This window comes from Elgaria multicarinata, chromosome 2 (genome assembly GCF_023053635.1).
Source record: "Elgaria multicarinata webbii isolate HBS135686 ecotype San Diego chromosome 2, rElgMul1.1.pri, whole genome shotgun sequence".
NCBI lineage: Eukaryota > Metazoa > Chordata > Lepidosauria > Squamata > Anguidae > Elgaria > Elgaria multicarinata.
Genome location: NC_086172.1, coordinates 48,526,517 through 48,598,605, shown reverse-complemented (window position 1 = coordinate 48,598,605; position 72,089 = coordinate 48,526,517). Strand labels below are relative to the sequence as shown.

The 72,089-nt window shown below is 42.3% G+C and overlaps 1 protein-coding gene across 1 annotated transcript; it reads left to right on the top strand.

Moving 5' to 3' along the window:
* The first annotated feature begins 27,852 nt into the window (after positions 1-27,852).
* TANK (TRAF family member associated NFKB activator) lies at positions 27,853-71,753 on the top strand. The gene is made up of 9 exons (XM_063116483.1): positions 27,853-27,932; positions 36,314-36,460; positions 42,875-42,983; positions 46,205-46,335; positions 55,767-55,946; positions 57,072-57,145; positions 59,017-59,135; positions 63,573-64,132; positions 69,889-71,753. The coding sequence occupies exons 2-9, from the start codon at positions 36,362-36,364 to the stop codon at positions 70,018-70,020; spliced, it is 1,404 nt and encodes a 467-aa protein (XP_062972553.1). The 5' UTR covers positions 27,853-27,932; positions 36,314-36,361; the 3' UTR covers positions 70,021-71,753.
* Positions 71,754-72,089: the final 336 nt, after the last annotated feature.

The following is a 72,089-nucleotide window of genomic DNA, read 5'->3' as shown; positions in this document are numbered from 1 at the left end:
GAACAATCCTCAGAAATCATATACGGATCTCAGGGCTGACCCAAGACATTTAGCTGCCTGAGGCAAAGGACAAGATGGGGCCTCCTTCCATTCCATGTGCAAAAGCCAGCTGGACTGGCAGTTGAATAATTCTTCAATAGTGGCAATGAGACAGCATGCTCCACTGCATCTGAAGGCAGAAGACTAGCTTAGGGGACACAGGGCAGGCTGGGTAGCTCACAGTAATCTCTAACACCTAGCTGTTGCTTCTGCGGCCTGAGGCAGCCATCTCACTCTGCCTAATGGTAGGGCTGGCCCTGATGGATCTTAAGTAAAGATACCGGATAAGTTTATTTATATTAATACACAACATATTTGTTTCATCAGCAGGACTGCTGAGACCTTTTTGCCAAATTGTGAAGCTGACTAGCATTATTAGTTAAATGAGCTTTATTTATTTATTTATTTTTGTTATGGCACTGGCAGTATGTGTGTTATGTTATAGAGTAAAAGAGAAACTGGTCCCTGCAACAATGACCTTACAATCTAAAATTCAACAGAGGGGAGATAACAGAGGAAGAGGAGGCAATGGTAAGAATTTCCACGTTGCATTTCAGTTCAAACATTTCCACAGCAGGCAGCTTCCGACAACACAATCAGCACTTAAAACAAAGCATGAACTACTCTACAATAAAATCACAACCAGAAAATGTCATCAGCAAAACAACAATAAAAGCAGGTATCATAAAAGGAGAATATTGCTTGTTAAAATTACGAGCACATAAAAGGTTTTGACCTGGTACTTTAAACCTAGTGATCAATCTAGGCAAGTATCTCTGGGGAAAGTGTTCCATAACAAGGATGCCACTACCAAAAAGGCTCTATCTCTGGTCAACACCCATCTAACTTCTGAAAGCAGAGGTGCCCGGAAGAGGGCTTCTGATGGTGATTGTAAAAGGCAGACAGGTTTGAATGGAAATAGGTGGTCCTTTATAGGTCAAAAACAGCACTTTAACTTGTGCCTTGCACCCCAGTGGAAGCCAGTGAAGATGTTTTAAGTCATCAGATATATTCTAAGCAGCCAGTCGAAATCAATAGTTGGCCTCCCATTTTCTAAACCAGTTGAAGTTTCAGAATGCCCCCATTTACCTTCCGCCTCCTATTCTTCTGAAGCAGTTGACTCATTGTTAGCAAAGACTTTCTATTGTCTAATGTTAGCGCTGATTCCCCCCCGCCCCTTACTGTTACACGTGTTAACAACAGCCAGGGGCTGGAAAAAAATAGTTCTTGCAATAATTATACCAGGATCACCCACTACCAAGCTGGCGTATGGGGGAGAGAAGCTAGAACGATGGATGTAGCCGTATCCCCAAAGCTTTATATTTATCTGGAAGGCATGTTTGTTCTAATTAAACTTTTCTTAAAATAGACAGGTCTGTATTACAGGACCAATTTGATTGCTGTACGGTTTGATGAATCTTGGCAGCTTGGTGCTTTTAAAAGCTGATCCTCAGTTTGGGTCCAGAGACAGGAGAGTGAACAACTATGGGGAAGGAAGAACAGAATGACAGGAAGGCAGTGCTGTACAGGAGGCCAACAGCACCAGTTCAAGCTGCTACAGGCTGCTATGGGCTTCGCTGAAGCTACAGTACAGCAATGTCTGTACATGACAATGGCTTCCTCTCCCACCACTGGTTGCTGGTCATTAGCATCAGTGGTGTAGTGGAACCAGGGTTAAAGTGCTGAGACTTTTTGATCATGATGTAATCTGTCCCCCCTCTCAGACTTCCCGGTTCCCTCTGAGTTTAACTGCAATCCTCACAGTAGCTGGGGGGGAAATAGATTTCCCCGGCAACAAAATGTTGTTGTGAGCTATTCCATACACTCCTACGCAATAAAACACACACCCATATATAAATACAGGTCAGCACGGCTGCCTGCATTTTTAGACTATGGGTACTGTCATGAGGAGCACCTACACGTCAAAAATTAGCATGGGAATGCATCTGAGAATATGCTCCCGATACATTACCATATGAGTTAGTCTTTTTCTACCCATTATTCATATGCTCCACCATTTTCTCACCACCCTCTTTCGTGCCTATTTCTCATCCATAAAGAAGTTTGAGGATGAAAAGCTCTACAGAAAGGAAGCTCTGGGCTTATTTAGATTAGGGGAAATCATATTGCCTTACCAGGGCTTTGCTTCTTGCTTCTCCTGCGCAATTGTAATGGGCTGCATTACAATTGGTCTATAATGGAAAACTTCCCTTCCTCTCGGTGCTCATAGCCCTGAATGGGACAGCACCCTCTAGTAGGTGGTTTGTAGTGCACCTTCCCCTGCACACAGTAGGAAATCTTGAGATATTTCAGCATAATCAGGATATCTAGGGGTTTTCTTAAAAACAGAATTATTGGGGAAAGGTATGGGAGACGTGCAGGAGGTTAGCGATGTTGTTAAAAGGACCCATGAACTTACATGAGTGGCCAGTCACGAGCATGTCTTATTTCATTCATGTGAAGAAGCTCTCTGCTTATATTACTATTCTGTTGATTCCCATGGAGATTTTTTTTCTGCTCCCCCTCTGCCTTGCAGTGCATGTGCATTTGTAATTTTTTTGGGGGGGAAATACACTTCCTCCCAAAGTGCCATGGTCCTGATCTGAATCGGAGCCACACGCACTTACATGAGTGAAAATAACCATGCATGTTTAGGGGGATATTTAGTTTGGCCCTGTGTGTGATGCCATTCTGGGTCCAGCACCTTGAATAGCTCCTTTAGAATTTGGCTAGTTCTGACTATAGCCCAGAATGGAATCACAGCTCCACCAAAATCAGAGCCACTAGCCTCCTCTGGTTCTCTGTGAGAGAACTTGATGTTCTCTTTTATGAGGGCTGTTGTTACACACTCCCTGCCTTTTCTAGGAAGTCAGAAAAGTGCTGTAAATTGCATAGAATTTATTAAGAAATGAAGAAGAAGTTGTACCCCATTCCTCTTTTGTCGCAACTTTCCTTCCTCTTCACACATATATCCCTTGGTAATTTATCATCATTACATGTCCACATATGTACATGCGCTGGTCTACAAATCAACACCTCACAGGTTTGGGATAAGGTAACCTTACGTCAGTGCAGACATGCTCTTAGAGGAAGGAAGCTCATGTGTGTCAGTGGATGTGGGTGTGACAAGGCACAGCATGGGATGGAGACTATAGGTCTCTGAAAGAAGGAGACTGGTATGCCTTGTGGGGGGAGGAGAATGAAGTTGTTTGAATCATGGTGAGCCTAAATAGAGAAGAGGGAGTTCTCAGACACATATCCCTTGATTTAGAATGGAACAAATGGAAGTGACTAAATCCTCCTGTGCTAACTGTGCTCTGAAGACAATATGATTTCATGGGGTCTCCCAAATCTCTGGCACCTCAAAGCATAGGCATATGCAAGGGGTATGGCAGGTGTGCCCAGGCAATGTCTCAAGTAATAAGTGCTGAATTGAGGGGGCCACTGAATAGGGATCCAGAGGGGGATGCAGACGCCATGGGAACTGCCCTTTGGCTGCCTTCTAGCTGCTCTGCCACCATGCCGAAGAAACACTGCCTCTGAGAGAGGACCATTGCCCCTGGCAGCAGAAATGAAAAGCTGGGAGCCTCTCTGCCAGGAACGGTGCTTCAAAGAGGCCAGAAGGAGGAACGCAAAGACTAATATAGCCTCATAAGTCCACAAAGCATCTCCTCATTCCCCCTGCCCCACCTGCAATGGCCCTACTGGTCAGGCAAGCCGAACGTGGAGTAGGGCATCAATGTCTACAGTGTTTAATAAATAAATGAATAAAAATAATGTCTGTTATGACTGGGTAATAAATGATCACCTTAAAAAAAAATCCCTGGGTGCACACCCTAATGAAATGGGCTGCGCACGCCTATGCCCCAAAGTACTATTTTGCAATGGAAATTGCACATACACCCTTACCTTTATGCTAGGGCCCAATGGATTCAGGCCCCTGCATCTATTCTAGAGTAAAAAATGAGGTGCATCTTTAGTTTTGGCCCTTAAAGGACACACCAATCACAGAAGACAAGAACATTATTGTCTCTCTTAAACAGAAACAGATCAGCAATAGGAAACTCCTGATTAAGCTCAGTGCCACCTAATGTCTAAACTATATAATGACACAATCCACCCATTTACACCCTCCCATCCCAGTGGCCGGCCATACATGGCCTTCAATTTAACCATTCCTTTATGCCTGCAGTCAGATACTATGCATGCAATTTACAGGAGATCTTTTCTTATTTGTGATGGAAGATGTTTATCCACTGTCTTGCTCGTGTCCTGTACAAAACCAGTAGAATGAATGAGTTGTCGATTGTTCTTTATAACAGTCTCTTAATGACAGGTGCTGTTTTATTCAAATACCCTGCTTCCGATTTTATTTCTCCAGACATGCACAGCTTAATAAATTATAAATATTTGAGCAGGAAAAACGCTGTCCGAAAAGATGATGAAACATGCACCAGTATGTTTTCATAGCAATATTCTTCATCTGCTAAATTCCTAGCCATACGGTATGTGTGGCTCAAATTGAGCTTGGCTTGGTATTGTGCCCAGTATCCCATGTTATCTTAACTAAAACAGTCATTCTTCCTCCCTTTGGCCTCTATTGAAAATGCACACGCACACATTTAGGAAGGTCAAGTGGTCAACATGCTGAAAATGGATGATGTGTTTTGCTGGAAATCCTGAAATGTTAGATTGATACTCTAAGATCAGTATGGATAAATGTCGACAAAATATTTTGTTGGTGTGCTGCACACACGTGTTCCTGTTTTACCAGTAGTAGAAAAAACACTCCTTTCTCAACTGCAGTGCACATGCACATGCACTCATGTACACACATTTCGGAGCACACATGCTCATTCGGAGCACACATGCTCATTTCTGCCTGCACATTGTTTATACACACTGGCCGCATTCAGAAGACACATTAAACCATGGCTTTAACTGTGAAGGACAAGGGGGCTGACCTGGGTTTTGCTTTAATTCCATGTTGCTTTTTTTTGTCTGCCAGAATGTGTACATTATTGTGATCTGAGCTTCGCTGTCCCAGGCTCGGGTGGGAGGGAAGGAGTTGGGCGCACCTGCCAAGGTCATCTTTGCCTGGCATTTCCAACTCCCCCTGTAGCACCTGGGGATTATCAGAAGTGCTTAGAAGTCAACTCATTTCAGCTGTGAGAAAGAATGAGAGTCTCGCTCCTGTTGGGAGGGGTCGCCAGGAGCCCGGGAAGGGTATTGGTTGGTTGGTGTGGATCATGGGGCCAGGTGGCCGAAAAGGGATAAAAGTGTTTAGTGCTGGAGGGCCTCCATCTTCTTTGCTGGAAGACACGCGTGTCAAGGGAAGTTCAGGTCCAAGCAGTCATGGAGGACTGCTTGGAGTTAGTTAGGCTTTTCTTATGTTTTAAGTGTTGGGGTATTGTGGACAAGGTCAGCCGCCGCTGCAGCTGGGTGGTGGAATGACTGATGGTTTTATTGGGGTAATTGCTAGCGTCCTTTCCTCAGCTTCATTTCTCACTCCTTTTTCTCCACTCTCTTTCCCAACCTTCCCTCTTCCCTTTTGCTTAGCTTTTACTGGCCAAGGCCCTACATGTTAAGTCTTAGTGGTGTTAATAAACTTGCTTTGGTCCCTAATGTGTGTTTGTGCTTTATTCTTGGAACATCTGGCTCATCCCGGTTGTGGACAGGGCTAGGGAGGCAGGTTGCCTGGGAGTCTAGGACGTTTGGTTCAGGACCCTACCTTGCAGGGATGTCAGGTGGACCCTGACTTCTGTTACATTAACCACGGTGGTTAAGCCAGAAAGCCAGGCAGTATTCAGAAGATACCTTAAACCATGACTTATTCACCGTGGTTAAAGCCATGGTTTAAGGTATCTTCTGAACAGGCCCAATGAATGGCTGCTGGACCAGTAACCTAGGATGTGCAGGCCATAAGGGCCATGATGGCTCTGTGACAAAGCACCTGCTCTGCATACAGAAGGTCTCAGGTTCAATCCCTGACATCTCCAGATAGGGCCGGAAATTTTTTTTGCCTGAAACCCTGGAGAGCTGCTGCCAGTCAGTGTCGACAATACTGGATTAAGATGGACCAAGGGTCTGACTCAGTGGGCCTGTTCAGATGACACTTCAGGCTCTGTGGTTAGTGAAACTGTGCTGCTCTGGAATTAGCACTAACCACAAGCTGAGCTGTTGCATGCAACACTTTAAGCTACGATTAGAGCCACTAACCTTGCTGCAGATGGTCCAACTGGGGTTAGTGAATGAGCAGGGCTTAGCAAAACACATCACACAAGACACCTCAAACCCTGTTGGCTTAACCAAAATCCTTAACCAGCAGGGTTTAAGGTTTCTTCTGAACAGGCCCAAAATGAGGCAGATTCCTCTGTTCCTGAGTATAGTGGACTACTAGGCTGTATAGTGTACTAAAAGCAGCAGCACATCCCCAACCTTTCTCACTCAGTTCAGGCTTCAGAGGGCTAGTACCCTGTCAAAGCTTGGGAGAAAATAGCATCACTCCATCCGGGCGCAACTGCTATAGCACTGCACAGTTTCTCCAATTGAAGATGGAAGTCATAGTATTGCTAAGCAGATAGTCTGTACGTGCAGCAGAACAAAGGGAGTTAGGAGCAGATGCAATAAGAGGGGGAAGCAGATGCGATGGGAGGTTGCTTTCTATATTCGGACTGAGCGTGTTTTTCTTTCGTTTTTTACTGTTCACCACTCTGGGATCTTTTTTAGATATAGAACCATTTGTAAATTTGATAAATAAAGAAAAAGCTGCTCATCCTGGGGCAGTCGCTAACCACTTTGCCTAAGCAGGTAAATGCCAAATCTTCTCCGTGGTCTTGGGAAGGGAATTCTTGTTGCCTTTCTAGAAAAACAGCTAGAAACCAAGGTAGGGATGAAAATATGGGCGTCTACCATTATATTACTGCCATCCTTAAAATAAGACAAGCACTAGTCTCAGAGCATCATCAGATGAACATTTTATAGCATGCTCGTTACTGGGCACTCACAGATTTTCACAGGTCCTTTTCACGATGCTGTCCGCCTTCTGTGCACCTCCTGCACCTTCTGGTTGTTTTCCCATTTTAAAAAAAAAGACCCTGGGAAATCCGATTTTTTTCTCCTACACTGAAATGTGCCGCCATTTCCTGCTGTATGCAGGGAAAGTAGCACAATCAAAATGACTCACTGAATGGGCCACCTGGTCATTGTTTACTTCCTCTTTCTTCAGCATGTGGGACAGAAGCACGAGGCAAAGCGACGGGAGGGAAATGCAATCCCCCGCTGCCCCATCTGAAGAAACTCTCAATAGGGTTTTAAATGCCATGACCAGGCAATGCCTTTATCCAGACCAATCAAAAGTGCATATAATTGTGAGCAAACTTTCAATTTCTCGAGATCTGTTCATCAAACTTGATGTTACAGAAAGTGCAGGGGTTGGGGAGAAAGAGGAAGAAGGAATAAAAACCTGATACCATGAAGTCTGCATGGACAGAGAATCTTAAGCTGAAGTGGAGGAGATCTAAACTTAATTGGGATAGGCTTTACTAAGTATTATGCATATTTCATGTTAGGTCAGGATTTTATTCCTTCTTTCTCCCCTTGTGCAACATCTTTCCTGATGATGATATCTGGAGATTTCAAAAGCTTTCTCACAATTTTATGGGTGTGGGTGGAGTTTGCCCAAATAAAGGTATCGCTTGTCTGTGGACTTTGGAAGGTTTCTTATGGATCAACATGGCTTCTTTTATTTTAGGATTTAAAACATGTAGTCTACCTTATCCCTCTCAGAGTGTCATCAGACAGGGGAAAATCATGTTTCCTGACCGTTGCTTTCCCCCCGCTTCTGTCTCACGATACTCCTTCTTTCTTCATACAGGGGAAGAAAGAGGAAGTAAACAATGATCACATGGTCCATTCAGTGGGAGTTTTTATTGCGCTGCTTTTCCTGCACAGAGCAGGAAATGGCGGCATATTTCGTTTCCAAAAAAAACCCCAAATTGATTTACCAGGGTATTATTTGTGGTAGAAGGAATACCAGAAGGGGCAGGAGATGCATGGAAGGCAGACGTCATCATCAAAAGGCCCACAAAAAACCATCAGTGGGCTGTAACGCACACTCTATAAAACACTCATCTCATGACCATCTCAATTAAGGTCTATGTAAACATTTATTATCTGGCCACTGGAAGTGGCATCCCACTCCCCCACCCCCTAATTGTTTTAGGGCATAACCCTATGTATGTTTAGACAGGAAGAAAATGTCCTAAAACTCCCAACATGTCCCAGCCAGCATAGCTAGGACATGCTGGGAGCTGTAGGACTATTTCCTGTCTAAATATACATAGGATTACACGTTTAGTATGTCCAATATTATAGGCTTTGCTGCAAGGGTCAAAAAAAGCTTGCTGTTGCTTACTTAGAAGAGGCAATGGTGATGAACAGGAGGAGTCCCAATTCATTCCTTACTGTATGCCTGGTTCCCCTTCTCTGTGTGAATTGTTTACAGACCAACGGAATGTCCCCCATATGCCCCCATATGTTTGCCTTGGTGTTATCATTTTATAATAAAATTAATAAACACTTTTTTTTAAGGAATTGTGTTTTGTTTTTCCAATATGTTGGGCTGTTTGACTGGCTGAAGTTTTATTTCTTCAGTTTATGAATAAATAAACTTCTCTGATCCAGTAATTTGAAAATGGTTGGCATTCTTTTTGGTGTAATTGGTAGATGGAAGCAAAATAATTATGTTTTTGCAATATAACTGATACATTCAACATAAGGCTTCTGATTTAATAGCCAACATGTTCTCTTTAAGTGGCTGCTTAAGGGAAAAGCAGGCTAAAACTTAATAATAATAATAACAATAATAATAATAATATACAACTGTAATAGCATTTTTATTTCTTTGGTTATACCTGAGCTACCACAAAGACCATTTGTTTTATAGTTAACATTGAATATGCAGTGTGTCTAACAGGATGTAGGTAGGTAATAGAGAGGGTGGGGAGTGAGAAACAAATTATTTCTGTTTGTCGCTTTTGTTGTTGTGCATAAATAAATTAAGGTTAATTGAGATGGAGCGCAGGTATGTATTTTATTACACTTCTAGATACACACTCGAAGGACTGCTTGATAGTCAAGGCTAATGTTAAACTCTTCTTAATTAGCATTGCTGCCCCTGATTTTTGCTGCTTCGTCTTTTCTTTCTTTTTCTTTCTTTTTCTGCTAGAGAAGAATGTGATGCGTTTCAGTTTTAAAATGTTCCGATATATGATGGAGGTGAAGAAGTGATCTGGTAACTGAATGACTTTCCTGGCAGGAGAGAATCTGACAGGATGGCATTTTACTAATTAAGAAGCGTGCTGGACTAACCAGATGGGAGGAATGCAGATTGGAACTTTTAAAAAAAAGACCGAAATGAAACAAACAAAAACTAAAATGAAATCAAACTAAAATATCCGAACAGTTATAATGTAGGCGCTTAGGATATATTGGAAAGGGGTCGTCGAACGGCTAGAGCAAGACTCAAAAGCTCTGGAAAGAGACAGAGAAATGCTACACAAAATCAGAAGGCAAATAGGAGTAGGAGAAGAAACTTGCCTATTGGGAAGAGTGATCCATCCTCGATGACGATTGATGGTCACGGATCCCCTTGCTGGATAAGGTTCCATGTATAGATGTCGCATAGGGCAAAACCTTCCATCCAGCTCACTGGGCTGCTTTAAATTGTAACCCATGATGGATTGGCTCATAAAAGCTGGTTGCTGAACATGCCTGTCAAGGAAGAGACTGAATCCAGACATCACCTTTAGCCATCCCTGATCCTGATTGGTGATATCAATGCTGACGGATACCTCAAAAGCTTACATGCTTACACCACACACACACACACACACACACAACCTCCAAACACTACCTCTTGATATCCAGATGCTTTTGACTACAGTTCCCAGAATTTCTGAACATTAGCCATGCTACCTGGGGCTGATGGGAGTTGAAGTCCAAAACACCTGAAGTAGGGTGACCATATGAAAAGGAGGACAGGGCTCTTGTGTCTTTAACAGTTGCTTAGGAAAGGGAATTTCAGCAGGTGTCATTTGTATATATGGAGAACCTGGTGAAATTCCCTCTTCATCACCACAGTTAAAGTGCAGGAGCTATACTAGAGTGACCAGATTTAAAAGAGGGCAGGGCACCTGCAGCTTTAACTGTTGTGATGAAGAGGGAATTTCACCAGGTTCTCCATATATACAAATGACACCTGCTGAAATTCCCTTTTCAGTACAACTGTTAAAGATACAGGAGCCCTGTCCTCCTTTTCAGATGGTCACCCTACCTGAAGAGCATTACATTGGGAAACGATACACTACAGAAAATATCACCTTTTAACAGAAGTGAACAGAACTCCGCCCCCCTCCACTAGAAGACAGTTCCCCCTGCAGCATATCTCTCCAGCACCTTTGTGTAATATCCATATTGTTGTGATAGGATTGAGACTAGCACCTGAGGCACAATAGCCTGATCCTGTGCTGGTTTACTCAGGAGAAAGTCCTAGTAAATTCAGTCGGACTAAGTCTGCAACCCACATTTAAGTATGTCACTACATTAAGGGAAAGCATATTGTTTTACCTGAGCTGCTGTGCTTCCTGGTTATTTTGCACAATTGATATGGGCTGCATTACACGGGAGGAGAAGGGTGATAGGGCAGAAGTTCCTGCTGCTTCCTGGGGCTCCTTTAACAGCAGACACATTGGAATTGAGGGAGTGCCTCCCTCCCTCCCTGGCATGTGTGCAAAGGAGTAGGGTGGGTGCGTGAATCTTGTTTATGTCTTCTATAAGTCTGTAACCCTCAGCACATTTACATGGGAGTAAGCCCCACTGAGCACAATGGGACTTACTTCTGAGTAGACACATGGGAACTATTAGCACAAACCAACAGAAAGAAGAAAAAGAATGAAAAAGAATCACACTGGATTTAAACCTAGCACATGTTCTTCTACCTCCCCATGGCATACTTACTGGGGTGTAAGCCCCATTGAACTTAAAGGGCTGCTCTTGGTGGGGTGGGGGATCAAATCTGTCTCCCTTTGTTGCAGGAAAGCATTTTGCCCTCTTTTCCCTCCAGTAGCAGGGGAAGTCCTTCCTCGTTGTTCATAGCGCAATGCCAGCTTTACACTACTGATTTCGTGCCATAAAGGGTTTATTCCAGCTTATCTCTGATCTTTTTTTAAAAAAGAATAGGGGAGAAACCACAGGAGACATCCTGTTTGTTGACAACATCATGAAATTGACCCACAAACTTCTGAGTGGCCAATCAGAAGCATGCTATAAATAGCTCTTCAAGAGAAGCCCTGAATCTCAATGGTCTCCAAGGACTTTCTTCTGAGCAGACATACAAAGGGTTGTGCTGCTAATCCCCAAGAAGTGTATTTAGGATAGAAAGCTTGTTTACTGTTTTGTTGGAGTGGGGTGAGGGAACTAGTGCAGATGGCTATGTGCTACTTCTAGTATCAAGGCATATATACACCAGTTGCTGGGGAACATGGGTGGGAGGGTGCTCCTGCACTCGTCTTCTGCTTGTGGGTCCCTGGGCGACAGCTGCTTGGTCACTGTATGAACAGAGTGCTGGACTAGCTGGAGCCTTGGTCTGATCCAGCACTGCTCCTCTTGTGTTCTTAATAGAGATGCAGCCTTAAGTCACTCCCATTGCCCCTTCATTAATGAGTCACAGAATTGTAAGACTGGGAGGGACTCATGGGCCATTTCACGTCCAATTACCTACACTACCACATGCCCCTTCTTGCCTCCACAGCAGGGGTGTTGAAACTCCTTTAGCTCGAGAGCTGAATTCATTTTGGAGAAGCTCTCGGGGGGGCAGGGGGGGTGAGGTGTGCATTGCAGCGGTAGGTGGGGCTGGAGGCCATCAGGGTAGGGAAGGCAAAGCCAAAAGGGGCAGGCTTAAAGCTCTTTTGCTTAAAGCTCTTCTTGCCAGTAACTCAACCTTAGGAGAGGCATTTAAAACTTCTGGCAGGGCGAAGTGCTGTGGAAAAGCTGGGAAACAAGCAAATTTCGTCCTCACCTTCTGAAGAACTCAATAGCCATGATGGGTGGGGAGAATGGGAGGCATTTTTTGTTTTTGTTTTATTGTGAATATCAACAAAACAGAACAGAAAATACATCATGAAAATAAAAGCGAGGGGGCGAAACACATTACATATATAGCAATATCGTCATTTTTCCATCATGTGTACTGTTCATTAAAAAAAGAAGAAAAGAATGGGAGTTGAAGTCCAATGCATCTAGAGGGCACCAGGTTGGGGAAGTCTTGTATAGTAGGGTGACTGTGAAAAGGAGAACAGGGCTCCTGTGTCTTTAACAGTTGTATAGAAAAGGGAATTTCATCAGGCGTCATTTGTATGCATGCAGCACCTGGTGAAATCCCCTTTTCATCACAACAGTTAAAGCTGCAGGAGCCCTGCCCTCTTGACCAGACATGAAAGAGGGCGGGGCTCCTGAAGCTGTAACTGTTGTGATGGAGAGGGAATTTCACCAAGTGCTGCATGCATACAAATGACACCTGATGAAATCTCCTTTTCTATGCCCTGCCCTCCTTTCCATATGGTCACCTTAGGTATAGATAATTCTGAGCATGGTCTTACTCACTATAACCAAAACAAAATGGGTTTCAGAAAATTAGTGTAATACAAGGTTCACATGGAGCTACTCACCTTTAGGCAGCTTCCTATGTTCCCATTTCAGAGATACGCTGGTGCACGGGACTTACATCAAGTTCTAAAGCTCTCTAAGGGGTGGAAATGGAGCATAAGATTGCACACCCTAATAGTCTGAAATATTTTTCACATTTGATATCATTTCAATTGTATTCATGTGCCCGGTGCCTGTCCGTTTCCCTAGTGCATGGCTGTCGAGCCTGTTTCAGCCCAACGGGCCACGTTCTATTTCACAGATGCTCTCAGGAGCCACATTCCAGTGACGGGTGGGACCAAAAGGCCAAAGGGGTGGGCCCCAAATTCCAAAACTTCCCATACATTTTAGCTTAAAGCTCTTTAACTTTTAGGAGAGATATTTTTTAGGGTGACCATATTTGGGAAGCCAAAAAAAGAGAGCACCTAGTGGTGGAGGGGAGAAAGTGGCTTTCGGGGGCCTCCGGAAAGCACAGCACAGCATCCCTCCCCCCCGCCACCTTAAAGGCTCCAATTGGAGCGGAGGAACGGAAAGTGTGTCATTCCCGTTCCCCTTCCACTGCTCCAATTGAGGCCTTTAAGGTGGCGGGGGGAACAGTGGGGTGGTGGGTGGGAGAGAGCACTTTGGGGGGCCTTCAGAAAGCATGTTATTCCACCCCCCACCCCCACCGCCATGCTAATGGCCATAAATGGGAAAGCATGTCATTCCAGGATATTATAGAAAATTACAGAAAATCCTCCCTGACACCCAGAATAGAACAAAAACCAGGACAACTCCGAAGAAATCCTGGCAGTTGTTCACCCTAAATTTTTCAACTTTTTAGAATGGGAAAAAATCACGCAAAACGTGGCAAGATACTGAATGATTGGTGGTTGGAGAAAAGGAAAACTTCAGGGAACTGGATTTGGCCCCCAAATCTGAGGTTCTGCAGTCCGGTACTAAAAATTGTGACCTGATCCTTACTATCTTTACTTGGATGTAAGTTCCATGGTTTTCAGTGAAATTTAGGTAAGATCTACACTATTGCTTTATAACGGTTTACTTTCAAGTGTGTGTGCCTAGGAATGCACCTCCAAAGAGATGACCTTTGACAAGAATGGGAGAATTTGCTTAATATCCTAAATCATATTTCACATTCAACAGTTTCAGAAATGGCAAGGAAATTGAAACCATTTCTGATGAGTGCCGTTTCCTGAAATATAAGTGTTTATTTATTCTTAACTGCTTTCAGTATTTGAACCTGTAGACTTTGAAGTATGAAAGCTAGAGATACACCTTCTTTCATCCTCCCCCACCCCCACAATTCTTAGCTCTTCTAAAAGATAACAAAATCAGAAATTGTCAGATGATCCATCCTCTGTGCGACAAGTTAAAAAATGCTTTTGGATCTCTGACTAGTAGGCAGCCAACAGAGAATGGGTACAGTGTTAGAAGAACAGGTGTGTTTTCACTTGGAGGAAGCAGCAAGATACATGAAAATGACTTAGCAGCTGGTGAGCAAAAGAAATTGAATGTGTGCCAGGCAAACTGGTGTGTGTGTGTGTGTGTGTTTGTGAGAGAGAGAGAGAGAGAGAGAGAGAGAGATATTTTCCTTTACCGAGGGCTTGTCCAGATGGCATCTTCCCCTATGGCTGGTTTAAACCGGAAATGGGGGCGGGAAAAGTACTGCAATAAATAGGTAGCATTGAGCTCATTGCTTTTGCTCCTTTTGGTTTTTGCCACCCATACTGAACCTAGCCATTTGGACCAACAGGTGCCCATGCCTTACAGGTAACATGTGCAATGATGGAATTATTCTCCACTGAAAGCTAAATATCATGACGGCCTAAAAGCAAAGAGCAGGCGTTAATGCAAACATCGCTATTGCAAATAATCATAACATTTTAAGAGGATAAAACCTAAATAATAGACAAAATGATCATGCTGTAAGGCAGTGTTTCACTGCAATATATTGTACTTTGTTATTTATTAATTGTTTGCTATTGGGCAGTATAGAAAATAATAATAATAATAATAATAATAATAATAATAATAATAATAATAATAATAATAATAATAATAATGCCTGAAGGCTACTGGAGGCTTCCAATCAAGTGCAACTCTCTGCTTCTCTCTCTCTGTCTCTCTCTGCAGTAGCTGCTCACTTTTAGCACTGACTTCCTAGCTTTGCTTGTCATTTGCTTTAGTGGTGGGCTGGCTACTGGAGAAGGCTTTGGGGCTTGCCAGTTGTAACAGGTTGGAAGTGGGAGGTGTGGGTGGCCGTCCTGGTTTGGTCCCAGCTCCTCATGAGTAAACGCGAGGAGCCGGGAACTGGGCATGGGGCACGGAGCTCTTCAGGTGCTCCTTGCCCATCGGGGTGGGGAGGGGAGCAGGATCATGTTTTTTTTTAACCTTTTAATTTTCTCTGGAGTGCGAGTGCGTGTTTTTTTTAAAAAAAATGGCCGCCGCAACAGGCGCGATGCCTGGGATGTCACGCAGCCCATGTGGACTGAGGGGGAGGATTTCACAATTAGCATATTGCGAGATCCTCCCCCTCCCCTCCCCTGGTGTAGACATGCCCTAAGAGGCAAAGGGTAATTGGATTGTCTAACTGCAACGGTGCCCTCTGCAAGCACTGGAGGTGGAGGGAAAATTGAATGTGCCATGATTGCTTAACGAGAGAGCCACATGGGCCTGCACTGGGAGCGTTTGCAGCACTCAGTAGAGCAGAGCAGTCTCCCAGTGATGAGAGAAAACCTCCATCCTAATCCAAGGACCCAGAGAAGCCTTGCTTGGATGATGTGGACTTGAGGGGGAGATAAACTAAAAGACCTTCAGATGAGTCTAGTGGACAGTGCTGCTGGTGGACCAGGGGGCAAGAAGATACGCCCCCATGGCCCAGGAAAGGGCCCGAAGTGGCCTTCGTAGTAATGCCTGAAGCCAAAATGGCTCCTGCTTGAAAAATAGTGATGATTAAGCAATCAAATAAAACAACAACAACACAGCAACACTCTTACATAAAGATAGACAGATCAGTCTATTTCCGGTCCATGTCTGCATGAAAATCCATGTATAAAGATGTATTTAAATGCACATTTTTAACATATTTCCCCACAAAAAATGAAATTCTGAACATATTTCATTGACACATTTGCATATATAAACATATTTTACAGTAAAATATGCATTTAAATGGATTTTAGTTTCTTTCTTTTTTTTAGCTGTAGCACAAATTTTGCAGAAGTGCAAATCCAATGGATAATTAATTATGTTTTGATTTGTACATTAATCTAAGAAATGAAGATCAGGTCAGCTCACATCAGAATTCACAAAAACAGAGATTTTCCAGCCTCCCTACTCCTGACCCCACTAGTCTCGTACTATTTTGGATGTTTGGGCTCTTATATTCATAGACGCAACCGTAAAACTCTCCTTACCATTTCTGAATCTACTTAGTAAAAAATAGTAGCCACAGTCCATCCCTGTGTGCTCATTGAAGGACTCAGGCAGCTCCTACGCAACCCTTGCCTGTCTCTTCCTAGCTTCCAGGAAGCTCTCCTGGTAAGCTGAAGGCATTTATTCATTCAATGCATTTATAAACCGCCCTTCAAGCACTTGCTTGTCAAGATGATAAATAACAAGAAGAACATATCAACGGCAAGGCCAGCAATTAAAATCAGCATTTTAAAATGGTTCAAGCTTGGAGAGCTCACAAAGTCTTGGAGAACTAAAAGCTTGGAGCCCAAAATGTAGCAAAGTGGTCCCTAGGCATCTCTGGGGAAAGGGTTCGACAAATAGATGCCACCACTGAAAAGACTTTTCCCTGGTATCCACCTCCCACATCTCAGATCTCAACACACGGGCAGGTCCAAAGCTCTGTAGCACAGGAACAGGCAGCCTGTGGCCCTCCAGATGTTTTGGTCTACAACTCCTATGATCCCTCAGCATTGACTATGCTGGCTAGGGCTGACAGAAGTTGTAAGACAAAACGTTGGGCACACAAGTTTCCCACCACTATTATTTATTTATTTATTTATTTTATTACATTTATATACCGCCCCACAGCCGAAGCTCTCTGGGCGGTTTACAACATTAAAAATAGTAAACATTAAAAGTATACAATTTTTTTTTAAAAAAACAAACAAACAGAGTTTAAAGGTCAACACCGAAAACTTGAATTATGCTCAGAAACTGGCTGACAACCACTTGAACTGCTGGTGAAATATGATCCCAATGCCCCCATCCCAGCTGTATCCTGAGCTTCTAAGCAGTCTTCAAAGGTAGCCCCACATATAAAGAATGACAGTAATCCTGGGAGGGAGGGAGGGGTCGGGAATCCTCTTCTAGCTGGGGATTCTGCAACCCAAGGAATGGAGGATTGCAAGACACACACAGGCCAGGACTTATAGCCACACACCTACATTTCCTGGTCTGCAAGTGATGGGACTGAATCATGACCATTTTTAATTTAATTTAATTTTCTGGCATGTCTCAAGGATGGTAAAAACTGCACATCCCAGTCCCAGTCAATCATCTCTACCCTCCCCTCCCCAGAGTTACAGTGCCACAAATCAACACTGATCCTAAGGTATTAGCCGTGCAGAACTGCTGCGGGTATAATTTGGAATTTCAAAGCAGCGACAGCTCTGTGCTACAGAAAGCACGAAAAGCACTTACTCGACAGTCGGCAAACCCTCTGTCCAGAATCACCTAATTATATAAAAGCCCTAATTCCCCCTGATTGCTGTTTTATTTCCTCTGCATCTAAGAATGAAATGTGGAAATTGCATGATGACTATTTCAGAAAGAAAGTGATTAACTTTATAATAATGAATCTGACTGGAATGGGAAAACAGCTTGAGGAGTTTCTGAGCTATTTTCTCCCCGCACCCTCCCCCCCCCCCCCGGCCCCGAAACAGTTGTGACTGTGCAGCTGGGTAAACCATACGCCTAGTAAAAAAATCTAGCATGCAGAGAAATTCTTCTGAAGTTATTCTGTGGTTCAGCCCTATATCAACTGCAAAGCACATTACTTTGTTGCGCCAAGCCAAAACAACCTCACTGAAAGGTGACATCGACATCCACTGAAAGGCTTTGACCAGAGAATATGAAATATCCTCATGGCAGTTTTCCATGCAATGAGTTCATTGTACTGGCACTACGTGCTTGGAGTGTGGGGCACTCTTTAGTGACTCATTCTGGAAGAGTTGGAGTACTGTCCTAGATACTTTACTTTGTATTTAGCTTATTTTATCACAGATAATAGATATCAATGTAGATATTTATAAAGAAGCCATTAGGCAGTATCCAATGGAGCTGCTGGTTCTCTTGAGCTCACTTAAGTGACTGCTTGTGCAGCGAGCCTTTTGAGGGTCTACAAATAATCCCGGAAATAAGCGGAAGTACTCATTTCCAGATTGGGACAAATCAGCAGGATTCCCTTCTTCAAGCTCTGTTGACCTGGAAACAAACACTTCTATTCATTTTGGGTTACTTTTAGAACCACAAAAAACCCTTTGCTTGAGCAGTTGTGCCTGCAGGCGCACAGATACAATCCCTTGTGTCAAACCGTTATTAGCCCATCATGGTAATGCTATATCCCTCTTGCACATTTATAACTCGCACGGCACACAATGGGCTTGTTCACATGGGCAAAATAAAGCACACTCATGACTGGCCACTGGACAGCTAGAATGCCCCTCTCTGTGCTGCCATAGTTCAGACCTGGCACCTGGAAAGCAACACCAAGAAGAAGCCACTTTTAGCTTGCCATAGAGATCAGGCTGTTGGACAGAAAGCAGGCCAGCCCTGACTGTTTCAATGGCTACACTTTTGTCATATTGCAGGACCAGACACTCTTGCAGAATCACCAGGCCCAGGGTGGAAATTGCCATATCCTAGAGGCCCACCACCAAAGAGCCAAACGTTGCTATTTTCCAGACCCTAAATCCGCAAAAGAATTGCAGGGTTGGGCTGCCTGCCAAGTGAGACAATTGCCAATAAGCCCGATGATCTGGTTGCAATCAAATAGACAGGAAAAAGCAGTAACCACTCAAAAATCTTGAAGAAACAGATTTTTCATGTTTAAACAATTCCAAAGGAGGACTTGTTCTATGCCCAACAATATAAAGAGCAGGAGCATTGTCTGACTTTGAAAGGCCACAAAAAATGTCTAATACATCCAAATACTGTGTATCTGAACAGATAGGTCTGGGTTTGCATTCAGGTGCTCTTGTTGAAGAAGGCTTGTTTGAGAAAACAGTGTGAAATGTGGCTTTTTAAAATTTATTTATACACACACAAAGACACACAGAGAGAGACTTCCATTCTAATCCTTTTATAATTTAGGGTTCATTACCCACGCACGCACATACATTAAAGGAGAAGTACCACTGCCAGTGAGGTCTAATTCACCCACCTACAAATCATCATCACTTGACAGCTGCAATGTCACAGCTGGATTTGTATGCGTGAACAAAGCATCACACACATTTAATGGCCTCTTTACCCCAACGTAAATGCACAGATTTGCGTTTCAGGATACACGATGCAGCCGCCCATTCACCGCAGGGCCGGGTTTTTGACATGATAATGTGCATATTAGTAGTTGCGATTTACCGCGACTTTTGGATCAACGTCCGAGTTTGCACCGCATTATAGTTATGTGTCCTTGGGGGAGTTAAATCACATTTTGACACGTGGGCATAACTTTGAGGGCAGAACAAAGTGATTGGCCGATTTCCCGCCTTCCCTTCTATTGTGTCCTATGTTTGGTTTCCAGTTTGCTTACAAGGATGCATTCAGTACAAATGTATACTTGAAACCTCCATTTTGCAGTTTGATATGGGCAGCATCACAGTCATATTTCACTGTGATGCTGCCCATATCAAACTGGAGTATGGGCAGCATCACTCTCGGTAGGCACCGAGAGTAGGCACCCGGAGGATGCCTACTCTGGAGTAGGCATCCTCCGGGTGCCTACTCCGACAGAGGCTTGGAGTGTGGCAACGAGGGATAGGGCCTTTTCGGTGGTGGCCCCCAGACTGTGGAATGATCTCCCTGATAAGGCTCGCCTGGCACCAACGCTACTATCTTTCCGGCGCCAGGTTAAGACTTTCCTCTTTGCCCGGGCATATGGCGGCACATCCTAATTACCCACATGTTTAGTTTTTAATTGGTTTTTAATGCTCTATGTGTGTATGTACTGCGTTTTAGAGTTTTAAATTTTGTATACTTGTTTTTATCTCAATTTTAGAATTTCTGTAAACCGCCCAGAGAGCCCTGGCTATGGGAGCGGTATATAAGTATAATAAATAAATAAATAAAATAATAAATAAATATTAGAAGTAAACCGAACTAATTCTCAACCCATGTGCAGATATAATAATATTTCTTGCTTCCTCTGACTATTGTATGAACCAGATGAAGCGTAGGATATTTCTTGCAGAAATACATGTCACAAACAATGAACCTGTCAGATAAGATGTGTACATGTACACACACCTGCCATGTATGTGGGGCGGTGGGGAGGGGAGGGATGTCAGATTGATTCATGTAGCACATCTGATCCCAGTGAGGTACATCACACTTGGAACTTGGTTTCGATGGCCCCACACAAATGCAATGCAGATAGGACTTATGATGGCAATAGTCTCTGATGGAACATCATATGTTTGATTTCAGGGAAGTCCTTGCAGTGTCAAGTTTGCATTAAACCACTGACTTAAACTGAGATCACGAGAAACTCATGTGCAGCATGACATCAGAGCTGATTCATATATTATCTTAAAGCAGGTAAGTATGGAGTACAGTTATAAGTAATGCCTGTGGTGTGACTCATACCCCCTTCCATGGTAGTGTGTGTGTGTGTGTGTGTGTGTGTGTGTGTGTGTGTGTGTGTGTGTGAGAGAGAGAGAGAGAGAGAGAGAGAGAGAGAGAGAGAGAATAGCTGTGCTGCTTTTTCCTCTGGCCCATTTCAAAAATATTAGATAAACTGTGCTTCTACAAGTTAGAAGGCATGCACTCATCTTGCAAAGGTCTGCTTGCACGGAAACTAAAACTTGACTAGTCCCAGGATAAGGATGGGAGATGCCTTGTTCTAATTCCATTTCGGCAGCAAGTCCAGCTAATATCTTAAGGCTCAGCATGGGAACTTGAAGAATAAAACTGACAGGTGGATTCTCCACCCTCGGCTTACCTTCACACTAATTCATTTTTGCTCCTATGAAAGCCTCCGCTTCACAGGCTAAGCAATGATAGCACTGTCTTTATTTAAAACATTTATATATCACTTTTCGTAAAGAGATTTCAAGGTGGTCTACAAATAAATGACAAGAACAACAGTATATAAGCACAGTAGAGACCCGGTTTGCACACAATGGCCAACATGGTCGGAGTTTTAACCCAATAATAAACGAAAGGTTAAAACTCTGGGTTCTTTCTCTTCCCCCCTTCCCCCAACAACCCAGAGTGCTGGGCTTGGATGGCAAAGCAAACAACCCAGGAACTAAGTGTTTCTGGGTTGTTTGCTAAACTGGATGTAAATCAGAAGTGGCAAATAGTTGGGACGCAGCAGCCTGCTCGCTTGTTCATGGCCCTGCCAACCAAACCTATGGGTTGCCATTACTTGCGAACTGGCTCTAAATGTCAGAAAGTTTTAAATACTTTTGGGTGAATGAAAAAACTTTTGTCTGAGACCTAAAAGCCAAGTTTATATTTGTTCATTCAATATGGCCCTCTTGCATTGGCTGCCTATATGTTTCCGACCCCAATTCAAGGTGCTGGTTTTAACCTATAAAGCCTTACACGACTTGGGACCAAAATACCTGACGGAACGCCTCTCCCAACATGAACCTACCCGTACACTGCGCTCAACATCTAAGGTCCTCCTCTGAGTGCCTACTCCGAGGGAAGCTCGGAAGATGGCAACAAGGGAGAGGGCCTTTTCAGTGGTGGCCCCCTAATTATGGAATGATCTCCCTGATGTTGGCCTAGCGCCAACATTATTATCCTTTTGGCTCCAGGTCAAGACATTTCTCTTCTCCCAGGTATTTAACAGCATTTAACAACATATGCTAAGTTTGTTTTGTTTTTTAATGGACCCCAGAACTGTTGTTGTTTAAAATGGATACTGTTTTATACTGTTGTTTTTATATTTTTCATGGTTTTAAATTTTGTAAACTTTTTAATGTTCACTGTTTTTAACTTTTGTAAACCGCCCAGAGAGCTTCAGCTATGGGGGCGGTATATAAATTTAATGAATAAATAAATAAATAATAAATAATAAATGCCACCATATAACAAAAACGGTGGTGACAGTTGTTGAAGGAATTCCATAGCTACCCAAAATGTCTTCTCCCTTGTAGAAGTAAAGCTTGTCTCTGATGGAGGTAGTATTTGGAGAAGAGCACTGGCTAATATATGCCCCCACTCCATGCTGCTTCTGAGTATCTGTTACTTAAAAATCACTCACTGTCTTTACCCTTATTAATTCATGTGCACTGCATCTGTGTAGCAGCTGTGAGGAGCCTAAACTGAAATGCATGGCATAGGACTCCAGACTTGTACAGCAGGCTCACATCTTGTTTTCACTTTAAATTCCGATTTAGAGAGCATATTTCATAATGATTGGTTGACTGTGGCTACATACAAGGAAGTTCTTAAGTGGGGGATTTCTCAGTGGAAGTTCCCAACTAGCGTCAGTCATAAGCCAAACAGGATACCAACTGAGTTGTACTTCTAAGATCCTGTTGAGAAAGCTGTATGATTCGGAGAAAATTATCTCTATTATTATTAGAAATGGAAACAGAATAGAAAGGTTCATCAAGGAATTGCTTACAAGGTAACCAAAATATTTGTTTGTATAAAACCTATAAGCAAAGGCTGTAGAGTGTCTCTGAAATATATTACACAGTTAAGAGTATGCACTTGGTATCAAGTCACTTTATTGAAAAAAAGGGTGTGAATTCTATAATTCGAATACTTAGTTTAACTTTATGGCAGATTTACTGAGGCTTCTGTTGAAATGATTTCTGTTAGACTTGTCTGAGATTCTTAACCTTTCTGCCCACACAGTTTCGTAAGCTATGAGGCAGCAAACGTAAACATACTTACTAGGATATAGGTCTTATTGGTTTATTCTGAGTAAGTACAACTGGGCTTACCCAACAAGTATGGCATCAAAAGAGATTGAAATACAATGAGCTGTCGGAATTAATCTACTTTGATTTTAAAAGTTATAATTCTTTTTAGTGTTTGCAACTGTTCCTACTTTTCATTTGATAGCTTCCACCTGCAATGTGAACTTTCTGTGGGTCTCCCTTAGAGTCAAATGTTTAATGCTTACTTATTGTCTAAGAGCACAATCCTATGCATGCTTAGACAGGAAAAAAGTCTTACAGCTCCCAGTATTCCCCAGCCAGGCACGCTGGGAGTTGCAGGGCTTTTTTCTGTCTAAACATGTACAGGATTCCACCCTTATAAGCTATTTTGGTGTTTGTGTTTGTATTGCTACCATGATTGTACTGGTGCTATATTATGCAATCATTATTATACCATTAGTAGTATACCATTAGTAATTATTTCCATTATTAAGCTGATGCAATGCATTTTGGTCAATATAATGATGTTTTACTGTAGTTTAGTTATGTCTGTACAATGAACTATCTATCATACATCTGAGTATGACTGCTAATAACACCAGTACAAGTACTAGGCATAATCGGCCAGAAGCACTGCTGTTCCCGTTTGTTTTATAGGAGAACTTCCCAGCAGATTATACCCACTGTTCAATGGGAAGAAGTTAATTAGAGACTTGTCCTAGCAGCAGTCACCTAAGTAAAGCCATTCCTACTCTTTTGCATTTTGCTATACAATAATGGGTATGAGCAGGAGCAAGCAGGTACAGAGTTCCAGCAAAATATTTACCTCATATTCATCACTAAGCTAAGGCTCCAATCCTATACACTCTTACCTGAGAGTAACTCCCACTGAGCACAGTGGAGTAAATATGAATAACATTGTGCTGGTGGGAGTACCAACAAAAGACTAGTCTAGGGGGTTTCTGTGAAAACATGCAGTTCACTTTGCTTACTATGGACACCATCCAAACAAAGCAAAGTACTTTGAACTCCCACTGATTTTAACAGGAGGGATAATAAATATGCACTTAAGGCTGCAAGCCTATGCACACCTATCAGGGAGTAAGTACTATTGAACTCAGTGGGGGCTTACTTCTGAGCAGATATGTATCAGACTGCATTGTAAATCTCTCTTCAGAATAAATTGGAATTGTTAGCGCTTAAATTTGGCTGGGTTGTTCCTTTTATTTTTTTTACACTATATAATGCTGTGTGTGTGATTGTTATATATTTTTACATAAGTAAATTGGAAATACTTTGAGGGCTGGCCCATCTAGTGTTTGAAATTGTGGATACAGAATGGGTTATTAATGAGTATGAGCCCGAAGGCATTTTTATTTAAAGAAAGCACCATGTGTTACTGTGAAGAAATCAGGAAGGAACTAACTTAAAGCCCATAGTAAAATAACTATACGCAAACTATGCCAATTAGTGTGGATCCTGTATTTTCAGGCCTACACGTTGTATTTGACAGCTGCTGATGAAGATAGTATTATTTCAGCTAAAGACTAACAGTGCAATCCCATACATTCCTACTCAGAAGTAAGTCCCAATGGGGCTTACTCCCACATACAGAAGTAGGACTTACTTCTGAATAAACATGCATAGGTTTGTGCCGCATATATTTTATGTATATTATTCACATGGTATCATGTATATATGTTAAATAAAAAAAGTTTTGCTTTTTGTTAAATGATTCCTTACAAGAGAGAAAGGTATTTTAATAGGAGCCCAACCTTTCAGCATGAATGCTGGTGCAGGTGGCTAAATGTGTGTGGAAATTTCTAGCTCAGCTTTCCCCAATCTGGTGATCTCCAAATATTTTGGACTGCAACTCCCAGCATTCCTGACCATTGGCTATACTGGCTGAGGCTGATGGGAATTAAAGTCCAAAATATCTTGAGGACACTAGGTTGGGGAAGGCTGCTCTAATTAAAAATTTACCTCAACCAAGTACTCAATTAGCATCTATAGGCAAGCTATTGCCTCTTTGCTGACTTTAAACATGCATGTACACAGTAGATTGCAGCCTTACTTGTAATATTTGGTTTATAGAAAGATTATGAAAAAATATTTGACAGTGAAGTTATCTCTAAGTCAGGGGTTCTCAGACTTTCTACCTCCAGGGCCTGATAGAGAGCTGAAAATGACTGAGGCCCATCAGTCATAAAATGGAGTTACAAAATGGAGCTAGGCACAAAATGGCAAAGTTCCCTTTTATTAGGGTTCAAAATCTTTAGTTGGGTTTGTTTTGGAGTTCCAAACTGCACACCACCTCTGGATTGTAATTATATTCTTGGGGCTAATTACTTGTTTTATTAATCTCACCAGTTTGTCTTCTAAGAAATGAGTGTGCCCACTGTGGCAGCCATTTTATGAATGAGCAACCCCCTCCATGGCAGCCATTATGTGAGAGTGCCTATGACAGTCTCAAAATTCCAGGTGGGCCCACAGACCTAAAAGGGATAGGGACCTCTGCTCTAAGTAAACAAAAGTTTTTCTCCTTCCCCCATATTCCTCTCAAATTCTTCTTACCCAGCTCCTAGCATTTCTTCTCCCATTTTGTTTCATTTAACATGTACCATTTTCTCAACGCCGTCCTGTTGCATTTACAATCACTTCCTCCTGTAACAGTTTCCCTCTCTTATCCCCTTCTTCTTTATTCCATTTCTTAATCATCATCATCTTGCTCTAACTCCTGCTGCCATACCAGCCTATGCAGTGTGTTTGGTGTGGCCATGGCACAGGACAGTCAAGCAAAGAGGCACTGGGTTGTCTGTAGCACTGAGACCTACTGGTGGGTCCCAACCCAGTCTAAGAATCACTGCTCTAAGCCAATGAACTGCAAATGCATCCAGTTACCTGGTTGTATGCCCCATTGAACTCAACAGGACTTACTTCTGAGTAAACAAGAATAGAATTGCACTGCAAGTTAGTAATGTGAACTAAAATAAAATATTACAATAATAAAAGCATTAGCAAACTCCATAGTCTCTAAATTGCAATTTGACAAGCGTCACAAACAAGCCCACACACCCCATCACATTTGTTGGATGGTGTTAATGGAATATGTTGAAAATATCCATGGCTATCATAGTTTCCTCTAATGGAAAACACAGGTGGTGGTATGCCTACCAGTTTGGAAGCAAAATGGGGTCACCACAAAATAAGGTAGTGGTTACTTGGAGGATTCCCTAGGTATGCAAAAGTTAATGTGTTATGAGCTATTTCTACGAGTTTATTGTTCAACAGGCCACTGCTGAGAGGTCCCTTGTGGATCCCCCCCCCCCACCAATTTCTCTCACTGGTGGGCAGATGAGAAGGGCCTCTCTTTCTGATCTTAAAGTGTGGGCAGGTTGATATGGATGAAGGCGGTCCTTCAAGTAACTTGGTCCCAAACCATTTAGGGCTTTAAAGGTCAAAAACAGCACTTTGAATTGGGCTCAGAAACACAGCGGTAGCCAGTGCAGTATAGCCGTTACGTGGTCAAATCACCTTGCCACCACCAATAGTTGGGCGGCCACATTCTGCACTAGCTGAAGTTTCCGAACCATCTTCAAAGTCAGCTCCACATCCAGTGCATTACAGTAGTCCAGCCTGGACATGACCAGTGTGTGGAGGCAAAGTCCATCCTCTCCAAATTAATAATAATAATAATAATAATAATAATAATAATAATAATATATTCGTTTCTTACCCGCCTCTCCCTTTGGATTGAAGCAGGGAACAACATTTGTACAACAAATCAACACATCTTAAAAATTCTTGATTTCACATTCATCAGGGTAGGCCTGCTGTAAAAGGCTAGCCTTTAACACTGTCTTAAATTCAGAGAGGGAGTTAATTTAATGAATCTCCTCCGGCAGACCATACCACAATCTGGGGGCGACAGAAGAAAAGGTCCTCTGGGTAACAATTGTCAGCCTAGTTTTGGCTGACTGAAGCAAGTTCTCCCCAGAGGACCTGAGTGTGCGGGGCGGACTGTATAGGAGAAGGTGACCCTGCAGGTAACCTGGACCCAAGCCATGTAGGGCTTTAAAAGTAATGACCAACACTTTATACTTCGCCCAGAATCTAATTGGCAGCCAGTGGAGTGATTTTAATTTAGGGTCACAGCTGGTGTACCAGCCTAAACTGGTAGAATGCACTCCTGAACACCACAGCCACCTGGGCTTCCCCAGTTAGCCCAGAGTCCAGGAGGCTTCCCAACCTGTGTACATTGTCTTTTAGGGGCAGTGCAACCCCATTTAAGACCAGTTGTAAGCTTCCATCTGAAGCAGTTGGTTTCCCAACCCACAGTACCTCCACCTTGTCTGGATTTAGTTTCAGCTTGTTCATCCTCATCCATCCCAAAACAGCCTTGACACTAGTTTGAGAGGTGAACACCACTTATAATCATCATAACTTAAGTTATGATTTAGAGGCACAATCCTATGCATATTTAGGCAGAAAAAGGGCCTACAACTCCCAGCATGCCTATGCATGTTTAGACTTTAATAATAAAAAAAGGCCCACAACTCCCAGCTATGAGTGGCTGGAGCATCCTGGGAATTGTAGGCTTTTTTTTTCCAGTCTGAGCAGGTATAGGATTGTTCAATGAATTTGAAGTGTGAAACTGCACAGGCTCACAGTATTTTTTTAAGGTTAGTAAAGCATATACGCAATGTAAATGTAGTTAAAGGATAGGATGGGGGCGGGGCGAGTAGACCAGAAACGCTAAGTTGTGCGCTTCACAACTTAGCGGCCGTCATTCTCAACTCCCCTAGCTACACCTCTTTGGGCAGGAAGACAAGAAGAATCGGGCTGGATGAGGGAAGGCAGAAGCGGGCTATAGGGGGCCGACGAGGGCAGCAAGCGGCGCTGACGCCTCACCGGGGTGACCCAACTTTGGGAAGCCCGAGCCCGGACGCGCCGCACTGCGCTGTAGGCGGCGGCCAGTCACATGGCACTCGGGGCTCAGCAGGAAGTGACTTCTGGTTCCTGGGTGGCGCGTCGGGGCAGCTGTGAGGCGGGTGGACCGAACCGCCGGCTTCTGAGCTCGCGGGCGACTTCGGGAGTTTCTTTGCCTTCGTAAGTAACCCGCTGGGTCCGAGCGACGAAGGACTGGAAACCCTTCCGCCAGTGTTACCGCATGCCGCTCTCTTGTTTTGCTCAGTTTCTTTTCGCGAGGGTGCTCCGCCTCCTCCCTCCTCCTCCTCCCCCACCAACTCTGTTCCAGCAGAGGTGCTCTCTCTTTTTCAAGATCCTCCTGCAGTTGTTTCCTTTCAATCCTCTGTGCTTCTTCCCTGGTCGCGCTTGTTGTCTTTGCACATTTCAGGGGCAACAAAACAAAGAAGTTTGCCAAAACTGCATTTCGAAAGCTGAGTATCATTAAACGCACGATCGTCAGCATATCTACTTTTGGGGTATGGGTGTATTAAGACCCTATTTTATTTAAACTTAAAATATTCATGCAGCCTTCCCTAACTTGGTGCCTTCCAGCTAGCATGTTGTAGTCGGGACACATCTGGTGGGCGCCAGGTTGGGGAAGGCTGTTCACACAGAGTTATACCCTAGCTGAGCTGTGGCCTTTGTTCTCCCTCACCCCTAATCCCGGTCTCGTCTTTAACCTTACAGGGTCTTTCTGCTCCTCCAGAAAAGACTCCAGAACCAACAGCTTGGAGTTTTTTTTTTTTTACTTTTTCTGTCACTCGTGCATTTGTCCTCGAAGGGCGGAAGTGTCTACGGAGGAAAAACACACACGCAGTGAGAGATGGGTGCTTAGGTGGCTTCCTTCCGCCCTGTCCCAGAACCAGTTACACCTGGAACTAAGAAAAGGACTGGGTGGATTCTGGGTTTACCTCTTACAGGAAAGTAAGACAAAAATAATTGGGGTGTTTTCAGTATGTACATGTGAGGAAACTGTGGCAGAAGGGCCGAGGACAGGAAAACTTCCTAATAGCTGTTCTTCGAACTCCAGTGGTGAAAACCCTTTATTAGAAAACTGCTTAAGTCTCTGGGAGTTGTAGTTCAGATGAATGTCAGCTCAGGTGTGTCTCTCTCCGCCCACCTTCTGAATCCTGGAGAGAATCCTGAAGAGCTGCCTTCTTCAACCTGGTTGCTGGGAAATGCTGGGAGTTGTAATCCAGGGCATCTGAAGGGCATCATGTTGGAGAAGGTTGAAAGAGGCAGGCACAACTAGAACTGGCATCCTGGGAGAAGTGAATTCATTCCTCCCTGTTCCCTGGAAGATTTAGCACCTAGAAGAGACTTGGCTCTGGATCTAACTGATCCATGTTGATAAGATCAGATGAAAATGGGCGTGTGTGTGTGTGTGTGTGTGTGTGAGAGAGAGAGAGAGAGAGAGAGAGAGAGAGAGAGAGAGAGAGAGGAAGGTTGCTTTCGTTTCTGGTGGATGATTTACCTTATCATCGGGTTCAGCCTCAACCCAACCTGGGGCGCTCCAGATGTGTTGGACTACAGCTCCTATCTTACCTTGCCAGCATGGCAATTGATGCCATGGTGGCTGAGGATGATGGGAGTTGAAGGCAATATATCTGGAGGGCCCCAAATTGGGCAAGGCTCATCTAGCTGCTCTTTTCTGTGATTCAGTGTCTTTGTCTTTTAGTTCACCGATCGGGATCGCATGATTTTGAGAGGGTGCTGCTCTGGGCATGGTTCTGCTGCAGGGTGAGGAAGGTTAAGAGGATGCCGTTCTGGCGGTGAGATGTAGTAGCCCTCATATTGCAAACTAGAAGTACAAAAATAGGAATCGTAAGTCAGTAACATCTCACATCTCCTAACAAGCTTCGATGTCCAAAGTCTCCTCAAGGATGTAACCTATGCATAGTAGCTTGGGTTTCTATGCAGCTTACATTATAGCTTACTATGCATAGTAAGTCCTATTGAAAGGAGTGGGTCTTATTTGTTTGGTCTATATGCATAGGATGGGCCATACAATTCTGTAATGGAGAGAATTTATTGCCAGCTTAAATCAAATTTTTGGAACACCATGCAGTGGACACCTTTCCAGTGATGTTGGTGGAGAACTACAGGGAGCAACATTTAGGCAAGAATTTAAATTCCATTATTTCCAAGTGGTAGGACAGGACTCAGTGGGAACTTTCTATATTGTTGCCCACAGTTCTTGGGGACAAAAATATAAGGTTTCACTCTTGGTTCAGGGGCTTAGTTCCACAAAGAGGTGATTCTGTGGAGTGGCCTGATTGGTTAAAAGGGGTTGAGAATAACACTTACCATGACTTTCTCTCCCAAATGTCTTGGTTGATGAACTATAATCCCACAATAAGGCATAGGCTTTGTTTTTGTAAGCAATCCTGACTATGGCAGCAAGCTTTATGTCTATCTAGTTGTAAAATTAAGCCATTTAGGTTGCAATCCTAAAAACACTTAGGGAACAGTCGTGTGACCTTTACAGAGGGTCTGGGAGAGCCATAGGATATTTTAGAGAGGTGGTAAAGAGGGTGTTTCTGTGGGCGCCAAAGGGAGGCCGGCTTACAAAGTATGCCCAGGCCTCTCCAACCTCCTTTCCTTACCCTCTGCAGCGCGCCAGCTAGATGGGCAAAAAAGCCTGTCTAGCCAAAATGCAGAATAGGAGGAGTGTGGAGGCAAAGCTTGCCTCCACCACTCCTCCTCCTCTAAATTGGGAGCCTGTAAGTCTCTGAGTTTGGAATTGCACCCTTAGGGTATCATTCCCCAGCCATGCTGGCTGGGGCATGCTAGGAGTTGTAGAGCTTTTTTTCTGTCCAAACATGCATAGGATTTCACCCTTAGTAGGGAGTAAGCCTCATTGAAAACAGTGAGATTTATTTCAGGGTAAACGTGCATGGAATTGTGCTGTGATCTTGTTTACATTGATTTGGAAATACCTATTTTGAGACACTGGGACTTGAACTTCTAGCTGAAGCAGGTTGTGCAGGCCAGATTTCCCTTGTGTGAAATAAGAGATCATACTGGCTGAAGATTCGCTGGCTTTCTCTTTCCTGTTCCAGTATGGGGACCGTTTGCCTTTCAGGATGCACCAAAGGCAATGGAAGTTGATTATGCTCAGTTAAAAGATAGTCTAGATCCTCCAAAACAATGATGGGATTTGAACTTCAAAAACCCAACACAAGACAGGTTGGCCCTAAGGGGACTACTCTGTACTCTTGTTCCCTCTTAAATGAAATAGGAAAATACTAAAGCTGGCCTTTCACACTAACTGTGATTTGGATCCAATTTCTTCCTTCTGTGGCTGGAAGGTGCTTCTTCCCAATTTTGGGGATTCCTCTCCCTCCATCACAGATCACTCTGTTCAGGTACCCCCCCCTCAAATCTACCTGGCGGGGGAATGCTGGGAGTTGTAGGGTTATTTGCTTGTTTGGACAGAATAGAATTGCGCCCGAAACAGCTTTGCCATCTGTCATAGTGACTGGAATGTTAAAAAGTGCATAAAGAAGGAGGAGAACAAATGGAGGGAGTCTGTTTGTTGGGACTGTTCCAGTAGGCTGATGACATCAGCAAAAGGTGAGTCTAGAGAAACGTATCTGTGTATTCTAGTGTTGGGACTAGATTCTCTCTTAAAGCACTGCAACAAAGTTGTATTCCCCAGTGAACAAAAGAGAACCGTGTCTGCTTTGACCATCTCTCCTAAAGAGAATAAGCAGTTAGATGCAAAATAGAGAGATTCTTTAAATGTACGAGTGTCACAGATGTGACCATAAAAAGGAAGCCACATTTATTAGAAGTATAACATATACATAGCAAGAAAATAGCCTGTTTGTGGCTTAAGGAAGTATCTATTTTGACAGTCTTACAAGGAGGGGGGAAAACTCTCCCTGGACGTATTTATCATCTGCACCTAATGCAGGATAAATAGTATACTTTATTAATTGCATTCTTATTCCACTCCTCCTCCACAGACCATTGGACAGCACACATGGTTCTCCCATTTTATACTTACAACAGCCCTATGAAATAGGTGGGCTGAGAGAGAGAGAGAGACTAGACTAGACTAGACTCCCTAAGCCCAATACCCTAGCCATAGATGGGCATCCTGTATGTGACTCTGAGCCATTCTCTGTGTGCCCTGGGAGCACCGGCTACTTTTCTTTCCTGCCCAGCCAGCAGTTAGGCAGCAGGAAACAGATGGCTATTCTGGTGTTGGTGAAAGCAGCAGAGAACAAACTTGAGCAGGATTGTTGTGGGGGAGGCTTTAACGTTGCATCCTCCAGCGATCCCAAGTTACTGCATGCCCAATGTCCCTGTGTGAAGGATGTCTCACTGGCCCCGTTCAGAAGACATGTTAAACCACGACTTTAACCACAGTGGTTAAGCCAGGTGTTTTCTGAAACCTTAAAACATGGCTTTAACCACGGTGAATAAGGCTTTTTGCCTTAGTTGCTGTGGCAAAAGCCATGGTTTAAGATGTCTTCTGAACACAGCCCAGCTTTCTGGCTTAGCCACCATGGTTAAGGCCATGGTTTAAGGTGTTTTCTGAACGGAGCCTCTGTGTTTGTGTGAATGGGGGTGTATGAGAGAGAATGAAGGGGAGTGAGGGTGTGTGTGTGTGTGTGTGTGTGTGTGTGTATGTATGTATGTATATGAGAGAGAGAGAGAGAATGGATGAAATGAAGGGACAGGGAGGAAGGAGAAGTGGAGAGCAAGGGGTGTCCTTGCCCACTTTTAGCAGACCCGCCATTGCTATCATGCATCCCTCAACTAGTAACCCTCAAAAGGGATGCTGCCCTCAACTCTGAAAATGTCGCCTGCTCCTTGTCTTAACATATAGGGTGGGGATCTCCAACCTTTTTGGGCCTGTGGGTACATTTGGGAATTTGATGAACTGCTGTGGGCACCACCACAGAATGGCTCCCATGGAAGATGTGGGTAGTCACATAATGGCTCCTGCGGGGGGAGGGGGGGCTGGCTAGTCAGAAGTGAGCTAAAGAGGGGAGGGGGAGGGAAATGCTGAGGCCAGGGGCTGTGAGGGAGGGAAGAATAGCAAGGAGTGTCACTAAGAATAGCATTTAAATCTCTTGCAACATTGGTGGTATTGGATCTCTCTCTAAACTGGGCAATGTTTTGGAGGAAAAGAGTGAAATTAAGGATGGTCATGAAGGATAGGTTATCCTGGATAATGTCCTGAAAATATAAACAAAAATTGTTTTAGAATCCAGACATTTGCTTGCACACCTGTGGACTTCCCCGTTCTCTGGTAACCAGGGGTGGGGAGGCAGATTCTAGCTTTCCCTGTAACCAGTCATGACGCTTTTATTTTAGTTTCGCAAGACATAACTTGCAGCAGTTTGCCAAACAGTGCGTGGGCATTTTCACGGTAATTGTGGAAAAGATAGAAAAGTAGCTTCAAAGCATATTATGTAAATATGCCAAGAGAACACAACATGCTTATCCAGAGTTTCCAATTTAAAAGTGTGCTTTTAAAGTTGATAGAAGTGGCCCAAATAATAGTCTGTTCACTTCCTGAAACAAACAAAAAAACCCACCCCCATCAGTCTTGGATTTAAGGGTCATATGTATTGCTAAGGGCTGCTGCCCATCAAGGAAAGATGTAGAAAATTAATGGTTGTGAACTGAGAAGTGTTCACATGGAAGATATGACACTAAGGTGGGTCCTAAACTTGGGAAGTGCTTTGCAACACTGACCAATGGCTTTGTATATTTCAAAAACTAATGGGGCTCAATCCATTGGCATGTCCTCAACGGAAGCCCTATAGAAATGGAGAACTGGCAAGAGCAGGTATTGCAGATCCCATTCATTTCAATGGGTGTTACATAGCAGAACTTAGTATGTAGGAAGCTACCTTATACTGAGTCAGACCATAGGTACATCTAGCCTAGTATTGTAAATATGAAGGTAGCAGCTTTCCAGGGTTTCAGGCAGGATTTTTTCCAGACCTACCTGGAGATGCCGGGTATTGAACCTGCAACCTTCTGCATGCAAAGCTGATGCTCTACCACCCTCCTCGTCATACACAGTTATTTGGCGTGCCCCTAATTTGCATGCAGTGCAAGGATGATTCTTCTGAGGGCAGGCCGGTGGATCTGGAGACAGGGCCTTTTTGGTTGTGGCATCCTGCCTTTGGAATCCTTTCTCTGGGGAGGTTCACTATCACCCGCTCTTCTGAATTTCCAGTACTAGTCAAAGAGCTGTTGATTTTTCCCAGGCCTTGTACGTGTCAACTGAGATGGTTTTATTGTATTGGGTGCTCGTTTAACTTGGCTGCTTTAACTGACCTACTGCCTTTTTTGTTTTTATGCATTTTAAAGGCTTTTATTGGATTGTAAAGCACCCTGAATGTTAAATTTGGTAGGACCGGGTATCGATTTTCTTGCATAAATAAATAATACAAAGGCAAGGTTTTAAAGCCCTCTGTACCTTACAAAGCCGTATCCTCATTTAGTATTCCTGTTGTTCTTGGATTGAAAGTCCCCCTATTTTCCCCATTCAAGTTAAAGTATTTCCTAAAATATCACTTTTTAATGGTCCCCAAAGAATGCCAGACTGGTAACTGGTGGCAGAAATAGTGGTTTCCAAGGATAAGAAGGCTGGCCCTACCTTTAGGCAAGTGGCAGATATGGGTGCGAGTTGTTGATTGTTGGTAGTGAATTCCATAGTTTAACTATGCGCTGCATGAAGAAGTACTTCCTATGTGAAATCATCTACTTACTAGGTAGTGCACTAAATTATTCTGCACTTCCTTTTTTTCAAAAAGCAAAAGGTAATTGAAGCATGATATTCTAGGAAAGCAAGCAAACCGTACTTTGTAAGTGAAATTTTATACATATCTAATCGTAAGTAAGTCCTGTTGAGTGCAGTGGAGCCTACTTTCAGGTAAGTGAATCTAAGATTACAGCCAATGAGGGCAAATCTATCCCAGAAGAAAGTCCCATTGAGTTCAGTGGGGCTTACTCATGGGTAAAAGGGTACAGGATTGCGGCCAGGTGGGGCAATCCTATGCCTGTCCAAGGAGCACTCTGAACATCATATGCTCTGCTGGGAGACATTTGGCACAACAGGAGTGATAGAGGTGATCTTTGCCTGTCCATTCTCCTGTCTACAGAGATTCCGCTAGACACAGTTTTGAATTGCAGGGACAGGAGTTGAGATCCTTTAGGATCCTATGGATCCTTGGAACCTATCCTTCCCCCCACACACACACCTTGCATCATAACCCGAGATAGAGTTCCCGTGCATTGCTTTCCATGGCGGCTGTGAAGGGTGGGAGGGGCCTCCCAGTGTCATAGAAGTGTCTATGGCTTTGGAAGAGGAACTCCACAATATTCTATGGTCCCTGGGGCATTCCACCGGGTTCATAGAATTGTTCTCTAAATCTCTTGGGTATCATAGATTCTGTTCTTAAACTGCAATCCTAATCACATTTATTACAGAGTAAAAACCATTAAGCTCCATGAGTCTTACTTCTTCTGATTGAGCGTGCTTAGGGTTCTTCTGTTAGCAATCTCTGGAAGTTGGGCAGCCTCAGCCGAATTGAATGTGTCTGCCTCCAACAGATCTGAGCTGTTATAGCTTGCAAAAATTGGTAAAGTCTCCTTAAATAATAATAATAGTTTCCCCTTGATGATAAATAGAAAAGCAAAAGACTGCTAGTGCCAAAGTTGACTCTGTTTAAATTAGAAATTTGTCACGTTTAATTAATTATGTTCTGGAAGCTGTTCTTGTTTGTTTGGTATCAGATCTGAGGAATGATAATTGGTTTTGGTTTGCAGCTAGCATTAAATCTGTGGCTAAGGGGAACTGTGCAAAGTTTTTGTCTATACAGAGAATGGGTTAATGTTCTTGTGTTTAATAACTTTTATTAATAGCTATTGCATTAGAAGGTTTCTTGTATTTTTGAGAAATTATAGTGCAACAAGTACTTTTCTTGAACATGCTAATATTCTAATCTGTATTTATGTTGTAACATGAGCTGTATGCTGGTAATAGGATTAACTGGTAGATTAATCAACTAAAGCCTGATTAGTAAGGGCCAATTTAGTGCACAATTTATTAACAGTAATAGCAAGAGAGCTGAGTGAGGAACCACCTTAGTGCTGCATCTCTGGCTATTTAGGGCAGCAGTGCAGAATCGCTGACCCAGTCCAACCCCCTGGGGTTCCCCAGAAGGCCCCACCCCACCAATCATTTGGTTGTTTCCTGGCTTTTGTGCAGTTGAAAGGTTGGAATGTGTCTCCTAAGGCTTAGTTGCTGGTGGAAAGATCTTTAAGATGACATATGCCTGTAATTTTGCCCCGCCCCTTTTGCCCTACCCACCACTGGAACATGACCCTGGAGAGTTTTTCTGAAATGGAATTTGCCCCCTGGGCTGAAAGCGGTTTTGCACCCAAGGCTTAGAGGTGAAATTGCTTCTTGCCCCGGACAATCGCAGCAGTAGCAAAACGGCTGTATGGTAACCTATGCATTCTTCTCCATTTTTCATTCCTTTAACCAGATCTGCTGCATTCGTAATTTCTTCAGTGATGAGACATTGCTGGGAAGTATGGATAAAAATATTGCAGAGCAGCTTAATAAAGCATATGAAGCCTTTCGGCAGGCATGTATGGATAGAGATTCTGCTGTGAAAGAGCTCAAGCTGAAGGTATGTGTCTGTTTTATATCTAACGCTACAAGTTAAGATCGCATTTAGGGCGGCTTCCAAAGGGAGGTCAACTCACATTCCGCACACAACAGAAGCGTTCAATGGGATTTGATGATGCAGGGGAAATTCTGCTAATGGTCCGCGATGATCCTGCACTTCCAGGTGTGAAGCTGGGCGATACAGCTTGCTTGTCGTCATCGTCAGTAGAACTAGATTTTGCAGCCATCGAGGGAAGATTGCTTCTGGCTTTAACTGTGAGGAGGGCTTGGAATGTATACAGATATTGCCTCTGTGGATGCATTCCCCCAGTGTACTGTGCAATGCATGATGTCAGACATCTCCCCCATTTGCAAGAGGAAATGAGAAAACCAGTCATTTGGAACTTCCTCACATTTTTCATACAGCTGCTGGATTATTTCATAAGAGAGAAAAGTGACTTGGCTTGTATGGAAGAGTTAGGGTTGAAAGGCACAGTTTGGTGTCTTGGGGAATTTGGGCTTACTGTAGCTCCGTGTGTTTTGGAGGTTACTGCAGCTCAGTGGTAGAGCATCTACTTTGCATGCAGGAGGCCTGAAGTTTAATCCTTGGCATCTCTGTTTAAAAAGATCAGGTAGTAGGTGATGGGAAAGATCTCTGCCTGAGACCCTGGAGAGCACCTGCTAGTAAGGATAGACCAAAGCTGGCCCTTCATGATTCCCTAGAAGGCCGTGCCTTTTCCCCCCAACCACTGATTGTTGGGTGGTTTCCCAACTTTTCTGTAATCCCCCCGCCCATTCTAAAAGGTTGAAATGCCTCTCCTAAGGCTTACATTACTGGCAGTAAGAACGTTGAGCTGAAATATGTTGGTTTATACGTCCTGCCCCCTGTGCCTTTGGCTCCACCCACCACTGGAACACAGCCCCTGAGAGCTACTCTGAACTGGAATTCAGCCCATGCGTTGAAAGAGGTTCTGCACATCCCTGGAGGAGATGAATACTGGGTGAGATGTTGGACCTGGTATAAGGCAGCTTCGAATACCCTTTTCCCCTGCTCTAATACATTACTCCTCAGGTCAAAGATCAGTGGTGTCATTGCAATTCTGCTGCCAGTTCAAGAGTTGCTCCTTCCTTTCCTCTCCTTGCTTGATGAATGCCAGGTGCTGAGATGTTTCTTCCTTAGCGCTCTCCTAAAGGAGGCAACATGGCTGAGCTGCTTGTCCCTGTGCCTGCTTACCCTTCCCTGTACCTGTTGGCATTCTCTTCCCCTCCTTATTGTTTTACTATGATTTTATTAGATTGTAAGCCTATGCGGCAGAGTCTTGCTATTTACTGTTTTACTCTGTACAGCACCATGTACATTGATGGTGCTATATAAATAAATAATAATAATAATAATAATAATACCATGGAAAGTAGTGGGAATGGATTTTTTCTTTTCTTCTTGGGCAAGAACAAAGCCATTCTTTCAAGGAGGGTTGGTGATAGTTAAAGCAGCCTTGCAGTTATGGTTACCAACAGAGCCAGTGTGGTGTAGTGGTTAGAGCGTTGGACTGGAAGTCAGGAGTTCCGGGTTCTAGTCCCCACTCGGCCATGGAAACCCACTGGGTGACTTTGGGCTGGTTACAGACTCTCAGCCCAACCCACCTTGCAGGGTTATTGTTGTGAGGATAAAATGGAGAGGATGATTATGTATGCCACCTTGGGTTCCTTGGAGGAAATAAGGCGTGATGTAAATGCAATAATAAATAAATAAATGATTGTCTCAGAGAAAAATCTTGCTAATGAAACTGCCTGCCCACACGTTCCTCTGTTAGCCATTTGCAGCACGTTGATAGCTTGAATAGAGAAAAGCACCACCGTTCCACCGACCCTTGCAATAAATTAAACAAGCTTACCTGCTGACTGGCTTGACTTCTCATAGACCCTGTTCAGACCACACGCTAAGCCATGGTGGTTAAGCACTTTGAACTAAACATTATGTGAACCAAGACTTAGCGTGTCATGTGCACCATTCCTAACTGTGGTGGCTACACAACCATGGTTTAAATATGCTCACTAACCATTTGCTGCGAAAGGGTTAGTGGCCTAACCATGACTTGGTGTGTTGTCTGAACAGGGCCAGTGTGTTTCAGCTGGTGGGTGGAGGAGGTTGTAGGGGGTCTGCCCAACTTGAGGGTAGTCCATACGCCTCTCTGAATTCTCATTTTTCAGCAACAAAAATGTGTAGTTTATTCCTTTTGCTTGTGGGGATATAAGGAAAAAGGTTCACGCAGTATCCAATGCCTCGCTGTCATGTTTCTCAAAACTTCCTGCCTTCTTGGGAGACAATAACGAGGCCTGCTAAGTAATCTACAAAGCTTTATTCACGCAATAAACATCTCTTCCCACCTGAAGAGAGTCTAATCTCTAGGATCTTTCCCTTAGGCAAAACTATGCAAACTAAGCAAGACAATTGTCCTTTCAAGAAGAATGGAAAGCCTTTTCCCAAGACTCATTAACTTTAGAGAGACTCGTTCTGATGCAGCTTCTGACGGGACACCAGCCAGGCCGACTTTCTCTCGCCTTCCTTTTGCTCCGCCCGTTTTAGTCTGCGGCGTACTCTAGGATCGGCTAACCTCTCCATGCTCTCTCCCTCGGAAGAATGTTGGCTTCCCACTGACTGTGTATTATTTGCCCTTGACAAGTTAAGCTCTGGAGAAGGTTCACTCCCAGCTGGTGAAGAGCCCGTGAGAGCTTTCTCCCCCACTGGTACAGGCTGGCCTGTGTCTGGCGCCGACTCCTCTACTTCAGAGTCTGATTCTGATTGATCACTTGAAACACCTTCCAACCCAGGGGGAGCAGGGCTAGACATGACACCCACCAGTTCAAAATTAATCCAAAATCCACATTTGGGCAATAATTTTATTGGGAACAATCAAGGTTCCACAAAAATGTGCAAGCCTTCAAATTCTCCAGAACTCTTCATTCAGGCTCAACGGTACAAAAAACAGGAGATGGGGAAAGAAACAGAATAGTCCAAAACTTTGGTTAGGTGCTCTGGCCGTGGAGTCTGCAATTTAGATGAGCCCACTCTTAAAATGGAGATTTGCAGTCTGAATGAATTAGTCATTGTAGGTGTTGCAGGTATCAGAATACACCTAGCATTGCATTTTGGGAAAGAGAAGCAATAGCTGATCTTCATTTCTGAAAACACAAAAGCCTTCTGTAACTCTGATCTTCTTCGTGCCTTGGGGAAAATATACAGGTTCCTGAAGCATCAGAGAGCAGAAGTACAGAGAAACATGTGTTCTTATATCAGCAGAGCCAAATATTAGTTTTAGGTAAAATAAAAAGTCAGTTGAGTCTAAATTAGGAATATGGCCTAGTGGTTGGAGGGGATGGAAGCTTCGATGCAAAGTTCCTCTTCAGGTGGTAAAACTCGACAACTTTAACTGTATTAAGCCACCTGTATCCTATGCTCTGATTATTCTCCAATGGTTCCGAGGGTCACCCAAAATGCTCTTAACTATGGGCCTGCTTGCTTAAAACAGGCACCCAGGTGAGTGCTTTATTTTCAAGTCAGAGGCCGTGTTCAGAAGACACCTTAAATCACAGCTTTAACCATGGTGAATAAGCAAAAATCCTTATTCTCTGTGGTTAAAGCCGTGGTTTAAGACGTCTTCTGAACACGGCCAGAGTAAAGGGTACCTGCTTCTTACCTGCTTGGTAGATGGATTCCCCTGATTGCAGAGCCATAAATAGTATGAAATGATTTCCTATGCAACACTGACCTGTAGATGACTTGGGCTTGAAATTCAGGTGACTCGTACAAGTGGCTTTTGGTTGAATGCTTCCTCCCCCCACCCACCCCACCCCACATTTTGCTCCGTGGCCTCATTTGTTTGTTGGAACACCCACCAACGCTCTGCCAACAGCTGCTTCCTGAAGCTGCTGGTTGGCCACTTGTCTTGCTAGTCTCTGAAGATCGGAGCTGTGTCAAATGCGTCGAAACCGGAGTCATGCCGGCCAGATGGTGCTCAATACAAATGGATGTTTGGTTGTCAAGTATATCTTCTAGTCGGTAACTTGTTGCTGCCATCTGACTCTAAAAGAATCATTTGTGCCTGTGGACTGTCAAAAGCATCTTCTCTTCTGTCTGTTTTAGCTGTCATGCCTGTGCTCTGTGCAGAAGTGTTGACAAGACATTGCTGTTGTACATTTTCAATTTGGGTCTTAGTGACTCTCCCCACCCCCTTTCTTCTCTGTTTCCTGAGGTCGTCTTGTCTGCTGGAATATACTGGCCTCTTAGACTTTTTAATGATGCAATGATTGCTTGGTGATTTAGTTTGAGTTTGCTGTAGGTAGACTCTTTGGTGTATTAGGGCATGTTTCCCCCCCTGAAAAGGTGTCTTCCCCCACCCACTGAAAGCTATGAATTTTAGGATTATGAAGAATGGGAAATGGTTGAAGAAACCATAGAGTTCCTGTTAGCCAGCCAAACTACTTTATTTGTCCATGCAAGAAAATAAGTATTTGCTGTAACGGGACATCATAATATGCCATGAAATGTTCTGAGTGTCGACTATTGGAAATTATCCAGTGCTGAAAGAGAGAGAGACTGGGTTCACACATTATGCTCACCCATGGTGAGTGGCAAGCTATGCTGGGTAGGTGGTTATGCAAACAACTACTGTGCTCCCATCAGATGACATGGCAAACAAGCTTCATAGGGTAGTTCATTTCACACACACCTCACACCTCCTCCTCCTGTAGTCCTCCCACCCAGCCAGGCAGGTATCCCAATTTCCCTTGCAATGGGAATAGAGATCGCTTGAGAGGAGCAGACTGGCGGCAGAATTTTAGCCACTTTTTCCAAGTCACTCTGTAGGCGACCTCCATAACCTATGCTGGCGAACGCAGTTGACTTGCTAACCCATCATAGGTTGTTTCAAAAACTAACCCATCAAGCGTTAGTATGTTGTGTGAACCCAGTCAGAGTTTGATGTAATAGCATGGAGTAATAGACTCTTAGCTAATCACTGGCTCAATTCGGACAACACATTAGTCAATGGTGGACTATTTAAGCAACGGTTGACTAACTTGTCATTTGTCGGGAAAAACCACACCACGGTTGGTTATCTGCGAGAGATAACCAACGCTGTGCAGAGTTGACTATCTGCACAACCGTTAATTATCCTGTCATATGGCAGGCGCTGTGGATTATTCCCTGTGCTTACAGAGTTGCGAGGCAGAAGTGGTAGAAACCCCTGCCACTCTTGCCCAGCACACCTTTATCGGCATGGGAAATAATCCTGTCCCGGGAAGAGCTTGGGGAGCTGCCAATTGTGCTTGTCCCTTCATGGTGGGGGGAGGAATTGGGGGGCTCCCCATGCGCTTCCCGGGACAGGGACATATCCCTTGCCCCTGCCCCGTGATCCATCTGGAGATCAGCTCGAGAGGATAGAAGGAGCTCCTTCCATCCCCTCGAGCCAATCCCCAAATGGATCGAGGGGCAAAGGATGTCTCCCGCAGCTTGACATGCAACATCAAACTGTGGGAGAAATCCATCTGCCAATGTGAGGAGCAGGACAGATTCTTACGCCTCCCATCCCCATTTACCATACGAGAAGGGCACCAGATCTATCTGCCGGTAAAAGACGCATCAGCGCCTGTCCCTCCGCAGCTGCTGCAGCAAGAACTGGGGGTGCATCGCCTCCAATGACAAGGGAGGCGATGCGCCCACCAGAGCGTCAGCGCATTGATTCCATCTCCTGCTTCTTTCTCCAGCGATGGCCACTGTGAAAGACGCGCCGTCGCAAAAGAAGAAAGTGGTGGCAGAGGCATCCCACCACCTGACAGTGGGTGGAATCTGCCTCTGACACCACTCCAGCAATAACTGCAACACATCCTGAGCACTGCCTCTCTCCTCCCACCTCCCCACGGAATGGCGGTGTCTCAGTAAGGTAAACAGGAACTAGCACCACCATTCCATGGGAGGGCAGAGGGGGTGGGGAGTCGACTACTCGACAGAGTGTGAATACTCTACTCCACAGAGCACTACTTCCTTGTCGCCCAAACGTGGCACACAAATAGTCATCCTTGGAGTGGACTATTCACACTCTGTAGACTAAAGTGTTGTCCGAATGTACCTACTATCTCTCAGCTGAACCTACTTTGCAGAATTGTTGTGAAAAGAATGGGGAGGAATGCAACCATATATGTCCCCTGAACTCTGTGGAGGAAGGGTTAGATAAAAATGCAGGAAACATAAAAGGGGAAAACAAGGCAAAACCCAAATATCTGGCTCCCCCACTGTTAAACAAAGTAGCATACTGGACACATGTTATAACCAGCGATATGCATTGTTGCTAAATACTGTGGCTTATGCAGGTTCTGTGCCTGTCTGTGGTAAAGCCTTTCCTCAGCACAAAATGACTACTTCTAATTATCTTTACAGACAGACAGCTATGAAAAGCAGACATGCGAACAACAGAAACAAATTGACTATCTCATGAGCATCGTTGCAAAGCTCAAATCACAGTTGGCTTCTATGGGTGCCACTAGAGGTAGGTTCTTTTCATATACGTGTGGGTGGGTGCGTGTCTGTGTGTATGCACACACACTTTAATGGCCATGATCCAGAGAGTTTTCCTGGATTTTCACAACACTGAATAGCACAAACTGCTTTTCTTTTGCATCGGGCATCCAGAACATTTTATGCCACAGTTATGATCTGTAAAGTGCCACAGGGCTCTGTGTTGCTTCGTTTTCTCCTCTTCTCCAAACTATGAAGCACACTTTGATTTTCAGTGCTGGTAACTTCTATGTTGGAAACTACAGAAAATACAACCACATTCAAGATGCTGCAAGCTGATCTGAGGATCAATGCCAGTTCCTTCCATTCTGGATTCCATTGCAGAACTAATTTGCAGTCTCTGCTTTACTGCTTTACATAAGATGCTGATGTATGAAGATTGTGACAACAGGCTGGTAACCCTGGGAATAAAGACACTTTGATCGTTCTGACACATTGGCCTGATTCAGACAACATGCTAAACCATGGTGCTTAACCACAAAATGGTTAGGAGAGGCGTTGCAACCTTTTAGAATGGAGGGGTGGGGAACTACAAAAATGTTGGGACCCAACCATTAATTGGTATGTTTAGCGTGTTGTCTGAACCAGGCCTATGTGTCATTTCCATGAGATGTGAGTGTGTAACTGCATGTTTTAAGGCTGCAGTATTAGGTGCATTTGCCAATTTGCACGGTAGCTCTTCTAAATGAACATGCAGGTCTTGCTGATTTTTAACTGGGTTTAGCTTCACCTGAGTCTCTCACCAGATTGTGCTGAGTGTGTTTCAGGCTAGAGGTGAGAATTGTCTACTTGAACTTCTGGTAGACGCTGGATGTCTTGGGGTGTGTATCCAATGGGTTTTATCCAATGTTAGTCTAACTTAAGTCTCGTTCGTTGCAATGGATCTTTTCTAGGGTGACGATATGAAAAGGAGGACCGGGCTTTAGCAGTTATATTAAAAGGGGGATTTCAGCAGGTGTCCTTTGTAGGCCTGCAGCACCTGGTGAAATTCCCTCTTCATCACAACAGTTAAAATTGCAAGAGCCCTGCGCTCTTGACCAGATACAAATCTAGCCCTTCAGGGGTTCTGATCTGTCCTTCAGGGATTCCCCAGAAAGCTGCACCCCTCCTGCAGTGAAACTGTGGCAGATTGAAGTTTGTTTTTTAATGGTGATTTGAAGTTGTTTTATATTGTTTTATTGATATCTCTTTACCCTGCCCTGAGATCATAAGGTGAAAGGTGGGCTATAAATTTAAATAAATAAACAAAGGAAGCACACTGCATAGATTGACAGACACTTTAAAGCAATGCTATTATTATTATTCACTCTACAACTGATGCTCTCAGGGTGACATACACAGTAAAGGCAAAACCAATGATAAAAACCAATAATAAAACACATTTAAAAGTATTCGTACAAAAGCAGCAGCAAAATTCTGCATTCATACCTTGTAGCATTCGTTTCTGAAACTGTGCCCTGGGAAACCTTGACTCATATTAAGCCCTGCTTCTAGGGTAGAAGTCAGTTGGGGACAGTGGAATGGAGAGGAGCAGAAAGAGGAGGAAAGAGACGTACAGCGAAAAGGGAAATGGAAAAGGCTAAAAATAAAACAAGGAAAAAAACAAGGAAGTAAATATTGAGTACAAACGAGAAAAGCGGAACAATGAATGAATGGTTTGGGTGGCTCAGGAGGAGTATGTAAAAGAGAGAGAAAATTCCAATCGCGTGACACTATTCAGTTTGTAGATGACATCACTTTATCAAGATTGCAATGTAATACCGTTAAGCTTAAGTCTGGAAACCGCCATCCAGTCTGTCGACTCAGGGGGAAAACACACACATATGCAACTGCATTGTACTTCATTGCTATGTAAGAGTACTGTATTGTGGTGTAGTGGCTAAAGTGTTGGACTGGGAGCCGGGAGATCCTAGTTCTAGTCCCCACTCATCCATGGAAACCCACTGGGTGACTTTGGGCCAGTCACAGACTCTCAGCTCAACCTACCTCACAGGGTTGTTGTGAGGATAAAATGGAGAGGAGGAGGATTATGTATGCTGCCTTGGGTTCCTTGGAGGAAAAAAGGCGGGATACAAATTAAATAAATACTGTATTTTCTGGCGTATAAGACTACTTTTTAACCCAGGAAAATCTTCTCAAAAGTTGGGGGTCGTCTTATACGCCCAGTATAAGATGACTTTTTAATCCAGGAAGATCTTCTCAAAAGTTGGGGGTCGTCTTATACACCCAGTCATCTTATACGCCGGAAAATACGGTAAATAAAATTGTACTTTGAATGTTAATATTCAGATGCTTTTCCTATACAGATATTATCTCCATGCAGGAAAAATTGGTCCTAAACAGATTATGTGGTTGTAGTTTTGTTTTCTAAAGAAATTCTAGTGGCCTTCATCCACCAAAACGGGTTCCAAGGTGGTATAAAAATATGAAATTACACATATATATTAAAAACAAACGAACAATAAAATATTCCTCTGAATCAGTCCACAGGAGAAATGTCTACGTAATGTGTTTCAAATTGGGACGTGTGTGAGAGAGCAATTGACTGAAGAATTGTCCCTTTCCGGCTAAGTCCCATGGTAGTTTGCTTTTCAGATCATCATATGCCACACAGAGCTTGCCTGTATGTGAGCTTTTCAGTAAGGATTTCAGACTGTTCGCCAAATCTCTTCCAATAACAGGGATGAAAACATTGGCCCTGTTCAGACCACATGCTAAACCATGATGATTAAGCATTTTGCGCTAAACATTATGGCTTAGTGTGTTGTGTGAACCATGACTTAGCATGGTGGCTACATAACCCAGTTTAAACACGCTCACTAACCACTTGCTGAAAAGGGTTAGTGGCGTAACCATGGCTTAGCATGTTGTCTGAACAGGACCAGAATTGTGTTATTCAGACTGTAAACTGTGGTTAATCTTAACTGTAGTTTGTTGAAACAAGCCAGCTTCATAAAAATAGTTCGAATCTTTTCTGGCCCTTCTCTTGTATATGATTTGTAAAAGAGACTTTTATTTGGAGAAAAAAAGTTAATATTTTTCCTGTGTGCTGGTTGGGGTAGTAAACTGCAGAATGTGGATTGCACTGTTGGATTAATGATGGATTCCATAAATGACATAACATTCCATATATTTGCTTGGTGATTGTTTTTAATTGAAACAGTGTTCAAATGAAGGCTCTTTATTTTGCAGTTAATGCATATGATCAAGTTCCAGTACCTGAAGATGGTGAAGCAAGAAGAAATGGTACCTTACTGAACTTAGATTCCGATCAACTCCATGAAAAGTTGAAATTGGCAATGCAAAGAGAGAAGCTTTTAAAGGTATGATGCTTTTTACAAGGTAACGATAAATCATGACACTTAACAGCTGTATTTGGGTGTCATGATAAATATCAGGGTTTATTGTAAAGGGAATGAACTTGGAGGCCTGACTGGCACCAACACTGATTTTATTTTAACTGCTTTTACTGCTTTTAAATTATATATTGTTTTAACTTGGTTGATGGTTTAATTCGTTTTTAACTGTACATATTTATTGTTTTATGCTGTATGCTTTTATCTGTACGCCACTCTGAGATCTTAATGCTATAGGGCGGGATATAAATGTTTTAAATAAATTAATATTCAAGCCTTGGGTTAATGCATGTGGTTGCAAGGAGAAGGAATGTGGAAGCTTTCACTTCTGTTTTTTATTAACTGCAGTTTGTCCTTTCATCTAAGTTGTACAAACTGGTTAATTTTATCTATGGTTTGTTTAGAACAAGCCAACTTCAGCCTATTGTTTATGAAGCTGGCTTGTTTCAACAAACCATAGTTAACATGAGCCACAGTTTTGGGTTTGAACAACAATTAAATTGCAGTTAATAAAAAATTAAAGTGAAAGCTTTGGATCTCCTCTTTCTGGCCATACTGGAGGAGGAGAGTGGAAGGGGGGATGTGTGAATCCAAGGCTGATACAAGCTTGTTCCCATCGTGACAAACTCTGATTTATTGTGGTATCCAAATGCAGACAATGCATGCAAAAGTGAAAACACATTGTATGTGTGTTTTCACTTTTGGTAGAAAATCAGACATCCTGCTCTCAAATCGTTGTGATCCAGTATGATTTTCATTTAGCCTATTCAAATAGTGTTCAGGTTTGAGCCTTATTCAGTAGACGAGTGTTCATTGCAGCAGACATCATCATCATCATTATTATTATTATTATTATTATTATTATTATTTTATTTATTACATTTCTGTGCTGCCCCATAGCCGAAGCTCTCTGAGCAGTTTACAAAGACATGCAAAACTTCAGAAGGAGGAACTGGTATACTGGTGTGGGTATAAAGTGCCCCATTTAGAGGTGAATGCTGCATTCTTTTTCCAGTGTTCTATTTTCTTACCCTTGCTTTGCTGATGGTATTCATCATTTGGCACACATAGCACGTAAGACCAGTTACTGCAGCCTTCCCCAACCTGATATCCTCTAAAAGTTTTGGAAGACAATTCCTATCATCCCTGACCATTAGCCATGTAGCCCAAAACATCTGGAGGGCACCAGGTTTCTAAAAGGTGGTTGTTGTTTTGCTTTTGATTCAAAATAATCTTTAAATAGCCAGCAGTAAGAGTTGGAAACAAGTGAGTTATAAAATTGGGCCAGGGAGAAGGCTAGGTTTCAGTTCTTTGATATCTATCTGTATGCTTACATTATTTAAATGGCAAGTTCTTAGTTGTTTATAGAATACCTAGAACTGAAAAATAATTCATAAATAGATATCATGGTCTTATCAGTCCTATTTAAATTGCTTTCTGCTTCTATAGCAGTGTGTCCTCTAGCCAACCTTGTGCCTTTTTTTGAATTCTACTTGATACTCGTTTTTTGTTTTTTCAAATCTTGCCTACTGGCCTTTGATCAGCTTTTCTGAGCTGCCAGCCAGTTCAACTTTCTCTACACTCACAAATGTCTTATGCCACCAGCTTGGAAAGGTAAGTCCTTGTAGTTAGTTTTATAACCCGAAAATAGTCCATGGCTTATGCGAGGGTTGTTTAACCCTCGCATAAGCCACCCTCACTGGGTTCACCCAGCACAATAAGCCACAGTGATCACCCACTGTGGCTTGAATATCCAAAATGCTGGCCAGCATGCTCCACAACCCATCATGTCTTAAATAAGCCACAGTGAGCTGTGGTGATCATGCAAACTCAGCCACACTGAGTAAAGATGAGGGAAGGATATCGTTTGTCAAGGCCTGGAAATATAAGAGAGCCTAGCCCATTGCCATTGAGGGGATCCCTATTACCATGAAGGCGAAAGTTGAATCCAACCCAGGGTAGTGAGAACCAGTGGTGCTGCCAAGTTTTACAGATAGCCCAAAAAATATGTGGGTAGTATAGTATCTTTATTATACGATCACAAACCATTTAAAACACAGGATTATCCACAAGACCGAATATACAAGAACTAACAACACAGCAACTATTTAAAATATTTAAAAACTAAATACCATCAGCCAGTTATTTATTACGTATGAATCTGGAGAATAAATTTACGAATATATGTAAACCAATGTCTTCTGTACCATACACAAACACCATAAATACAATACGTTGCTGTGTCCGGCTATAAATACAAATCATGGGCTTTTAGGAATGGGATGGGATCATAGTATGAATATTCCAGTTTTGTTTAATGATTTGGGAAACTTGTTTGCTGCTTTTAAGGCTTTGGATTTTCTTGCATGATTCCAAAATGGTCTCCTTTCTAGGCAGAGCTCAGGGCCAGACCCATAGTTTGAGTAATAGAATTACATAACCTTTACACCAGGGATGGGGAACCCGTGCCCCTCCAGGCGTTGTTGGACTACAACACCCATCATCCCTGACTGTTGGTCATACTGGCTGGGGCTGATGGGAATTGGAGTCCAACAACATTGACTGGTGTCCTTCTCTTGCTTTTTGCCCTTTTGTAGTTTGTACAGTTACCTTGGTCTAGAGGGGGTGATAGGAGGTTATTTATATTAAGCAATATAATGGAACCATGGGGAAAGGGACCTCCCATAGTGACAGAGCACAGGGTTTGAACAGGGGATCTTCTGCATGCAAAGGTATCTTTAGCTAAAAGGATCAAGAGGAAGACAATCTAAAACAAACCTTGGTCTGAGATCCTGGAGAGCTCCTGCCAGACTGGGTTCACACAATATGATAACCCACTCTCAAGGTTGAGTGGGGGTTGTCACTGAATTGTGGGTTGTTGTCTTGTCTGAACCTAGCCTCGCTAACAAACAACCCATAGTTCACAACCCAACAGCAAACCATAGGTTGTCTTCATGGGTTGTCGTGGTTAACAAACCATGGTTTGTTAGTGCAGCTGGATTCAGGCAGCACAACAAGCCACAGTTCAAAGACAACCCACACTCCACCTTGAGTGTGGATTATCATGTGTGAAGCCAGTCAGTAACTAGGCTAGATGGATCAATAGTCTGACCTAGTTTAAGGCATCTTTATCAACATCCTCTGTGAAAGCTTATTTTAGGATTTGTTTGTGCGTTAGGAACATTGTATTTCTGTCAACTAAGCAATTTTTAATCATACGTGTTAATTTGTTAAAAAAATACCTATTTTGTCAAATTAGTGACAGTTGATAATTACGTTTTAGAAATCTAGCTTGAGCGAAAATCTCTCTCTCTCTCTCTCTCTCTCTCTCTCTCTCTCTGAACAAGCTTTTGCAATTACTGCTTCAGAAATTAGAAACTGGAAACAAAACAGAAAATTTTGTCTTCTGATGAGAACAGCATTCTAAAACATTTCTTTTGTAGTAGTTCATTAAAATGCTGCCCAAGAGTTACTGCCCTGTAAAACATCCTTGGTGTTTCCTCTTCTGTGAACATTTAAATATGATTTGAATTGTGATGGCACACAGATGTTCAGTTAACACTTTGATATCGCAGCGGCTTTGATATCCTGGGCTGCGAATCAGGAGGCCTTAGGCCAGCCAGGCTTCCTCAGCTTCAGTTCCCCATCTGAATGGGAGGATAACAAAAATGATCTGCTTTTCAAGTCTGTTGTAAGAATTGCAACAAGATAATATAGGGGAAGCACTAAACAGGCCTACCCAGTTGAATTTTAAGATGCCTTTTAATAATGAACTGGTTTTAAATGTTTTAATTATATGTATTTAATGGCGTTTGCATTTGTGTTGTACCCCGCCTCGATCCGGAGGGAGAGGTGGGTAACAAATATTATTATTATTATTATTATTATTATTATTATTATTATTATTATTGAAAACAGTATATAAATACTAAGTAGTAGTATTAGCCCTAAATAAGTATTTAATTTCAGTAGATCTTCTAAGTTGTTTTAAAAGGGCCTCATTTATCTGGCTTTGTATTTCAACCAGGTGCTTGCTGCTATAACTGCAGCATTAGCATGGCATCCGGCAGGCCATAGAACCCTGGGATGTTAACACTGTATGTCGGGGTACAGATACTCAGGCCTTCTGGGGTTCCTACTTCCGTCCTCTGGGGTTCCCCAAAAGGCCACTGCCCTTTCCTTCAGACATCACTTATTTGGTGGTTTCCTGGCTTCTGTGTAGCTTTTCCCCATTCTACAAGGTTGAAATTCCTCTCCTAAAGTTTAGTGACTGGCAGTAAGAGCTGCTGCTTCTCAGGGTGCCTTTTCCTATTGGAGGTTAGCTACCATTGCAGCTATTTTTGTTTTTGACACCGCTGCTCTAAATAATTGTATAGAAGTACAGCTGTACCATTACCTCAAGTTCTTCATCCATAATGTTCGTCTTCTTCCCACTGATCTTTTCCCTTTAATTTCCCCTTGTATAATAAGTTGCTATATTTTTCTCCTTGAATAATATGACCAAAGTATTGCAATTTTCTTCTTTTGATGGTATTTAGTAATTCTGTTGGTTTGTTTGCCCTACGTAGTATGTCCTCATTTGGTATTCAGTCAGTCCATGGTATCTTCAACATACGGTATAGCCACATTTCAAAAGATTCAATTATGCTCAAATTGTCCAGGCCTCCACTCCATTAAAAAGTTTTGAAAACACGTAGCATCTTACCATCCAAGTCCTTAGTGTAAGATTATGGTCCCGATTACATACAGTTGTTTCATTTTGACAAACGCTGTTCTTGCCGTCTCGATTCTGCCAGTAAGAGTGTTAATCTAATATATGTTGGGGGGTTATCCTTGCCCCATTTGCCTTTGATCCCATTTACCACTGGAATTTGACCCTCAAGCACATCTCCAAAATGGAATTTGGCCCTTGGGCTGAAAGAAGTTCTGCACCGATGTTTCGTATGCAAACCAGGAGATTTGGTCAAAATGAAATACCTCCTATGGGGAACCATGAGAGGGAAAGAGAAGTTCCCCACTCCTCCACACACCTGGGGGGGATCTACACTACTGCTTTTAAAGTGCTTTAAAGCACTTTGAAAATGTTTTGAAAACTGTATATGCAGTGTGCCCTGGGCCCCAACAGTTGTCAAACTGTTATAAAGCATTTTAAAGCGCTTTAAAGCAGTAGTGTAGATCACCCCCCCAGTTCACAATTTATTTGGGCCAGACAAAACTGCTAAAATTAGGGGGTATATGTTTTGGCCTGCAACTCCCGTTTGGACTGGCCAGCATAGCGAGGAATGAAGGAAGTTGTAGGCAAAAACATCTGGGCTAGATCTACACCTTATGTCAAATCATTATGTTCTCATCATGGTGACGCTATGTCCCTCTTGCACATTTACACCTTGGAGAACACACAACAACATTTGTTGTGGTATTTTGGGTAATGAGGAATAAAAATCAGGAAATAACACTATGAAAATGGTATATGCAATGTGGAATTTATTTATTTATTTTATTTTATTTACAATATTTATATACCGCTCCCCATTCAAAATTTCAGAGCGGTGGACAAGATAAAATAAAATAAAAACAGAATAAAAACACATTAAAAATAGATTTTTAAAAGAATGTGCCTCAACAGTTTTTCAGTGCATTTCAGTACTGCTATAAAGCAGTAATAATCAGTACTTTATTGCTTGGGTCCAAGGACCATTGCAAGATAAAAATATCAATCATTAAAACAGTAAAAAGCTTACATATTTTGAACAAGGATCACAATTTAAAATCAGTACATAAAACATTAAGAAGACGGATAAAATTAAACTAAGTACAGCTTATACAACCATAAAACATTGCAATTAAAAGGCTAAAAGAAGACTTAAAATATTGTCAAGCAGTAGTGTAGAGCTAGTCCTGGAGAGCACCAAGTTGCCCATTCTCACCTTAAAAGATACTTCATTGTTTGGCACAATATGGCCCAGCTGCCACTCCACTACAGAAACTCTAATCTGACTATGTACTTCTAAATAAGTGTGCTTAGGAGTGCTACTCAAGACTGAAGCCATGTTACACCAGAATTAAAGATTGCACAGATAGACCTTTAGTGAACAAAGCGAAGAGAAGATACAGTGGGGAAATTCATTGCCATGGTGAGCAGCTGCTTGGGTGTATCGAATACGTCCTTATTGATTTGGCCAAAATCGCTAAAAGATTAGACTTTGCAGTTATAGCATTGCACAACAAAAAGTGGGTATAAGCTTCTACATTTATTGCCTCCTATAAATCTGTTCCAAGTAAGTGTACCAAACTGACTTTCAGTCCAAAATGGAGTCATTGGAAATAATTGTGGTAGGATCACTTCACACATTACGATTTTAGGAGTAGCCATAAAGTGTATATTGTGAATGCAACCAACAGGTGTTCAGACACAGCTACGCTTATCAGAGAGTTAGTGGTGCTGAGGATTCCTGTTGAATGTACACTTATATTTTTTGTTGCTGCTGTGAAATACTTGAATCGGGCCCTGTGGAACAATAGTGGGCAGCAAGTAGATCTCCAGATGTTTTGGACTTCAGCGCCTGGTCTTCTTGACCATTGGCCATGCTGGCAGGGGCTTCTGGGAGTTGAAGTCCCAAACATGTGATAATCAACCTTCTGCCCACCCCTGTGGTAGAAGGCTCAAGTGGAAGATAAGACTACAAGCCAATTGGAGATACTGTGATATCTACTCCTAACCCTTCCTTTCTCTTGCGTGAATAATCTTTGTGCTTAAGCCTGTTTTGAAATTCATCATCTGAATGTCTTTCACATGTTTAATTTGCTTACCTCTTCTCTCTTTTTATCTCCCCACTTATTCATTAAGAATTTCCTTGGCTCCTTGACAAACTTAAATCTGAGAAAAGTGTGGCACTGATAATTCTTTTCCCCAGGCTGTGGAAAATGAGATTCCCTTCTTTTAAAATCTTTACACCAACCAAACCCCAAAATGCATTCTATTTTTGCTATATTTAAGTAGGCCACCCAATAAGAAAAGGTCTCTGGGCAGCTCACACAAAAAAAGGGGAAATACAAAAGAATAATATACCAAATGACCATTTTAAAAAATGGCCTCTCCCATGTTTTTGGTCTACTTTGTGTTAGTGTCTCATAGAAGGCTCCAAAGTGCCTTCTGTGTATTATTTGTGATCCTTCAGAATACAAATGTAGAATCCAGGATTAGCCCTCTTATTTATTTTTAAATTTTATTACAGCTATATCCCACCTTTCTCCCCTCCCCCTCTGTTGTAAGGAACCTGAAGCAGCTTGCATGCTCCTCCCCCTCTCCATTTTATCCTCACAGCCCTGTGAGGTAGGTTGGTCTGAGAGTCAGTGACTGGCCCAAAGTCACCCAGTGAGCTTCATGGCTGAGTGTGGACTTGAACCCAGGTCTCCCCAGTCCCAATTAAATAGTGTAACAACTACACCACACTGGCTTTCATAATTGGAGTAAGGGTAAATTTGATACATGTAAGTCCCATTGAAGAACCTATAAGTGGGTATAGGATTGCAGCTTTAAGACTCAAACTTATGCATGTCTATCCAGAAGCCCGTCCCGTTGAGTCCCAGGTACATGTGTATAAGGTTGTAGTCTTAATCTCCCTTTTAAAAAATAAAAATAGAAAAATAACTAATTTATTTCATACACTCACACAAAAAGACAGCTATGTTAGCCATAAAAAAAAATTAAAATCCATGTAGTATAATTCCTTTTATTTTTATTTTATTATTTTATTATTATTGAGTTGGCCTTATAAAGGTATCACACTATATGAATTTTGAAATTTATTTCAGATATTTTGTCTGTTATTGGATAAACGGACATATTGGAGCCAAATACGTTTTTATCTCTCCTGTCTGCTTTGCGGCATTTTGGAAAAGGACTTTAAGCTATCCATTCTCACATCTCTCTTATCTATGTCACTCTGCATTTCCTCATTTTGACTCTGCAGTGACATTTCTCACTAGGCAAAAATGAAAGAAAAGAAATCTTTTGAATTTAATCATACACTCTGACTGCATTATAGTTCGTTCTTGTTGCAGACAGCTGACAAATACCGTGCACCCATCAGAGCTGAAGTCTCCGGCCTTCAAGAAAGGACAATTTTGCTGTTGCTTCTATAACTTTATGTTTTTCCTTTTTTTTCTTTTCTCGCTGAAGTGTTTTCCCTTTTCTGTATAGACTGTCATCATGTACAGAAAATTAATAGCTTAACAACATAGGAAAGAAATAGATTTTTAAAAAGCCTTAATTTCTTTTCTTTCAAGCTTTATAGCTTGAGTCTTGCAAAATCCTAAGTCATTAAGTGCTAAATAGTTACATTTTAACTGTTCCAGAAATTGCAATCCTTGAAGACTATTGTCACTTCCTTTAAATGTACTTTATCTTAATTCTAGCACATGCTGAAACTAATTAAATATTAGTGAACAGAGTATATAAATGGAATAAGACAACATCTCCCACGTTTATAGCACTAATATGCGTTCTGCTAGTGTGACTCTTTTATGTATTCAGAATAACACACAATTGTTTTGAATAATTGTCCACATGGAGATGTAACTGCATAATGCAGTAAATGGTTTTTAATTATTTCAGCCTAACTTGATGGTAGTGTGTACAAAGCTGCTTTTATTTGAGAATGTAAGAGCTCTGCTGGATCAGACCAAACGCCGATCTAGTCTAATATCCTGTATCTTGCAGTGGACAACTAGATGCCCATGGGAAGCGCACAAGCAGGACATGGGGGCAATACCCTTCCCCATTGACTGGTATTCTGAGATACACTCTGCCTGATCCTAGAGACCGTATATAGCCATAATGACTAACAGACATTGTTAGCCTTATCCTCCATGTATATGTCTAGTCCTCCTTTAAATCCCTCTGAGTTGGTGGCCACTGGTCTCTACCCACTTTCTGCACACCATATTTACTGTAAACTGCTCAATAACCAAAGTTCTCTGGTCAGTGCACAGCACACCTTTCACATGTTCCCCTTTAGTTGCTTTTTTGGGGGGTAAATTAAAAGCTTAAACTCTGTATTGTAACCTTTCCTCCTAGGGAAGTTGCTCCAGCCCCATGACCGTTTTGGTTGCCCTTTTCTGCAACTTTTCCAGCTCTGCAATACCCTTTCGGAGATGCAGTGGCCAGAACTCTGCACCCTATTCCAAGTGTGGCCACTGCATAGATTTGTATAAAAGCATTATGATACTGCCAGTTTTATTTTCAATCCCTTTCCTAATGATCCCTAACATGGAATTCGCCTTTTCACAGCTTTTTCACAGACTTAATTTAGCCTATAATAGTCTATTCTGCAATGGCATTCCTGAAAATTAACCAACTGTGCTGTGTGGTGTGTGTTTTTTCTCTTCTGTTTAAGGAACAATTGGAGAGTGAGAGTGTAAAATTAAAACAAACAGAAGAAGAAAGTAATTTAAAGGAAAAGAAATTTGAATCTATTATCACTGTCAAAGAAGATGAAATAAGACATTTGAAAAAACAGCTGAAAGAAAGAAATGAAGTACAAAATTGCATGCAGCTACCAAGATATGAAAAAGAGGTAAGAATATCTAAGGGATCCAAATCTTTGCAAATAGGTCAAGCTCTTTTATTTAGCATATTATCTGCTGTGCCTGCAGATAACTTGGGGAATTCTTGATCTTGTAAAATAAAAAAAAATAGTTTCTTAAGCCATAAACTACATGAAGTTATGATAGTGGCAGTTTTATTTTTCAGTCTCTTTCTATGCACATACCTTATCTCTCTCCATGCCTCCCCCTCCAGTGACATATAATTTGAATAATAGTAATTGTCAATTGATTTCTCTACTTTTTGGATGTAAATGACATTTTGAAAAGCAAATGCATGATCTATCTTGCTTTTATGTCCATTTTTTTTGGTGCAAAGTTCATTCTGGCTTCATTTGACAGGCAACCTTTCAAGTTTTGAAAGCCACATAGAAGATGGATTATTATAGCAACTTTAGCAGTAGGCTTTTGAATGAAACGCCCATGTAATGCTGGGCTAATCCACAAGGTGGTAGTCAAATATAATAACTTCTTTTCGTTCATGATCCAACTCATTGTATCACCCCTGGTCCAGCTTATTCAATGATAGTTTTCTTTCTGGAACGAATATGAGGCCATGATCTGATGCATACTATATAGGAGAGAATCAATATTCGTTTTCTTTCCTAGTCTCATCCTGTGTATGATGCTAGGAAATAATAGGAAAATATCCAAGCAGAAGTATTGTACGGAATGGGATTTAATTATGAGAAAAACTAATTAAAAGGAATGAAGTGCAGAAGAGTATTGAGCATCAGAATATCATGTCTTACCCAAATTCCCTATGTCCTCTATGTATGCTCTGTATCACTGTGAAAAGCACTAACACAGTTATCTCAGTATCCAGCTACCCAAATACTTTGGGCATGTTCTAACACCTTAAGGTAAATGAGGATGTGGTATGTTCGATTCATCCAGCTAGCGCATTTCCCAAACAGCATTTTAAGATTATTACATGTTATTTTATTTTATTTTTTTTAAAAGGGGGTGGGGAGGCTAGTGCCATTGTCAAGTTGTTACTCTATTAATCTGTTTAATGTGTTAATTCACGTGGATGCATTGTGTTAGGCTGTTGTAATGCAAGCTTTTTCTTTTTCATGCTTCTGATCTTTTTAAAGGCAAAGAGTGAAAAACATGCTTTGTCTAGGCAGGAATTATCTCCAGGGGCCTTTGCTGCAGCTGCCTATGAAAGGTACATCACTTTTTTAAAATAATAATAATAATAATTAAATAAATAAATGCAGATTGGTTTTCTTTTCTTTAATTTATCCTTGCCCTTGGATTTAAAAAGCCAAGAGTCCTTCCCCACTCTCCTCCTGTCTTCTCCCATCCCATTCCCAGGTCTTGAATGAGATGTCTAGGACCATTTTTAAGCAGTGGTGTAGTGGAGCCAGAGTGCACAGGGAGGTAGCACTGGGGGCTTTCTGATTAGCAGGGATGCTGATGTCATCTGCCCCCCTTCCTTGTTCTCTCTGAGCTTCCCTGCAATCATCACAGTTCCTGGGGGGGATAGATTTTTCCCAGCAACAATGTATTGTTCCCTGTTGTAATGCAAAGTATTTTGGGGTGGCCTGGTCTTAAAGGGGCAATTAAGACCGATCAGCTTTTCAAAAGACCTGCTCTTGGTGGAGATGAAAATTGCTAGAACTGGTTTGTTGATCTGGATCAACACAGCTGCCTGGAGTTTTGGACTCTCCTTGGAGGTGTGCCTATGGAGACTCTCATGCTGAGCATCTGTAGTTCCAAATGTACCACTAGACCATTGCTTTTAAGCGACATAAGGTTTGGTTAAAGGAGACGCTGCAGTGGGGATGAAGGGTCCACTGCACTGGTGTCCCTTTCTCTGTTACCTTACTTGAACTTAGAGTGTAAGGTACTGTAGCTCAATGGTAGAGCACCTGCTTTGCATGCAGAGGGTCCCAAGTTCGATCCCCAGCATCTCCAGGTAGGGTTGGAAAAATTCCTACCAGCATCCCTGGAGAGCCAGTGCCAGTCAATGTTTATTTATTTATTTATTTATTACATTTATATACCACCCCATAGATGAAGCTCTCTGGGCGGTTTACAATATCGACAGTATTGGGCTTAGGTGGACCAGAGGTCTGGATCAGAATAAGGCAGCTTCCTGTGTTCCTAATGGGGGAGCAGGTGGTTTCTCCCGAAATGACTTTGGGTCTGCCATGGTCAAGGTCCAGATTCCAACAGATCACTCACACACCCCACCGCCCCAATATATCTTCAGGCATTGCATCATGGGGAGAATTTCACCAGATGTGCCCACTGGTTGCACCAGTCATAGTACTGTGGTGACAGGAGCAGCTGCACCAGGCAAATTTCTCTCTCTTTACATAACATTCACTTTGCTTTAAGTTTGAGTTCCGAACCAGACATGATATGGACTGCCATGGTTGGATTTGGGTGGGTGGGTATTTATTATCAGAGCAGCTACATATAGCGAATGTTTTACCCCATTAAATTTTACTTTATATTTATAAAAGAAAAAGAAAAACATACCTATTAATATATCAAGATCAATAAATAAACAAAGAAATCATTAATTATAATTCTTAATTTATCACTAATATGCTTGTGGAACATCTACAGTAAAACAGCCTAAGTAGGAGCTCACTATGGGAAGAATGAAAATTACCCCCATACCAATTCCCTAGGATAATTCCACCCTCCCCCATATTAGTTTCCCTGGGAGGGGTTGAAAGGCAGGTACACAACCTTGTTATGTGTATATTTTACCCCTGAATAGTAGCCGGCGGGGACGGGGCAAAGCATTTAGATTGGGGAAACATTGCAGGGGAGAATGGTTAGCATCCTCCCCCCATTATTCCCGCTCTAGGCAAAATGGGAGAGCACCTTCAGCTGTTTTATACAAATGTGTCATTGTTTTAAACATGGGGATCTGCTACATCGTGTCAGTTTCAGCCGAGTCTGGCTTTGAGATGCTGGTAGTATAGGTTATATTTCTAAGGTTATGCTTGCCAGATGGCTATTTAAAGACAACCAAGTAGAACGGAATGGTGCTTTACATCTGAAATGATTGATTTTTAGGGATGAACTGGAGACTGTTTTCTGGGGCGTGAAGGAAGAATTTCATCGAATACGCACACTAGCAAGAGCACAGTCGGACCAGCTGAGTAAATTTAACCTACGGAGAGAACCTGTAACTGGTATCGCTTTACTGCAGCTCTTATTGTGATCCAGCTCTTTTGGTTGAAAGCTATGCTTTGTGTTGCTGTTGTGAGTGGTTGTTTGGGTGTGGTTGTTTTTGCTATGTCGTACACTGCGCCAACTTCCAAAGCTGTTTTGAGACCAGTGCTGCCTCTTTGTGATTTGTCATGTGGTGCTCTGTAGTTATGAAGCAGTCCTATGTGACAGTTATCCTACATAGCACTGACTCTTGGGGATGAAATGTATGTAAACGGTCGCTTGTGAAGTGTGAGGTGACTGTTCATTTTGCTGTGAGTGCATGGGTTGGGAAGCTGCTTCTTGCTTTGTCTTTCTTTACCTATCGACCTGCAACATTGAACATGTTTTGCCTTGCTTCAAAAGTCAATGCTGTACTCCTCTCTTCCACCATGCCCCCCAGCTATACAAGGATTTTCTCCATGCCAGAAAGCATAGTGAGTGGAGTTGCCCCCAGTTATTTTGCTAAATCTTTTGCATACGCCAGGACTTAGACTCCAGTGTTATAGCAGGTGAATCTAGTGAGGTGTCCAGAGTACAGTCTTGTCCTGTAATCTTGGATGAGTTTCAGTTGGTACAGCTCGAGGATGTGGACAAGGTGCTTGGACAGGTCCGCGCAACCACCTCTGTACTGGATCCTTGCCCCTCTTGGCTAATAAAAGCTAGTAGGGATGGAACAGCCGGCTGGGCCAAGGAGGTGATTAATGCCTCTCTACGAGAGGGAGTGGTCCCAGACCGTCTGAAAGAGGCGGTAGTGAGACCACTCCTGAAGAAAACTTCCTTGGACCCGGAAAATCTTAGTAACTACAGGCCGGTAGCAAATGTTCCATTCCTGGGCAAGGTCCTTGAGCGGGTGGTGGCGGGCCAGCTCCAGACACTCTTGGATGAGACTGATTATCTGGATCCATTTCAGTCGGGTTTCAGGCCCGGCTTTGGCATGGAAACAGCCTTGGTCGCCCTGTATGATGACCTATGTCGGGAGAAGGACAGGGGGAGTGTGACTTTGTTGATTCTCCTTGATCTCTCAGCGGCTTTCGATACCATCGACCATGGTATCCTTCTGGAACGTCTGGCTGAGTTGGGAGTGGGGGGCACTGCACTGCAGTGGTTCCGCTCCTACTTAGCGGGACGGCTCCAGAAGGTGGTGCTTGGGGGACATTGCTCGGCCCCGTGGACTCTTCAGTATGGAGTTCCGCAGGGATCGGTCTTGTCCCCCATGCTGTTTAACATGTACATGAAACCGTTGGGTGCGGTCATCCGGAGTTTTGGAGTGCGCTGTCATCAGTATGCTGACGACACGCAGCTCTACTGCTCCTTTTCATCCTCATCAGGTGTGGCTGTGGATGTGCTGAACCGGTGCTTGGCTGCGACAATGGACTGGATGAGGGCTAATAAACTGAAGCTCAATCCAGACAAGACTGAGATGCTGCTGGTGGGTGGTTCCTCTGATCGGATGGGGGGTGTTCAACCGGTTCTGGATGGGGTTGCACTCCCCCTGAAGGAGCAGGTTCGTAGCTTGGGGGTTCTCCTAGAACCATCTTTGTCACTTGAGGCTCAGGTGGCCTCGGTGGCACGGAGTGCTTTCTACCAACTTCGGTTGGTGGCCCAGCTACGCCCCTCTCTGGACAGGGATAACCTAGCTTCAGTTGTCCATACTCTGGTAACTTCCAAATTAGATTACTGCAATGCCCTCTACATGGGGCTGCCTTTGAAGACGGTCCGGAAGCTGCAGCTTGTGCAAAATGCGGCGGCCAGATTGATAGCTGGAACAGGGAGGTTTGAGCATGTAACACCGATTCTGGCCCGCTTGCATTGGCTGCCTTTATGTTTCCGAGCCCAATTCAAGGTGCTGGTCTTAACCTATAAAGCCCTACATGGCTTGGGACCACAATACCTGATGGAACGCCTCTCCCGACATGAACCTACCCGTACACTGCGCTCAACATCTAAGGTCCTCCTCCGAGTGCCTACTCCAAGGGAAGCTCGGAGGATGGCAGCAAGGGAGAGGGCCTTTTCAGTGGTGGCCCCCCGACTGTGGAATGATCTCCCCGATGAGGCTCGCCTGGCGCCAACATTGTTATCTTTTCGGCGCCAGGTCAAGACTTTTCTCTTCTCCCAGGCATTTTTAACAGCATTTTAACAGCATTTAACAACGTTAAGTTTGTTTTTAATGGACCCCACAATTGTTGTTTTTAAATGGATACTGTTGTTTTTATACTGTTTTTATGTGTGTGTGTGTGTGTTTTTAAATTGTATACTTTTAATGTTTACTATTTTTAAATGTTGTAAACCGCCCAGAGAGCTTCGGCTGTGGGGCGGTATAAAAATGTAATTAAATAAATAAATAAATAAATAAATGCAAAAGTATATTGGTATTTGTACATTATGCTACCCTTTATTATCAAATCATAGAGCTGTGTACAAAATGCCTTTAAACAATTAAAATAAAAACAACTACATGTGTACCAGGCTTGGTATCAAAATCAGCAAACGCCTGGGTGAACAGTTACGTTTTCAACAGGTGCCTATGCGCTTTCAAGAATGGCGCCTGACACTGCAGTAGGGAGAGAATTCAAAAATTGGGGCACCACAGCAGGAAAGGTCCTCCACCTGGTTGCCGTTAGATGTACCTGTCCAGGCAACGGGACAACCAGGAAGCCCTGATCTGTTGATCTCAGTGAACGGGCAGGCTCAAATGGAAGAAAGCACTCCCTTACATAGTCTGGTTCGAAGTTGTTTAAGGCCTCATATGTCAATAACATCACCTTGGACTTGGCCCGGTAATATATTGGCAGCCAGTGCAGTTTTTTGATCAATGGTATTAGATGCTTACAGTATAAGATGCCCCATTCGGCAACTTAACCTCCAAATACTGCATTAGCTGCAGTTTCCAGACCAGTCTCAAGGGAAGTCCCACATAGAGCGCATTGCAGTAATCCAGTCTTGAGGTAACCAATGCATGGATCAGTGTTATTCAACATATAGAAAGAACGTTTACTATCTAAGTGTATTTTAATCTCTAATGAGTCTCTTGACTCATCCTGAAGCATAATATGATGGACATAATGTACAACCTCAGGTGTTCAGTCTTGGCATATTTATGGCCAACTTCAAAAGCTACAGCAGCTTAGGAGTACCTCACACCCTATATTTCATTTGTGCAGCATCTGTAGGATGAGGCTAGCCTGGTCTGAGGCAGTCACACACATGTACTACTACAGGGTCAGTTCCATCCAGGTTTAGCTTTTGGTATGCCACAGTTAAGGTGGTTTTCTGTGTCTTGCCAAAGCCGAATGTGCGTTGAAATTCATTCTGTGGCAAATGCACCCGCATGGCTGTTACAGCAAAGGCTAGTAGTCTTCATGGGCTGGAGAATTCTCACAGACCTACATGCTGCGTGAGCCAGAGTTTATGAAAGCCAAAAAGCAGGCATTTTTCATTACTTGGGTGCTAAGCACTTTGCTTGCTTAAAGAAAATAGGGGAAGGGACTTTTCCCACCAGTCCTACTCCCTGTGTGCTCCCAGCCCAAAAGCCTCTCCTCAGATGGGGCGGGGGATCCTCCTGAATGGCAGTAGGCTGCAGTGGGGAGGAGGTATGCGGTGTCTAGAAAGGGCATTCCATATAATATCTTGATAATGTATTTATTTACTCTATATTTTTAATCCACCCAATAACCAATGGGTGGATTACAAACAGATAAAAGACTAAAATGCCATACAGACACTCAAAAACATAAAATGCTATACAAATAATTAAAAAAATAAAATACAATAAAAACAACAAACAGCATAGAAATTGCTAAACGTCTAGAACTAGGTCTCTGATAATTTAAGTAGTGAGTGAGACCCATCCACACCTTGCAAAACGTTCCCTGACCTGGTTCCCCCTCCAGGATTTTTTGGACTACAACTCCTTGTAGTCCCACACATCTGGAGGGAACCCAATTAGGGAGTGCTGGTCTAACTGTTAGGCTGCTGGTGGATAGCATTGGGGGCAGTGAGGCATAACGGCAATTGTGTAGTGTTCAATTCTGGTTCCAAGTAAGAGTTTATTCCTGAGTATTGGCATGGAAGAGACCCAGTGTCAGCTTGTGGTGTTAGACTATGCTAGGGGGGGGGAATCTTTTTAATACATATATGTATGTTTTGACATTCTGACAGATTGGCCTTGTTGACTTTGGGAAAATTCATCAGACAGCTTATATCATTGGATTATGTGCGTTAAAACTGGTCTCTTGCATCAAGTGTGGGCAAGTTGGGGCCCTCCAGATGTGTTGGTCTACAACACCCATCAGCCCTAGGGAGCATAGCCATTGGTGAGGGATGATGGGAGTTGTAGTCCAAAGCATCTGGAGGGTGACAGGTTGCCCACCTCTGTCTTAAATACTCTTTAACTATTTCTTTTGCATCTGTCTTTACAGAAATTCCATTCTCTAAGCCTATTCAGTGTACCGATGAACAAGCCGATGACGTTTGTAATCCTTGGGTTAAAAAGGAGATAAACAGGGATGTTCCGCACTTCCCATCTGTCACGCTGAGGGGGATGGGCCAAGAGGAGGAAGAGAACTCTGTCGAGTCACTTTCTAAGTTCAACGTCAAGTTCCCGCCTACTGACCATGACGCTACGTTCTTGGAGAGCACGCCAGATATTCCACCAATCGCATGCACAACAGTGACTGAAAACGTACTGCAGGATTCGCAGTTTAACCGGGACATTGGAGACCAAGCTGTGGGCTTCAGTGAGGTGAAACGTAACTTGTTTGAGGAGCGCAGCACTGACCCCATTACCTCAACTATGCATAACCTGCCAACTACCAGCACAACCAAACCCTCCACCCACACGAACACACTCGTCCAGAGTCCTTTGGAGAAAGCTTGCCTGTACAACTTTGGACCCACAGTCTTCCCAAACCAAGATATCCCCGAAGTTAACTTTCCCCCTATAGAAGTGATTGACAAAACTGTTGGAGCCCCACAGCAGGTATTTATTTTATTTTATTTATATCCCACCTTTCTGACAAAGATGTCAGGCAAACGATTTTTAAAGGTAATAATCCAGTTTTAAAATCAATTTTGTATTTATGCATGATTATTCTCTAAGCTATAAGATTGAGCATTGTGATGTTTAACCTAATGTATATCCAGTATAAAACTTCGGATTTCATCTGTCTACTACCCTGATTCAAAACCTTTGATTTAACCTAAGTACCTAATGCCATTTCATCACCCCTGTAGTGATTTGTGATTTGTGATTTTGATCTAAAACAGCAGCCAGTATTCCCTATTCTGAGCCTTTTGTTTTGTTTTGTTTTGTTGATGCAGTATGTTTTAAACTAGGTTGCAAGTTATTTTTGTGCTGTTTTATCTGAGGATCTTTGTACCACTAAAGAGAATATTTAACCCTTTGTATAAGCAGTTCTTATGTGTCTTGTCTTATACTGAGGCCCCAGTCCAGATCTCTGCATGCACTTCGATGCACACCCAGCCAGCGAACGCTTCCATGTTCCTCAGGCCAAGTCCAGTACTCTAAGCACTATGCTGAACTGCCTTTCTTGTATTCTACAGGAGCCTACATGTGTTTCAGAGCTCCTAAAGCTAGAAAGAAATATCTGGATCAGGCACAAAGAGGATTTTAAGTTGCTAAATGTTCATGATTCAAACCAATGCTTATTGATTACCATGTTCAGCCAGATTCATTTTAGTGTGTTCTTAATCCTAGGGATGTATCACAATTTAGTTTCAGTTCACAAATCATCCGAAATTGCCGCGCTTGCAACTCCGAATGTGATTAGGACCACGTTTTTTTTCAATAAGTAAATACACATTTTCACACTTTCGTCGGTAGGAGAAAGTGCTCACTTTTCCCATTCGAAAAAAACAAAAAACAAATGTTGCAAATGAAAACAGGAATGAGACGAACCAAGCTTTGAAGTGAAATTTGGAGAATTTTGTCAAACCCGAATATCTCTTGTTCTCCCATCCTTACTTAATCCTCCCCTGTTTTGGCTCTTCCATGAACAGGAAATGTTTAGGGCTTCCGTTTTGAAGCTACTCCAGTTGGTTTACTCAAGTCTCACAAATAATGTTGGGGTTGGAGCTTGCCATTCTCCATCCATTTGTATACTCCTTTCCTTTCTCTCCCACCCATGCTGCTCCGTTTCCTTTTCTCTCTGCACTGTCTGATAGCTGCACCATCTGTACAGGTACCATATTGCTGCTTTCCTGATTCAGGGATCATGCTAGCAGCAAACCAGACCACTAGTAGGCAATCCTAGTAAGTATGCAATCCCATGCATACTTATTAGGGGACAGAGACCCCCACTGAACTTGGTGGGCCTGACTTCTGAGTAAATGGGCATAGGATTATACTGTATATGGGTCTCAGATGGTTTAAATTCATGTAGTCATTTTATTTGTGAACCATATCACACGAACGGAGAGGAGACCTAGGATTTTCAGTGACTCTGAAATGAGAGACTACATTTTAATCTGAGATCTATTAATAGTAAATATTCTTACCCTTTTTTAAAGTCCAGTCATTTCTGTAAATGCACTTCCTTAAGAACTCTGCAGTCATTTACAAGATATTTACAGTAGTATTGCTGTCATTTAAACTGAGATTACTCTGTTGAAAACAAATGAATTAATGTGCAAGTATCCACCAGTTTATAAAGGCTTATTGATAGTATTAATGTAATCATGAATTACAGTCACCACTTTTTATGAATAATGGCCTCTTTTTAAAAAATTATTAAAGATTTAATGAAGTGCCTCTTTACTTTTTACCCAATTTCACAATGGAGCACTTTTAATTAAAGGACCATATGACTGATTTTTTTAGTTCACCTTCGTTCTGCTTCATTTTAAAATAATCATACTGAGCTCCACATTTGTAATGCACAATTGATTATATGTCTGTACCAGATTCTGCTTATCTTCTATATTAGTTTTTTATACAGAATTGTTTGATACTAACCAGTTTTTATTTTTCATCGTCAAATTCTGAGTTGGACTAGATCAAAATAAATTAAACTATTTCTTCTTACTAGTTAGATTCCTGTGGCGTTTGTAAAACAACCCTTCTATTACTTGTTACTTTCCCTTTTTCTCCAATATGTCTCCTGCTTGTTCTTTTAACTAGTTAGTCTGTGTATTCATTTCTCAATAGATGGCACCCTGCATTGTATATTGAAGCATGCGAAACAGCTGGTATGTGATTGCAAGTTGATAGAGAAGTATGCAGCTTTAAAAGTGCAGGGGAACTGGTGTTGAACTGCCATGACGTACTAGGTGTGAGGCTGGAAGAAAATTATACTCTTGAAAAATAAAGAAAAATTTAGGGGGGGTATATATTTATAAATGTGAATGGCCAGTACTACAATTCACTGGTAGCAAGGAAGTCTTCGTATTTTAAGTGTTTATATTTGGAACGAAAACTAGCAACAGAAAATAGTTCCAATATTTGTTAGATGTATCCAGGAAGGAATGTAGAACATAAGGCCTTTGATTAAAATTGTGCTTCTTATCCAGAAACTTAGGCAAAAGAAGCCAATGTTACTTTAGAATCTGTTAAATATGCAGCTGCATGTACTTCCTTAAATATTTTTTTGTTATCTTTATTGTTAGCTCAAAATGTTTGTATACCTTTTTATTTTAAGAAGATTGAGAGGTATTTTTAAGGGATCAAAATTTCAAGTCCAGCTAAACTATAGGCAGAGAGGGGAAAACGCCATCGTTTTAAATGTACACATTGTTCTTTTTTATCACCAATAGGGAAAAGGTGAGGATTCCATTTGCTAAAAACAATGATTTCTGATTCCCAGGGCATGTTTAAAAGACCCTGACTCATTTACTGGGAGAGCTGCAATAAATCTACAGATTTATCCACTGACAGCCATGCCCTTACGAACAGTAGAGCTGGCTTGATTTCGGTGTTGGATTTGAGATGTAGCCATTAAGACGGTGACAGTCTCCTCTCTTGATCGAGTAGATAGCTGCATTTCCTTCAATAGCCATTGAAAGTGAATTGTAGACAACTTGAGACCAGCTCACCGTCCTGTCTGCATAGTAGACATTGCCATCGTGAAGACACATGGAGAACACTTGGGTCCTAGCATACAGGATGCACCATTGCTAGAGTCCTAATAGTGCTGACTTACATGCCTGATGTTTTCACACACACCCTTTCTCTCGCAAACAAGGACCTTCTGTCACGTATTTAGTACATGTGTTAACAAATAAAGATGAGGAGGGGAAACTTAAATGCAGTGTAATTGGCAACCTTAAGTCGTTAGAGCTGTGGCTCTCAGTTGATGTAATAAATTTAGCTGTTCCTTGCAGACACTAAATATAAAAACCTGAGTCTGCTTCTTTAGTATATTGCAGCTTCTTAAACACCTGGATTGAAAACTGTAATATTGAAAAAAAGAATATAGATTAAATTGAAGGATTTGGATTCTGATGCTTCTCTGTATTCTGTGACATTCGGGGAACTAGTTCAACAAGTAGAACTCCTAAATTTAAGAGCAAATATTAAAAGAGACCGTCTCCATCATTTTAAAGATGTGTATGTAGCATAAATGCTGCATGGATCTATATTTACTTTTGGGGAAGGGGAATATGTGCAGATACTGATTGGTATTTATTGCCCTAGCCCACTCTTTAGACAGCTACCAGGCCCCATAATATGGCTGACAACTGAAAACTGTATCAGTATCTTTAGAAAAAAGGAAATCAAAATAATAAGAGCAGCAAGCAGTAAGCAGACAAATCATCAATTGGAGTGGGCACATTTTGATCAATGGGCTGCAAGTTAAGGACACACCGGTTTATTTTTAAGGCTATTTTGGTGTTGGTGTGCTACTGAAACAAAAAATACTAAAGATGGCCTTTCCTTCTAACAATGCGTGATCGCTTCTGTTTGTTAAATTTTAAGCTATCCTACACTTCCTTCAATATCTCAACAAAACAAACCTCCATTGGAGTTGTGGTAGTATTATTTATTTATTTATGAAAATGTATTTAATTGATGAATCAGTCGGTTAAAAGACTGATAAATAATTGGTTGCAGGCTCTAATAATCTAAATACTCATAACTCCATCAAAGAAAAGTACAGCTAGCAGCAGAGATCTAAAACAAAAACATAATAGCTTAGTTCCTTCTGCAATGAAAAATTATTCCTGAATAATTGCTTTGTTCAGCAAGGACACTTTCAATAGATGCTAGGAAGACTGTGCAATTCTATACATGTCTTCTGAGAAGTAAGCACCATTGAGTTCAATGGTGCTTGCTCCTAGTAAGTGGTACAGAATTGCAGCTTGAATCAAGATCAAAATCCAATGAGTAAAAATTCTTAAGATGAGGCCCTCTGTCTGGTGTCTGCTTGATCAGATATTACAAGAATAGCACGAATATTGTGGCCATCTAATCATGCCTCCTATTGCAGTTATTAAAACTGCCAGTTTAAATCAAGGTGGAGTTGCAAATAAGTAATTAAAAGCACACTTCCGTAGTGATATTTAAAACACGCGTCAGTGCCTAGACAGGTTTCAGAAGCAATTTACACCAACAAAAAGTAGATTGTTTGTTAGAACTTGATGTAATTACACCTAATTAGCCTGTGTTCTGCGAGGATTGATGACTGACCACAGTAAAAGATCCACAATAAAAATCTGCCAAGGCCTTGTGACAAATATTAAATATTGTTTAGACAAAGAATTAACTCCTAAAAGAAACTGTGGCTGCTTCTTTTCTCTCTCTCCCTCTGTGTGTGTGCCTCTCACTTTTAATGAACCACTGTGTTTCAGAATTGTTGAGTTTCTGGAACATATGGATGACATGGGAGGTTGCTCACGTGTGTACACACACTTATATATAAATCAATAGAGAGAAAGAGAGGGAGCTTCTCAATTTAATTTTCTTGTTCTAGCTCCAAATTGTCTTTGCTCATTTGACTTCATAAGTATGTGATAAAATAGTGGTATAAAATAAATCAACTATAGAAACCTTCCCCCTTTGCCTTGTGCCCTTGTCTCCTCTTCCCTGATAGATCTGTCACAATTCCAGTGTCATTCAAAATGTGTATTTAACTATCTTTACAAATCAAAGAGCACAGACTTGGACAAAACAAGAATTGCAGCGCAAGAATAAATAACAACTAAGAGTCAATAAGAAATACACACACACACACAGAGAGAGAGAGAGAGAGAGAGAAATCTTGGAAGACTGCAGAAGAGAAACTGCAACCCCAAAATGATAGCTAGTGTATTTTCAGATGTGCTCATCTGATACTGTCTTCTTAAATACCGAATAAAAATCTGTCTCCTGTGGCATATTTGGTAAACCATGGCTTTATTTTTAAGTCATTGGTAAAATGTATTTTTGGTTTTTTTTGCTTTTTTTAAAACGGGATGCCGTTTGAGTCAGAATCCTTACACAATATGAATACCAATAACATAACACTTTGATGTACACTGAAATAGAAAGTACATTGCATGAATTTATCAGGCTAGAATTATTACCAAGAAATGCTTCAGTTGATCAGACTTCTAGAATAAAAACTTGCCAATATTTTATATGTTTAAGTTTTCTTGTGTCTTTAGAGAAAAAGGAACGCACATATTTCAGTAAAATAAAATGCTATATGTTTAGTTATACTAAAACAACAATGCCTAGCTAGCAAAAATCTAGCTTTCATTTACGCAAAGTACTAACTTTCCCCTCCATACTTCTTACAGCCACTCTGGAATCCATTGGCACTTGCTTCTTCGGAATTCGATCAGCCTGAAATATGTGAATTCTGTCAAAAGGGTTTTGACAGGGAAGACTTTCTGAGGCACCTGAACTCACACTTCAACTTTAAATCTTAGTGTCACTGGAACCCAGATAAGTTTTGTTTAAATTGAGACCTTGTGGTTGCTGTACTTCGATTTTCAGTCGCAATAGATAGGGAAATTTCAAAATGTAAGGCTGATAACTGAATCGATCCAAACCTGCATGGCCTGTTGTTAATATGATTAAAGCCAAGGAAACTGTGTAAGTCCTATCCCATCAGCATATTCCTCTTAAAAACCTGCTTGGGAAAGAGGGCATCTGAAGAGTATGACCATCCGGTTTGAAAACAAGGAGTACTTGAACCCATTATTTGGGCATGGAGTTAGTAATTCTAGCACTGGTGTGCCTTTGTGTTTCTAAAGAACTCTTATTCACTGGGATGTCTTTGAACATTTTTTTAAACAACACTTTACCAATCATTGTAACAATAGATCATGAATGTATTTACTTGGAAACAAGTCCTATTGACTCCGGGTACATACAGACAAGATACGGGCCACAAGTTAAGCACTTACCCATGTAGTTTTTCTTCCTGAGCCTCATCATGATGAAAAGTACCTACTGTGTGTGCTGGTCCATTTGCAAGTAGTAGTAGCAGCATGCCAGTGACGTGCCCATCTTGGCTAGTGATAATAGGTAATTCTAACACTACATGTAAATGGGTCAATGGATTTGGTGAATGCATTTAAACCTGAGAGGTCTGCATGAAATGCTTATGGACATAAGTGCTTTACCTGTAGCCTGTGTCACTGTTGTTATTATTGTTAAGAAGAAAATAAAGAGAAATCTAAGGCAGAGTTTTGTAAATTTGCCTTGTCTTGTTGCAGGATTAGTGAGCATCAGCTATTACTTAAGCAAGTGATGTCACTTAAATAATATCACCACTGCAGTAAAATGAGTACTAGGGATAGGGATTTCTATATCAAAAACCTAGATATTGTTGTTTATGGCCAGTGTGGAATGTTCAGATTAAACTGTGGTGTTGTGTTACGTCTGTAATTACTGGACTTGCACCATCACAGGAGAACTTTCTCTCTTCCCCCCACCCCAAGAAAACCCCACCACAATTACCTGCAAGAGAAGGAAGAAGTTGCCTAGACTGCAACTTCCCTGCCCCATAATTTGTGTCTGTAAACCAGGCTGCCGACCTGCAGCATGGGCTCTTGAATTTGGGGAAGAGGCAGTCTGTGCAAAGGAAACCTAATCCTCACCTATATTTAGCCAATATCCTGCTGTGTGTCAGTAAAGAATAGTAGCATTAATAATCAAATGTTAATTGTATGAAGAAGGGCTGCAGCACAGATTGAACAAGATGGACCAGTGGTCTGACTCTGTATAAGACCACTTCCTTGGTTCCTATACTTATCCATCCAGGCCTAACCTGAGAAAATCATTAGGTTTTACATGGGACACTTGAAAAAAGCCCACACATATCACACAGTGTACTATTTTTCAGGAAGGTGATAATTTTTGCAACATGGACTGGGTTGTTTTTAGCCCAGATGCAATAATTGTATAGGAATGAGTTTTAATAATATATATATATATGTCGTCCCCCCCATTTTCTCCAAATGTCTAGTACTTCCATGAAATGCCCATTTTACAACTCAACAAAGGGCGGTGGGGATGAATGTCTTGCATAATTTTTAACTCATTTGGCTATACAACTTTGGTTGCAACCTCTCATCTGTCTTTGACAAGCTGTTAACTGCCTTTGCGCTAAAATAAACGGTACTGTGCAGGGTTTTGTCTCTGGTGTGACCCAGAATGTGTCTTTGGTTTTACTGTAATAAAACGACCATGCCAAGCCTTTTACAAATGTGTGTATGACATAACCAGGTCTGAGACCCCCTCCTTTGGCTTGCTTACAAATTATGCTTTTGATGGTGCACTTTGAAAAGAGAAAGGATTGCACTTCTTCGAAATAGCCCCTGAACCTGAAGTTCTACAATGTCAGACATGATGATAATATAATAAAGGAAGATATACATTTAAAAAAAAAACACCACAAACACCCACATGTATTTTGCACTGTCTGAATTTTCTACATATTTTCAGTCCTTAAATTTCCCATCACCAGGCACACATCAATATTTCGAATAGT

Bases quoted from the DNA above. Each gene is read 5' to 3' on its own strand.
- TANK (XM_063116483.1), top strand. From the start codon at position 36,362: ATGGATAAAAATATTGCAGAGCAGCTTAATAAAGCATATGAAGCCTTT. The intron at 55,947-57,071 runs GTAAGAATATCT...ATCTTTTTAAAG, and splicing joins TACCAAGATATGAAAAAGAG to GCAAAGAGTGAAAAACATGC. The intron at 57,146-59,016 runs GTACATCACTTT...ATTGATTTTTAG, and splicing joins GCTGCAGCTGCCTATGAAAG to GGATGAACTGGAGACTGTTT.